General features: G+C 38.4%; 7 protein-coding genes, 1 non-coding gene and 2 pseudogenes across 11 annotated transcripts; 3 read left to right on the plus strand and 7 right to left on the minus strand.

Moving 5' to 3' along the window:
* Positions 1–2298: 2298 nt before the first annotated feature.
* Positions 2299–5677, plus strand: LOC137738821 (ATP-dependent zinc metalloprotease FTSH 2, chloroplastic). 3 transcript variants are annotated; one of them, XM_068478294.1, is made up of 4 exons: positions 2299–2445; positions 3241–4745; positions 4861–5101; positions 5200–5677. In XM_068478294.1, the coding sequence occupies exons 2-4, from the start codon at positions 3241–3243 to the stop codon at positions 5536–5538; spliced, it is 2085 nt and encodes a 694-aa protein (XP_068334395.1). In that variant the 5' UTR covers positions 2299–2445; the 3' UTR covers positions 5539–5677. The 3 variants fall into 3 exon arrangements, with proteins under 3 accessions (XP_068334395.1, XP_068334394.1, XP_068334396.1); XM_068478293.1 differs by having other exon boundaries at positions 2316–2445; positions 3158–4745; XM_068478295.1 differs by lacking the exon at positions 2299–2445 and adding an exon at positions 2531–2650.
* Positions 5678–7827: 2150 nt separating this feature from the next.
* LOC137741195 (U2 spliceosomal RNA) lies at positions 7828–8038 on the minus strand (annotated as a pseudogene).
* A 5009-nt stretch (positions 8039–13047) lies between these two features.
* On the minus strand, positions 13048–13161 carry LOC137741194 (U2 spliceosomal RNA; annotated as a pseudogene).
* Positions 13162–14787: 1626 nt separating this feature from the next.
* On the minus strand, positions 14788–18729 carry LOC137739263 (probable alpha,alpha-trehalose-phosphate synthase [UDP-forming] 7). The gene is made up of 4 exons (XM_068478817.1): positions 18512–18729; positions 15928–17962; positions 15467–15740; positions 14788–15358 (listed from the first exon to the last, which is right to left on the minus strand). The coding sequence occupies exons 2-4, from the start codon at positions 17904–17906 to the stop codon at positions 15047–15049; spliced, it is 2565 nt and encodes an 854-aa protein (XP_068334918.1). The 5' UTR covers positions 17907–17962; positions 18512–18729; the 3' UTR covers positions 14788–15046.
* A 3190-nt stretch (positions 18730–21919) lies between these two features.
* LOC137741196 (U4 spliceosomal RNA) lies at positions 21920–22072 on the minus strand. The gene has a single exon (XR_011069227.1). It is a non-coding gene; the product is annotated as a U4 spliceosomal RNA (small nuclear RNA).
* A 7767-nt stretch (positions 22073–29839) lies between these two features.
* Positions 29840–35216, plus strand: LOC137740401 (ras-related protein Rab11D). 2 transcript variants are annotated; one of them, XM_068480279.1, is made up of 3 exons: positions 29840–30203; positions 34169–34222; positions 34514–35216. In XM_068480279.1, exons 1-3 carry the CDS (start codon positions 29983–29985, stop codon positions 34947–34949), a joined length of 711 nt encoding a protein of 236 aa, XP_068336380.1. In that variant the 5' UTR covers positions 29840–29982; the 3' UTR covers positions 34950–35216. The 2 variants fall into 2 exon arrangements, with proteins under 2 accessions (XP_068336380.1, XP_068336381.1); XM_068480280.1 differs by lacking the exon at positions 34169–34222 and having other exon boundaries at positions 29843–30203.
* A 1094-nt stretch (positions 35217–36310) lies between these two features.
* On the minus strand, positions 36311–36733 carry LOC137740690 (uncharacterized). Its single transcript, XM_068480520.1, has one exon. The coding sequence runs from the start codon at positions 36731–36733 to the stop codon at positions 36311–36313; it is 423 nt and encodes a 140-aa protein (XP_068336621.1).
* A 1709-nt stretch (positions 36734–38442) lies between these two features.
* LOC137740949 (probable WRKY transcription factor 69) lies at positions 38443–41209 on the minus strand. Its single transcript, XM_068480754.1, has 3 exons — positions 40979–41209; positions 40686–40829; positions 38443–39001 (listed from the first exon to the last, which is right to left on the minus strand). The coding sequence occupies exons 1-3, from the start codon at positions 41044–41046 to the stop codon at positions 38461–38463; spliced, it is 753 nt and encodes a 250-aa protein (XP_068336855.1). The 5' UTR covers positions 41047–41209; the 3' UTR covers positions 38443–38460.
* A 5898-nt stretch (positions 41210–47107) lies between these two features.
* LOC137740691 (uncharacterized) lies at positions 47108–47884 on the plus strand. The gene has a single exon (XM_068480521.1). The coding sequence runs from the start codon at positions 47108–47110 to the stop codon at positions 47882–47884; it is 777 nt and encodes a 258-aa protein (XP_068336622.1).
* A 1166-nt stretch (positions 47885–49050) lies between these two features.
* Positions 49051–53186, minus strand: LOC137740215 (chaperone protein dnaJ C76, chloroplastic-like). The gene is made up of 7 exons (XM_068480052.1): positions 52941–53186; positions 52176–52555; positions 51591–51672; positions 51384–51434; positions 50983–51021; positions 50127–50226; positions 49051–49533 (listed from the first exon to the last, which is right to left on the minus strand). The coding sequence occupies exons 1-7, from the start codon at positions 53184–53186 to the stop codon at positions 49403–49405; spliced, it is 1029 nt and encodes a 342-aa protein (XP_068336153.1). The 3' UTR covers positions 49051–49402.
* Between the last annotated feature and the right edge of the window lie 17116 nt (positions 53187–70302).

The following is a 70302-nucleotide window of genomic DNA, read 5'->3' on the forward strand; positions in this document are numbered from 1 at the left end:
GAGAGTGAAGAATTCTCAACGTAGTAAAACCCTAGAATTTGCAATTTGAATTTCAAAGAAAAAAAAATCGAATTTCAAACAAGAACTCGTCGGGGATGACTTTTAGGTCATCGGAGGGTAGGCGGAGGTGGATGGGCATGGCTGCAGGCCATGCTACTCGACGGTTTCATGGTGGGCAACGCCTTCTGGGCGTCAGGTCTAGGTTTTGGGCCTAGAGTCGTGGCTCCAAGGTTGGGTTCTTGGCTCGGGAAGGTAACGGGGGTGGCCCATCGACATGGGAGCGTTTCGACGAAACCCTAAACAAAATCCTTCATATTTTTTTTCAATTTTAGATTAATTCAATGCATATTTATATAATTTAATGCATGAGCATTTATTTGATGCGATTCATGGTAATATCAAATTCACATAATTCAACAATTATGAATATAATGCATACACAATTTATGTAGAATCTAAAATTTGAAAAATGTAAAATTGGGTCATGCATTATGGTGAATGTTCATGCTATCAGGGCTACAAAAATATCGAGATAAAAACCGTTGTTTTGGAAGAACCTGATTGCATGATGATATGGATGAAGTGGTTTGATGCAAAAAACTTCCACGTCAGATTCCTAAGCGCAGCGGTAGGAGCGCGCTAATAATGTGTTATAACTTATTTTATCTTACTAAGGGAACGGGGCCGACAACAAGTAAAGGTTGTAGAGAAAGATATGTTTGTAGAATTGTAGGGGAATGTGTGTGTTATTCCCTCCTACGTAGTGCCTTTATTTATATAAGAGGGAGAAGAACTCCTTCATCCCCAAGGAATACAAGTCCATATAGGAAAGAATAACTAGAATCAAATCTAATTTAGGATTTACACAATCACACTTAAACTAGAAAAGTTTACAACAAATATGAAATTGTTGGGGTCTTTTTCATTAATAGGCTTTGTTGGGCTTGTATTGTAAAAAAGGCTGATGAAACCTTCATGTCCTGCATTTCTGAGTTAATGAGAACTAGGTTCAAAACATCCCTAAAGAGAAGCAAGTCCTAGGATATGCTATGTTGGAGGGGATTTTATAGTGTAAAATTACGATTTTTGAGTTTCAATGGGCAAAATGAGATCAAAATCGAGTTCCAAGGGGCAAAGTGTAGCGAAGTTTGAGTTTTAAGGAGTAAAGTGTCGACCATTGAGCTACAAAAAGCAAAGTGAGATTAAAAGCTTAGCTAAAAATAAGTTTTTTTTAGCAAAAATTAAAAACTAAAATAGTTTTTTTTTTAAATATTTTATTTTTACAAACGGTATTATCTACAATGAGGGGAGTAGGCAAAACCTGGCTAGCAATAATGTAGTTTCAATTCACATTTGACGAGAATCGAACCTAAGATCTCTTATTTATAAATGAAGAAAAATACTACACCATAGTTACTAAGTGACAAAAATAAAATATTATTAAATGGCTGATCATTTTTAGCTTTTATGTTGTAAACTTGTAGTGGTACAAAAGCTTGCAAAGGAAAAGTTAGCTAGACAATGATAGAATGCTCACATTAAAACATATTATTTCAATTCTCATCCTTAGATTTTTATTTTTATTTTTTTTTTATCTTATACACTCGGTAAAAGAAGGCAAAGAATAATACTAATTACTTGGAACCATAAAAAAAGTAAACTGTCAATAATTTACTAATCACAATTAAATATCAAACACGTCACAAATATATTGTTTTCATTGTTAATATGAGTTACTTTTAAATTGAGATCTCATACAATCAAGTCCATGATTACGTATACTACCACAACAAAAAGATTGTCGGCGAGCGAGAAAATGATAGTGAAAGGTTTGAATGTTTGATTGTGTTTGTGTCCAGTCCACACTCCACGGCTAATCGAAGTGAGTGACGTGCCCCTTCTTCCATTTTGTGTACAGTTAAGTGACGTGCTCTTTTCAGATCCGCATCCTAGAAAATATGACCAAAAACAAAAAAACAAAAAAAACAATTTAAAGTGAGTAATGAAAAAGTGTCGAATTTTTTGTATAATGAGGTAGATTCAAATTCCTGTTGATGATTAATGTAACAAAATATATCGTTTGACAAAAAAATAAACTTCAAACAACTTCCAAGTCTTTTTACTCGAGAGATTTTTCAATATGATAAACACACAAAATAGTACACCGTGTCACTATACAAATAATAAAACATGTATATTAAAAAGTTAATAATTTCAAAAATAAAATTTACCATTACTTACCTAAAAACATGTGATGTTTCTATGAGGATAAAAAATTTCTCCTCCTGCCCAGCAACGATAAGCCACGTAGGGTGCTCTAAAACCACATCCACTCCTTGAAAAAAATCCCATTTGGCTTCCCCGACTCATTGGAGCTATTTATGTAGCTCGCCCCTACCCTAAAATCCCCGTTCTTTCCCTCACGAAATCTCTCCGTTTTGCAAGGTACGCGCTTCTCCTCTTGTGCTGCTGCTGGACCTCCATTATTCTCTACTTTCAGTTAAACTCGAGTGCATATCAGTATTGCTTATTGCTTCTGTGTATTTCTTGGATTACTATCGATATTCTACATTAAAGTATCCTGAGGGAGGGGAGGGTTTGAACCCCGGACGGAGTGGGTTGAGGAAGAAAACTCTAACAACCACTTGCGGTTCGTGTATTTCTGTATCTATGGTTTCATACTTGTACTCGGAAAACAAATCAAATTAGACATGGGTTTGATGTACTTTTCCTGAATGTGATTTTTTGGTTCTGTAAATATCAATTGTATGCTTGTTTCTTGAAGATAGCTATGATTTTGTTTGCATTTTTTGTTGTGAATTTATTGAACCAGTTTTAATTTATTTTATTTTTTATTTTTGGCTTTTACCTGGTTCACATATGCTATATGCTATTGCTTTTGTTTTGGGTTGAATGGAATTTGATAAATTTAGGGCCTGTTCGGTGTCCTTGAATCCATTTTTGGTTTAAACTTATGAGTACTGACTATTTTAGCTAGATTCATCGTTTTTGAAAACTATAAATTGTTTTCAAGTTAAATACCAAACAATCCCTTAGCTCCTGTTGAAAATTAATTCTTTGTTTTAGCTACTTTTCGGGACTGAGATGCAATCAAATATTAAGCTGACCTCATATTTTCCTTTTTGTTCCTGCATAGGTTGTTGAACTACTCAAATTCGTTTCCAGTAGTCTGTGATTTGGCATATAAACTTACAGGTGCCTTTTTTATCGTACTTACAGATGGCAGCATCATCAGCATGCCTTGTGGGGAATGGGTTATCTACCCACGGTAGCAGGCCAAATTTGAGCAAGGACTTTTGTGGCAGGCATCTCTTGCACCCTTCAGCTCTTCCATCGTTGGGTAAAGTGACAAAAACAGTTCTCACAAAGGCGTCGCTAGAGCAAAGGCAAAACGAGGGAAGAAGAGGCTTTCTCAAGTTGTTGCTTGGGAATGTGGGAATAGGAGCACCAGCTTTACTTGGAGCGGGGAATGCTTTGGCCGCCGATGATCAAGGTGTCTCTTCTTCAAGGATGTCTTATTCCAGGTTCTTGGAGTATCTGGACAAGGGCAGGGTGACTAAAGTTGATTTGTTTGAGAATGGAACCATTGCAATTGTTGAGGCTGTTTCTCCTGAGTTAGGGAATCGATTGCAGCGGGTTCGTGTTCAACTTCCGGGGCTAAGCCAAGAGCTCCTCCAGAAGTTCAGGGAAAAGAACATCGACTTTGCAGCACATAATGCTCAAGAAGACTCGGGCTCTCTTTTATTTAACCTGATTGGAAATCTTGCTTTCCCACTAATTTTAATTGGGGGCTTGTTCCTACTCTCAAGGCGTTCATCCGGGGGCATGGGTGGTCCAGGTGGGCCTGGATTTCCTCTACAATTTGGTCAATCTAAAGCCAAGTTCCAAATGGAACCAAACACCGGAGTGACATTCGATGATGTTGCTGGGGTAGATGAAGCCAAGCAAGATTTCGTGGAGGTGGTCGAGTTCTTAAAGAAGCCTGAGAGGTTCACAGCTGTTGGGGCTCGAATTCCTAAAGGGGTTCTTCTTGTTGGCCCTCCGGGAACCGGAAAGACTCTGCTAGCAAAGGCAATTGCTGGTGAAGCTGGTGTTCCATTTTTCTCCATCTCAGGTTCTGAGTTTGTTGAAATGTTTGTTGGTGTTGGTGCTTCCCGAGTTCGTGATCTTTTTAAGAAGGCCAAGGAGAATGCACCTTGCATTGTATTTGTTGATGAAATTGACGCTGTTGGACGGCAAAGAGGAACTGGAATTGGTGGAGGGAACGATGAAAGGGAACAAACCCTTAATCAGCTTTTGACAGAAATGGATGGTTTTGAGGGCAACACTGGTATCATCGTGGTTGCAGCGACTAACAGGGCAGATATTCTGGACTCTGCCTTACTGAGGCCTGGCCGGTTTGACAGGCAGGTGTCTGTTGATGTCCCAGACATTCGAGGAAGAACAGAGATCTTAAAGGTTCATGCTAGCAATAAGAAGTTTGATGGAAGTGTTTCTCTTGATGTTGTAGCCATGAGGACACCTGGCTTCAGTGGGGCTGATCTCGCAAACCTCCTTAATGAAGCAGCTATATTGGCTGGTCGACGTGGGAAGTCAGCAATTTCATCTAAAGAGATTGATGATTCGATTGATAGAATAGTGGCTGGAATGGAAGGAACAGTAATGACAGATGGAAAGAGTAAAAGTTTGGTGGCATATCATGAAGTTGGGCATGCCATCTGTGGGTAAGTGATATTTTAGTCTTGTATTGGGTTGTTCTTAAGAAACTCAAGTAACTCAAATTGTAGAATAAGAAACTTAAATGACCCAAAATAACGTTTTGTATTCTCCTCAATACAGGACATTGACTCCAGGGCATGATGCTGTTCAAAAGGTGACATTAGTCCCCCGTGGTCAGGCTCGGGGTCTTACATGGTTTATTCCTGCAGATGATCCTACCTTGATCTCCAAGCAGCAACTGTTTGCAAGAATTGTTGGTGGGCTTGGTGGTAGAGCCGCAGAGGAAGTGATCTTTGGCGAGCCTGAGGTGACAACAGGTGCAGCTGGTGATTTGCAGCAGATCACTGGTTTGGCCAAACAGGTAATTGAACATGTTTGTTATCTTCTCATAGAAATTGAAAATGTCAGATGACACTATTAATTCTATCATACTGAGAAACTTAATTGGCATTGTTGCAGATGGTCACCACCTTCGGAATGTCTGATATTGGACCATGGTCATTGATGGACGCATCTCAGAGCGGTGACGTCATTATGAGAATGATGGCAAGGAACTCAATGTCAGAAAAGCTTGCTGAAGACATTGATACAGCTATTAAGAGATTATCAGATGAAGCATATGAGATTGCGTTGACCCACATAAGAAACAACCGCGAAGCCATTGACAAGATCGTGGAGGTCCTTCTTGAAAAGGAAACAATGACCGGGGATGAATTCCGGGCACTCCTATCCGAATTCGCTGAAATCCCAGTTGAAAACCGGGTCCCTGCTGCAGTTCCGTCGCCTGTAGCTGTTTAGATAGTGTAACTCATACCGTCATCGACACTAAGCTAAACATCTATGGTTAGTAAAGGTGTATAAAAGCTGTAATTTTTTGTATTACTTGTAAAGTCGTGTAACGTGATGACCAAACATACATGGGCATGAAATTCCTCCACTCTGCGGTCTTTTATTGGTCTTTTTGTGTTCTACATCGTTGGTTCCAGCCTGATATTTAAACTCCGTCTTCTACAGCAGCAGAGAGGAGTGTTGTCATTGCATCATGTGGGTTCGAACTTCGTCAACTCTCTAATCTAACAAATTTATATTTTGACCCAAAAAATAAAAAAGAGAACTCTTTGTGAACTCAATTGAAAACAAAGAGACCTGGTATGCAGGACACTTTATACATAAATTTAGAGCTCGTACATGTACATCACGGTCAGATATATGCGATAATGGTTCGATGATATTGCTATTCTACGTGTTATAACGGTTGAGAAAAATAAAAAGAAATAATAGAAACAGAAACAGCTATTATGTTAATAAAATAGTCTCACAAACTTTTCTTTTGTGTATAAACACCTAATGAACTTTCTTTAATGATAAGAACAAGAGACAGTGGTAGTATTGTAATTAAGTTGAAGTTTGGTTGCACCAACAACAGTTTCTTCATAAATTTTCAGTTATGAAAAAAAAGTTGCTGGTACTACTAAAGTTTGACTCAATTATGATACTGTCACCACCACGCTCAAACTATTATCACCACTCACTTGTTATTGTCAATATTATTAATAAAAATTATAAAGTGTTTTTCATTAAAAACTTCTTGTCTTAAGCTCTTTTAATTCAAGCTACCTTGTATTAAACAGCTCACAAACTCGTTTGGAAGTGTTTTTAAAGTGACTGAAAGCTTTCACGAAAACTGGAGGTGGAGATACTGTAATGTGGAGTTCTATGATTTCTGCCTATGGGTTTCATGGGCGAGGAGAGGAAGCCATTAAGCTGTTTGAGAAGATGGAGCAGGGAGAACGGGGGCAAATGAAGTTTACTTTCTTGAGTTTGCTTTATGCGTGCAGTCATTGCGGAAAGGACTTGAGTTTTTGGATTCTATGGTAGAAAAGTATGGACTGCATCCTAAATTAGAACACTATACGCGTGTGGTTGCTTGCTTGGCCGGCCGAGGCAATGATACGATCATTGCCTGTTAAAGCAGATGCTATCATATGGAAAACTTTGTTATCTGCACTTGTAAAACCCACAAGAACGTAGACATGGCAAGAAGGATTGCTGAATAAGTTACTAGGCAGGATCCACAGGACTCAGCGTCCTATGTGCTACTCTCGAACATCCATGCTTCAGCTCTAAGGTGGCATGATCTTTCTGAGGTGAGAAAAGCTATGAGAGAGAGAAAGCTAAAGAAGGAGCCGGCTCTGTTTTGCATGATATGGATAATGAGGAGAAAGAATATAACTCGGCACACCATAGTGAGAAGTTGGCGATTGCTTTCGCCTTAATGAACATTCCTGATGGTGTACCAAAGAAGGGTGATGAAGAATTTGCGTGTTTGCATTGATTGTCATGTTGCTGTTAAGTACATATCTCTAATAAAAAACTGAGAGATCATTGTACGCAATGCTAGTAGATTCATCACTTTTATACGGGTAAGTGTTCTTCGTCTGATTTATGAATGCTTTTTTAACTTTTCCTTTCATTTTATTGTAGCACAAGATTCAGAAATAGTCATAGCATGCGTACATATTGGAATTCTTTGAATAAATCACGATGTTTAATATACATAAGCTGAGTCCAATACAACGAAGAATCCTTAGCTTCAAAATTTGTATTCGTATCAGTCACTGCAATAGGATCCGGTGGTTTTGGTTTTCCCGTCCTTCATTTACCGGTTTCATACCCTTTGGTTGCCAAGGAACCAGTGGAGGATGGCGAACACAATATTGAGTGAGTTATTAGAATTCTCGTCACGAGGTTTTCATTGAAAATTTCATGGAATAACTAGACAGTGGAGGCTTTAGTTTTGTGTTCAAAGGAGTTCGTAACGGAAGTTGAAACAATTGAGAGGCTTCACCACTTTAATCTTGCAAGGTTGATTGCATTTAGAGTTGAAAATTGATCATATTTACCTAAACGATTTTATTTTTAATTCATTTTTTACAGAAATAATCTTTACAAAATAATTCATAATGATTCATAATATTAACAGTTATAATAACAAACACATAACTTCGTAATACAAATTAAGTAAGATTTCTACTAATTCATAAGTAATCAAGCATTATTTAGCTTTAAAAGTTTAAACCATATTTGGTGGGATACGCCGAGTCCATGCTATGGTGCAACACTTGGACAACACTCAAGAAGCCTAATAACTTGAGAACCCTAATAGCAAGCTATTATAATACTTTTACCCTACAAAAAATTAATTTAATATCATGTAAACCATTAGTTTACATATCTAAATTAAACTAATACAATCAAATACTACACTTAATCTTAGCCAAAAGGCCGAAAAAGATATGGTTCTTCTCAAGTTTGGCTTCTGTTTTTATATGCCACTTCACTAGCGTACTTCTGCCACCAGCCAATGTGGGATACAAAACCTCTATGCAGCATGTCTTTGTTGTTATATTCAAATCAAAGGGAGTTGTCAGCACAAGTTTGATACAATTGGGAGTATATTTTAACCTGGAATATGTCACGTGTTGGTAAAATTAGTGATAGTTGTTATATTTACAATAATTTTGAAAATATATTTTAATTGAAATAAATATTTAAATAAATTAGAATAGAAAATTCGAGTAAGAACTTTACAAATGACGGAGTCAGGAACTCGGTTCTATATCCTAAAGACGAAATTGCCTCCTCACTGGTGCTTTTAAGGCCTCGTTTGGCAAATTGCCTCCTCATGACTCCGCGATCTCTCTGTCTCTCTCTGATTGAAATGTGTGTGTTTAAGTACTCTTTCTAATTTGTGTCGCATATGGCTCTGGTGACAAGCAGTTGATTTCTCCCACATCGTACAATACGAGTTGTTGCATGCTAGTTTATAAATATGACTTCTCTACTGATGTATAACTTGTATGGTTTGGTTGCTCTAATTTTGCTGTGGTATTAGAGTCTTGTTATTCGCATGTTATTACACAGTAGGTGTCGCTTGTGTAAATAGCATGGCTCCTAATATCATGACAAAATGAGAGGTGTCGTAATCAACGCTAACTTTTTTGGTTTATTAATTTTCAACGAGCTAGGGATAATTACCTTACTATGATAGGTTTTGTAATTTGTGAAATTCACAAAGAATCTCCTTTATTTCATGTTGGTAGTAAAGGTCTGAATTGGAGTATCTTCAAGTTTCATCCACATATTACTGATATCAACAATTTAACACAAAAAACACTACAATTCATATTGACAGATTCAAATTTGGTGTCACCTCTCCCATATAATTGGAGACGTAGCACAAATCTACCTCCCATATATATACACCGTAATTTGTAAATCGCATGATGCAACGGTTGATATTTGAATTTCTTATTTAAATCATTAACAATAAATCCAACAATACACTGTCACATCATTATATATATGTCCCAAGCGTTACCTTATGAATATATAGGTTTACTTGTTTCTATTTGTGTTGGTCTATTTATTGCTCTGGTGATAACTTATTGATTTGTCCCACATTGTGCCGAGCAAATTTGGTTTGAAGAACCACCTGATTTTTTATATTTGATGTATTGTTCATGGGTTGTAATCACTAGCTAGTTGGGGTTGAAGCCTTGAAGGGAGGGGGCGTTCTATTGAGGGTTTAGTTCTTTCAATTCACTCTGAGTGTAAAGAAGTAGACTACGCAAGTAGTTCGATGACTATACCCTAGGGCTTAGCTATTTCTACCCACTTGTGGAAAGAGAGTAAAACTACATAAGTAGTTGCATGACCAAGCCTGATATGTAGTTTGTTCAGCTCATATATATCCATCATCTCTATCTAGTTTGGCTCCCAGTATGTTTATTGTGTATTGCTTTTGGTTGTATTTCATCGTTAAATCCATACAAGATAGTTTCATTTAAAAGAAAAATTAAGGGCCTGTTTGGTATCCTACTCAAAAACTTGAATTGTTCTTAAAACTAACTTTTAAGAACATTTCTTAGAAATAGTTTTTTTTAGGTTTCAAAAACGTGTTTGGCATTGAACTTAAAAACTATTTTTGAATCTAAAAATTTGAAAACTTGTTTGGTTTAACTCTTAAAAACAACATTTTTTTTTCAATTATGTATTTGTTTTAAGATATACAAAACATATGAAATTAAACCTTAAACATACTATTTTGATATTCATGTGCTAATACAACACATATATGCTCGGTAATCAAATTAAACTTCAAGTCTTAGACAATAAATATTACATTAAAACATTCTAGAAAACCAATAAACTTTGAGACTAATTGTTATTGACATAATCAAGCCACATTGATCTGGCTATGCGGTCTCTAACATCATTCATAAAATTGTCGTCATTCAAATGCATGTTTTCCCCTTCTTGATTTGTCCCTGAGCTTTCTTCATCTACTACATCAACATCATTGTCTTCAAATTGTTGAAACAAAGTATCATTCCTTGATTGCATTCTAATGAAATTGTGCACGGCACAACTTGCAATGGGAATGCGTATTTGCTTCCTAATTGGATAATTTGGCATCAACTTTAGAATAGGAAAACGATTATTAAGTGATGCGAGAATTATACGCACACAAATTAAACCCTCTTTTTATCAATTGTAGTAAGTATATAAGTAGGGATCGTTCTGGACCGGGGATTAGGAGGGATTGTTAATCACTTGGAAACTGACTCAAAAACGTAAAATAAAGTTTAAAACACTAATCTAGACTCAAAGAATGCAAAACTAAACGCTTAAAACACTAAAACAAACCAAAAGACTCAAACATCACCCAAAACACTCAAAACTGCCTTAAAAACACTTTCTGGGCAGTTTTGAGCACTTTGGTGAATTTGGACGAAATTATGTAATAAATTGAATCAAAACACTTAGAAACATAAACTAAGACACTTTCTAACTAAATTAGACAATAAAGTAAAGGGGGATTGAGTTTTGACGAAATTAAACTAAATGAACAAATTGTAATTAAAGCAGAATGTAAATATGAATATGATGAAAGTATGGATGAATGCTAGCTAAGGAGTTCATCTCCATACATGTTATACTTGCATAATAAAACGATTTCCAATTGCATTTCAATAAACCATTAATTCTCAACACCCCAAGTTAACCGTGATGCACTAATTAACCTTCAAATCTTCCTAACGTTATTGAATTGGATGATTGCATACGACAACCCAAAACATTCCCCATAAGTCCCCTACATGATTGCATAATAGAGATACAAGCAAGAATCATTACGCTCTATGAAAATTATAAGTGTTGACGAGGCATTCGTTACTATGGAATACGCATGAAACTTATGCCAAGAATTCGTTTAACGCGATTGTTTATAAGCAACCTCCACTACTTGTGAATATAAGTTCGTAACTATTAGGTGAAACTCACTTATATTCTAGCGTCATATTCATGCATTAAAATTAAGTGTGCACTCTCAATAAACATACATAAATAAGTTATCAATCAAACGGTTAAACAAATTGAATCCACAACTTATGAAACGCAATTAGAAGTAATCAAATCAAAATGCAAGCATAAACATATATTTCGAATCACCCCCTAGCTAAAGGGGGTTTAGGTCCTCATACATACAAAACAAAAAGAATCAAAGAAACACCTAAACATTCCAACAACTCAAACTTGAATTGTATGAACGTTTAGGCCCTCTTCTCTTCCATTCCTCATTCGTACAAAACAAAGAGTATTGAAATTAAACATTGAAATCAAAGAAACACCTAAACATTCCAACAACTCAAACTTGAATTGTATGAACGTTTAGGCCCTCTTATCTTCCTCTTTGTTGTAGCACAAGGTCTAAGGTGAGTTTTGGGGGGATGGGAAGGTTGAATTTCTGGAATGGTGGATGGGGAATAAGGCACGGCAAAGAAGTGTTTGTGATTGTGTGAAGTGTTGTGAATGGAATGGTGTTTGGATTAGTAGGGAAATGGGTGCTGTTTTGCACGGCACAAAGGCTCTCTTTGGTGAATTTCTGAATATGGAAGAGTGTATCAAAATGAATGCAATGGATGCTTATTTATAGGTGAAATGGGGGGAACATGACAGCTAGGAGGGAATGTGGCTGCATGTTTGAATGATTAAAGGATGCATGTGGGTTGGAAATGCATGTGCAATGAATATGTGGCTGCATGTGCAAGGGGAAAATCTGGAAATGAAGGTGAATGTGCACAGCAATGGCTTCTTTGGTGCTGAAAATGCATGTGAAAGCATGTGTTGGCTGAATTGGTGGTGCATGTGCTGATTTGTGGTGCAATGATGAAAGGCAAAGTGCATGTGGGTTAATTAATTAAAGGGAGTGCATGTGCAATGTTTTAAAGGATGGAATGCATGTGAATATGCTGGAAATCTGATGGTGTGCACGGCAATGGTTGGAATGTGCAAGGGAATGTGCTGAAAATGCATGTGAAAGCATGTGAATTAAAGCTAGGGTGAATGTTTTGTGAATGCATGTGGATTAAAGGTTGGGAGTGCATGAAATGCACGGCAATGATGGTGTTTGGTGCTGGATGATGAAAGGGGAATATGACAGCTAGGTTATGATGAATGCATGTGCAAAGTTGGTTGAATGAAGGTGGGTTATACACGGCATTGATGGGTTAAGTGATTGAGTGTATGATATGATAAGTGGTGAATGATATGTGGTGAATGATAAGTGGTGAATGATGAATGCATGTGTACGGTTTTGGGAGAAAGGTGGATGAATGTGCATGTGGATTAGGTTGTGAAAGCATGTGAATGCATGTGTTGATGAATGGGATTGTGGAGATGCACGGCATAAGGGATTTGGAAAGGTTTAAATGTCCTAAAACTAAAGGGAACAAGGTTCCAACACTTTGGTCTTCAATTAGGTCTTCAATTTCGTCCAACACTTTGGCTCCAAGCATAAGCTATCCATCCTTAGCCCAAAAGTGCTCCAAAAGTCTCCAAAATGCATCTTTTTGCTCCTTTAGCCCTTTGGACCTACAAACACACGAAAATAGCTTAAAGTACTAAAATAACTAAAGAAACATAACGTAAATGCACGAGAACAAGCCATTTAAGTCGCATGAATATGCTCCTATCATTAAGCACTCCAATGCATCATTCAACAACATTACATGGTGATGAGTGCCTAAAGTTGAACAATTCCATTGCTCCTCTTGGACGTTTACCTCTTCCTCTAAAATCACGCAAGTGATAACACACTTTGAGATATGGTGCAAGAAACATATCATACGGCCTATTCTGGATTGTATGACTGATAGTAAACAAGAACATGCATACAGCCTCATCCACACAAGTTGATCTATCATCTTGTAGAAAGTTCAATTCTACAAATATGGTCTAATTTATATGAGATTTCGTTGATAAATTTAATATCATATAGACCGTTGATCCACATATCAAATATTAAACTGATAAGAACAGATACTACACTTAATCTTAGCCAAAGGCCGAGATAGGTATGTTTTTTCTTATGTTTGGCTTCTGTTTTTATATGCCCCTTCATTAAAATACCTCTCCCATACAGCCGATGTAGTGCCCATGCATTTGTAATTATATCCTCTGTGATACTAAGGAATAAGGACGACCAAATCTCTGTGATTCTAAGGAATAATGACGACCAAATTGGAGGGAGGGGGAAACAACATATACTCTGTCTACACTCAAAAGACTTTATAGAACTACAAAGCATTCTCTCTAAAATGTTCGGTTTTGTTTCAACCTTATGTAGCATTCATGCTATATGTATTAATTTAGCCGTTACATTTAATTTTCACAGCTATTTAAATATTTTATTTTCAATCTTAACCATTCATTTCCCGTATCACTCCATGCTACATACCTTTGAAAAAAATTGGAAAATCTCAACGCCAAAGTGTCAGATCCCAGTCCGGCTCCGCCGTATCACGATATTGTTCACTTTGGGCTCCGGCCACGCCCTCATGGTTTTGTCTCTGGGAACTCAGACGAGAACTTCCCAGTGGGTCACCCATCCTCGGATCGCTCTTGTCCGAACTCGCTTAACTTCAGAGTTCAGATGGAATCCGAGGCCAGTGAGTTCCCAAAATGCCTCGTGCTATATGGAGGTGGGCATGTACATATAAGGTACATCACCCCCTCTCTGTTGGTTGATGTGGGATGTTACACAAAGTTTCTTAATATTTTTTTTATTTTTTGGTTTTCCAAGCTGATTGGAAGAGATGCGAGCCCGAATTGGAGGAACTCTCCAATATCGTGCCCTAGAATTAGGGGGTGCAAGTTGGATTGAAACTCAAGGTTCTAAAAGACGCTGGACCAGGGAGGCGCTAGGTTTTTCTTTTTTAATTAAATTTATTATATAATATATTAAGTGTATTTATACTTAAAATATATATAATTATATTGAAAAACATAAATTTAAAAATAGAATGAAATATAAACTATAAAGTACTAAAACATTAAAATATATATATATATATATATATATATAAAGTACTAAAACATATTAAAAATATGAGAAACAAACATATAATAATAGTTATATAATATGTAAAATAGAAATTATATATCAATACGTTCATACAATTTATTAAAAATAGAAGTTATCTAATTTTTATACAAGTGAGTGTCAGCAACCAGCCAAAGCATACGATCCAACGATCCTTTTAAACACATGACGCTAACTAATTCATTATCCTAAGCCTAAATGGCAAGATATACATCAATTCAGCTAACCAACACAGATAGATAAGAACACATGATGTTCAGATCAGAAATAATACAAACCACTGACACTTATTTAAAAACTGGAAAATAAATATATGAAATTTATCTTCACAGAAAGTCCAAAGCTAGTACAAAATATTAAAAAACTTTGTCCAAGCACCTGCTCAGTGCGGTGCCCCCTGCCTTCCATATCCATCTCTTTTTCTCCTTTTTCTGCAGACCACTCTTCACAATAATTCTACACTCTCCTTGTGCCTTTTTTATTATTTCAATGTGCGTAACTGAGCTCTAAAACCAACCATAACATAATTAAAACTTTGAAAGCTTTAATTAGCAATATTTTTAAATTGATTCTCTAAACTTTGAAAGCTTAATTTGAGAGTATGAGGAAGAAACTTATAATATTTTCTTTCAACTTTATCATCAACAGTCCGTCTGGGGAGAAACTTATATACAAGGAAAGGGGGAAGCATGCAAAACACAGGAAAATCTACCAACTTCATACGCTATCCCATGATATCCTAAACATGGTAAGATGCCCTCCTGCCTAATCTATATGCTTGTGTCTCAAAAAGTAATAACTTTCTTATTGAAACGAAACAAAACGAAACGAAACGAAACGAATCGAATTTGATTGAAACTTTCACGGAGAGCTTTCGTATCCTTCTTCAGTGGGTGGCAAAGACTCAAACGCTTCAGAAAGAGATTCAAGCATGTTTGTCACTTCCGCTGTATCGTCCAAATAATATGTAGCCTTGCTAGGCTTTTGCCCAACTGTGCAAGCAAAAACCGAAGGATTTGGAGAGAGAACTTTCTTCTGCATCGAGTTACCAAATATCTCAAACATGTCCTCGTCGGATCTGTCATCGCCAATACAAAGCACAAAGTCTGCGTGTTTTCCATTTTCCGCCATTGATGAGAAAATCTTCTCTGCTACATGTCCTTTACTAACTCCCTAGAATCATACAAGAACGAAGCAACCAAAATATATGTTGGATTGAAACGAAAACAAAAGCGAGGGGAAAGCGGAAGTAGAGATTGATGAATATATACACACGTGTACCTGAGGCTTTACTTCTACAATGAACTGACCGTTCTTGACAGCAACAGGTTCATTTGCTAAGACACTCTCTAGATGATCCAACATCTCCTTTGCCTGGGAGGACCCGAAACCAGGGTCTGCGTCACGATATTGCCAAACCAAAGCACTTTCCTTTCTTTCAATAGAAGAACCATCAGTAGCCTCCGTATACAATTGCATCACCGGTTCAACAGTCTTCATCCAGCCAAATTCAAAACCCTGAAGACAGGTTTCCCATTCCTGATTTTGTGACCATCTGAGAAGTAGCATATTGATCGGTGTTAAAGCTCCATTAACGTTCGAGTTTTTTTTTTTTTAAGCAGTGTATCTTTCAGTTTTCACATCATTAGCAAAAACACAAGCTATAACTTAACTGACATTTGAGATAGTTTTGACGAGAGACAGAGAGCGAGAGAGAGAGAGAGAGAGAGAGAGGCACACACCTTAAGAAGTAACCATGCTCAGCCGCAATTCCCATCCTCTGACAGGGAGAAAACCACTTGCTTAAGCACTCCCTCCCTCGGCCAGTGACAATGAAAACTGTGTTTTTCGGGTCCACACAAAGTGTGTTCATAATTGAGATTACCTTCTGACTAGGGGACTTGTCAATTGAGTTCTGGGGCATCACAGTACCATCGTAGTCCAACAGAATGGCCCTATTTTGTGCCCCTCTGTAGGCTGAAACAATAGCATCAATTGAAAGTTTTCTGAAATTAGGATCAAGTGCCACAACTCTGAATCCAAAGCCAAAACCAATTCCCCAACATCTTCTCTTAAAATGGTCTGCACAAGCTCTCTGCATGTCTTGCAAGAAACTGCGCGACCAATAAGCCACATCGTGTGTACTAACATACCGATAATGCTTCTCATGTCGCAGTTCTTTCTCTGAATCAAGCACTGAAATCGCCACATTCAGTGCCTCCCCAGTTGTTTCAACATTCCATGGATTGACACGGATTGCCCCACTGAGTGATGGAGAACATCCAATAAATTCTGACACCACTAACATGCTCTTCTTTGGACCACCGAAATTTGAACACGATTTAGAACCAGATATTCCTTGTCTGCAGACTACATATTCATACGGAGTAAGGTTCATCCCATCTCTAACTGCTGTCACAACGACACACTCAGCAATGTTGTAATAGCAAATCTTCTCGTTAATGGAAACAGGCCTGTCAATAATGATTATTGGCTCATAGCCTGGTTGACCAAATTCTGCATTGATCCTCCTGCAGCTTTCTTGTATTTCTGCTCGTATTTCCTCCAAATCTATCCCTTTACCTCTCACAGGGTTTAGAATCTGGACCAGCACTGCCTTTCCCTGCCAATTTGGATGTTGCTTCAGCATCTGTTCCATTGCTAGAATTTTCAAATTGATTCCTTTAAAAATGTCCATATCATCTATACCAAGCAACATTGTTTTCCCTTCAAACTGTTGTGTAAGTTCCCTCACTCTACTCTCGTCATCCTCCACCTTCATCACCGATTCTATCCAACCCATATGAACCCCAACTGGCATAATCTTGATCCTGATGTTCCTTCCATAATATTCCAATCCTAAGTAACCCCTCTTTGACTGATATACCAAGCCCAACATCCGACTGCAACAAGTCAGAAAATGACGAGCATAATCAAAGGTGTGGAACCCAATAATATCTGCATTGAGTAAAGCCTTAAGTATTTCTTCTCTTACAGGAAGAGTTCTATATATCTCAGACGAGGGAAATGGACTGTGAAGGAAAAAGCCCATCCTAACTCGATTAAAACGCCTTCTCAGGAAAGTTGGCAGCACCATCAAATGGTAATCATGAATCCAGATATAATCTTCATCCGGGTTTATAAGCTCAACCACTTTTTGAAAAAACAACTTATTAGCTGATATGTAAGCTTCCCACAAAGACCGATCAAATCGGCCTCCTTGATCAGCTGAAAACGGCAACATGTAATGAAAAAGTGGCCACAAATGCCTCTTGCAGAAACCATCATAGAATTTCGACAGAATGTCAGGGGGTAGAAAAGTCGGAACACATTTGAATCTCTCCAGTAAGACCTGTGACACATCATCCTGCTCTTTAGGATCAACTGAAACCTTCAACGAGCCAACATAAAGAACCTCCATGTCTTCTGGCAGTCCATCCTTAAGCTGCAATAGCAAAGAATCCTCATTCCAACTGAAAGTCCAACCTTTATTATCCTCCCTTCTCTTTGCTTTCACAGGAAGTTGGTTAGCTACAATGATCACCCGATCGGAAGCAATCGAGGAAGGTTGATCAGACGACACACTACGAGCTTGATCATCGTCAAGATCGGACAAATTTCCCGGAGCTGTGTTCACCCTTGGGAACCGTCTTCTTTTCCCCTCCATTGTAGGGAAATTCCCTGATGCCAAATCCAAAAGATTTATGTATGACTGCGACATTATTTCCAACTCTGTTTGTAAATGGATAATCTCACAAGACTCTTTTCTCAGACAATCTGCATTTCACATCAGTATAACATAAATTCCAATAAAAAGTACAATATAAGAAAAGAATTAAACAAAGTTACAAACCAATCAATGCAGTGAAAATCAAACACACAACTAAATTAACCGCGGAAAGAAGAACGATCCACATTCCAAAAATAAAAGAATCTGCTGACAAAAAAAAAGAATGTTTCCTCTACATATGTTCTAATCTTGACGATGCAAAAAAGCCCCAAGATTCTTTTTCCCTCTCGATGGGTTATGTTACACCACAGAGTCTTCTCAAGCACCCAACATTTCTCCCAAAAAAACACAAAACCTAAACACTGAGATACCACATTCAGAATTCATATCCACATTTTACAAAAATCGAATGAAATGCAAAAACAGAGAGGACCCCAACAAGATTAATGAGGCAAAATTGCAGTAAAACACAAAGAACATGAAATCTAAAGCCCTCCCAGATCCCAAAAGGGTCCATAAACGATAACCCAATTCTTCACAAACCCTAATCATTAAAAATAAAAATGAGATCAGGAGAAGAAGATTGGAAAACTGACCTCTGTCTCTCTACGTAGTATTAAAACCAAAACGATATGTGTGTCGAGGGTTTGAATGTATACATGAACAGGGGGTTTGATTTGCTTTGAATTTACATAATCTCATAGTGTTCGATTGACATCTACAATTTTCTTTCCTGAATTGTATTGGGATAATTAGGGCTAATGAATATTATTCAGAGAATTGTATATATCTCAGAAATTAATTAGGCAAAAAATTGAAGAAAATATTAACCTGCCTTTCATGTAAACGTGGAACAAATTCAAGAGGAATTATACGAGCACCCGCTAGCCCAACACGACAGCCAATGAGAGAGTGGGATTTCACGCGGCGAGCCAATAAAACGCGATGAAGGTGACGGAGTGGTGTGCATGCGGGGTGATGTTATCAGAGCTATGTTAGAAAATTGGATAAGGTCAGCCAGCTGGCATCCCGCGGCGACTAGACACACGTTCAACACGTGAGCTGTGAGAACTGGACACGTGAGACGAGGAGAGTAGGGAGACCCGGGAAGGGTTTCAGCGCGTTGAACTGCCTCGGGCTTTGGTGCTTACGGACTGACCAATCAGCGGCGCGAGTTCAGTGGTGACTGGGATTCACAGCTGGGATGCTGCCACTTGGGAGTTTTTCAATTATTCGCGCATCTTGAACCCTCTTTCTCCTCTGCTCTCCCTCCCCAATCTTTTTTCCTCCGCCGCTGCAACTGCATGCCTCCTGCCTCCGCCGCAGCCTTCCTCTCCACTTCTTAAAGCTACTCCCTGCCGCTGCCGTGGGTTTCCACTTTCCACCTTTGACAGGGACAGCTTGACTCCATTGGGCGCTGTGAAAAATGAAATGATTCTACAAATTGGGTGTCACCCTTTTGATGTTGAAAGGAGCAACTTGGACTTCACCAACATATGGGACAGCAGTGATTTTTAATGTCATTCTAAATTAATCTTAATTTTTTTAACATCTCAAACAAGTACATAACTTTTTTTTTCTTCCAAACTATATAATCACATCCGTTAAGCCCTGTTAATTTTTCCGTTAAATGTACATGTAACAATAAGAGGTCTAACTTCTTAACTTACTTGGACACTAAAATAATAATAAAAATAGTTGTATACTAAAAAAATAATAATAATAAAGGCATAAAGATGAAAAAATAAATAAATTCACAAATAAAATAGAAAACAAAAATGAAGATTGGGAAATACCAAGCCCCCACCACCTCCAAGCTCAACTTACGACCACCGGAACCACATCCCAACCTTTATATATATAACTCACCAACTGGGTATATTGTGGTCAACATTGATATTAATTGTCTCAAAAACTAATTTCAAATAGATCATATTATATGAAACACAATGATCAAACGGGTATCTAATTGAAACTAAAACGTACCCAAATTGAAATTACATCACGAGCTTAATCTCCTAACAAAGAGGGTTAAGAATTCAAGTAGGATTTCAAGGAGCTTGTTTCTGCTCATATGATTTCTTCATTCGTTGATTCTCGTCTTGTAAAGCTTTTAGTTCTTCTTTGAGGACATTGAAGATGGTGGTGGCCACATCATAGCAGTTCATACCAAATGAATAACCTCCATAACATTATTCACAATGTTGGCGGCTTGAGTTATAGCGTAGAGTTGGTGGTTGAGCGTTGGGTTTGGAGGTGATGGCTTGATAGGGGTGGTGATGACTGTTAGTCGGTGGAGGTTATGCTTCCATGACCTTCTATTGATTTTGGAGACAAAGTAAGCCTTAGTTAATTTAACAAACATTTAATTGAGATTTAACGGAAGTGACATTTTCAATAAGTTGAGTATTTGTTTAAATTAACACTAAAAGATTGAGAGAGTTTAGGTCCTTAATCTTCTTTTATATATATATATATATATATATATATATATATTTTTTTTTTTTAAAAGACCTGTTTACTTCGTGAAAAAGCTGCAAAACTGAGATTACATAATTCAACACTTCTTGAAGAAAAACGATATTATATCATTGATGATAAACACTTCTACACCTAATGGATTTTTAATCTTGGTACTAATGGATTTTGGTTAAATTGAAAGGTCAACTAAATAATTACCATATATGTTAAACTTTTATGTTTTTATGCGATTCCTCATCCTTGCAATTACTAAAACTTTGCCCTAGCTTTTTGTATGTACGCTTTTAAATTTGTATGATGCATGCCATGGGTCGGTGCCACAAATTTATATATCTCAAATTGTGATTGCAATACAAAATTTTATGGATGTACTTCAAAACTTTCCCAAATTTGGCTTTTTCTTTTGTAAATGCAAAATATTAATGCACTATAGTACATATACCATGTCTGTTAACGCATAGTTCTTTTCAACCTTTGAAAAATGTGCATGCTTAAGAAAAAGCCTAATTAAGGCTCATAGAAAGAAGAGATGACCAAGGCCCAAACAAAGAAGGAAGAACAAAACCCCATGAGTTAAGAGGAGACAAATCTTTGGCAGAATTAGGTGAAGTGCTAGTCGTGCAATGTTAGGCGGAGTGGCAGAATTAGGTGAAGTGCTAGTCGTGCAATGTTAGGCGGAGTGCTAGGCACACAATGCTTGGCAGACCAGGATGCTCTGCTGAGACTATTAAAAAGGGTACTCTAATCAGACCACCAAACCAGGATGCACTTATTTGACCTTCCTTAGGAAGGTGGGCTTTTTTACCTATATAATGAAGAGAGAGATTAGAGAAGAAAGAGAGGCTTGTTAGGGTGGAGGGAGCATACTACTCTTCGGCTTCACCATGCCAACTGAGGGCTTTGAGCCAATTCTATGTACAAATTGTAATCTCAAATTCTAAAAATACATAAACAGGCTACAATGTTGTAGCCCTGTTTATGGCGAACCAATATATTTTTGTGTTCATCTTATTAGTATTTCTTATTATATCGTCTATGTTAACCTTAGAATATGTGAGCGTCAACACATAACTCTCTGAGTTTGACCCTCAATTTTTGAACGTTAACAATGTCAGATAAAAACATCTGATTGTATGGTAAAGTGCACTGAATGGTGGCACGATTTGGATTGCATTGGTTTGGGTTTTGGGTATGGCATGGAAATCATGTATACGATTGAGTTTCAAAATCCCAGACCCATATCAAATTCATGACATACTTAACTCTACCAAACAACAGACGTAATTCATGTTAAATTTAATTGCATTTATCCTATTTAATCTGGCCAACCGAAAAAAGCATCAAGACAAATTATTCTTCTTAGCTTTTAGCATTACAGTTTCAAATTTGCACGCTGCCACATATCTAGTTGTGTAGGCATAACGATTCAGCAAACAATGCGCACAAAACCGACCAATTCATAGTATTTCTATACAAATTGAACCCACAAGAATATAACCAAAATTTAGATCTAGAATTTGTAGGGCTCACTCCGAAAAGAAAGCCCTTCCAAAAATTCTCAAAGGCACAAGGCTTAACCAAGGCCTAAGAGGGGGTTTGGAAATAGTTTTCAACCAGCAATAGACGCGTCTCGGTTAGAACCTCATTAACTGCGTCATTGCCCCAAGCGCAAAGATGTTTTTTCACCTTATTTTGATTTCATTTTATATGCCTTCACTGCCTGACAACTCCACAACCCATCGATGTGGGACAAGAAATAGTTGCCAAAAGGCCATGATTTCTTTTCCAAAAGCAAGAACAATCCAATAAAATTTCTTATTTGGAACAATCCATGCCTAGCTTTGAGAAGATTTTATGGTCTTCTTTGCCCTTAAAATTTTAATTCAAGTCAATTTTGTTCACCGCCATCTCAATCACCATTATGCTTAGCTAGTGAAGTTGTTGCAAGAAGATCGAAATTCTGAATTGAAATTCATTGAAACATCATTCAGATTATCGAATAAGTAAGCTCACGACATACCAACCTGTCATTAGTAAAGCGTTTTAGGTGATGTCCTCTATCAACAACCATTCTTAGTGATTGCCAATGGCGGATTACTTGGACATGATAAAGTGGATGATCTTTATCTAAACAACTAACTAGGCCAAGAGTATTATTTGTTCGTACTCCTACTCCCTACATAAATAGATTTAACCAGCCCACTAAAGACCTTCATCAAATCAGTAAATAGATTTAACCAGCCCACTAAAGACCTTCATCAAATCAGTGATCAACGCCTCTATTTTTCCCCCTTTTTTTCTCCTCACCTTTGAGTCTCTGACAAAATCCTAGTTCCACATGTTTATGTATGTTGTTCATGTGAACTTTGTTCAACAACCCCATGAATTTTACACAACCTAGCAATTAAGGCAATCTTAGTTATCCTTAGTTGCAAATTATACCTCTCGAATAATTCAACAAGTTGAAAAATACTTAGCTTTTTACATATATTTATCCAAGAAAGGTCAATTATGTTTACTAAAATTCCTCCTTACTGACCTCTATTAGAATCACCAAAATGTTAATTGATCCAACCATAGTATTAAAAATATTTTCCAAGCTTACACAAATTACCTATTAAAGTTCCCTTAAAGTAATTGGCTTGCATTTGTGGCAAGGTTGGTAGTATCCATCAACGTCATTGTTGTTTCTTCGTTTTAGATAAATCTGCACCATTTGTGTGAGAAAGAAATGTTCGTAGGTTTGGGCCCTTGGTCGGCCGGTCCAGCAGGATTTTAATGGGCTGCATGGTTACGAATGGATCCTTTGTAAGAACATAAAATGTAATTATCTTTGCATTCGAGTTCTCAAATACAATTATTGTTAATATTATACTAGTATAACAATGTTATATGTGTCAAAGCGCAAGACAGTATGTCATATTTGGTAAGCTGGATGAAATAAGTTGTGACTAATTAAAATAGACTTAACTATGAGCTGGTGACCTAGTGATAAATGACGGATTGCAAGACTTCCTTCAAATTAAAAATTGGAGATCTTGGGTTCGAAACCCACTACTGGTGTGGAAGCCAAACTTGTGACCATGAGGAGGCTGAAATGCCTCTGTGAGTCTTCCTCCCCCCCCCCCCCGGGAAAGGGGTGGATAACAGTGGTTTGCCACCAGTTGTCCCCTTTTAAAAAAAATTAAAAAATTAAAAAGGACTTGAGTATAGTTAGTTATTTGTTGTGTCAAAATGTGAGATGAACATGATTGGACATGATAGATTGTAAATCCACAATACAGTAGGTTATCTAACATATCTTTATACATGGTTTACAAGTCCTGTCTTATATGTAACATCTCATACCGCTCAAGGGTGAGGATCATCTATGCCTTATATGTACATGCACACCTCTATATAGCACGAGGCCTTTTGGGAGCTCACTGGCTTCGGATTTTGTAGGAACTCCAAAGTTAAGCGAGTTTGCGCGAGAGCAATCCCAGGATAGGTGACCCATGGGGAAGTTCTCGTGTGAGTTCCCAAAAGCAAAACCGTAAGGGCATGGCCAGGGCCTAAAATAGACAATATCGTGCTACGGTGGAGTCGAGTCAGGGATGTGGTAGGGGCCCGGGCCGGGATGTGGCATTATAAGTCCCTACCAATCCAATCATATACCTAAGATCCAATCTCATCCAACCCACCAAACGAAGGGATGATATACAACTCAAGGCGAAACATGTACATCCCATTGGAACTTCAACTGTGTCCATAGGGAGTTAAAAGTAGTGGTGTTGGTGCGGTGCGCCCGAATATAAACCTTATAATCGTATATGTTTTTAGAGTTGCTCAACCATTGTATTCCAGTCCATATTAATAATTAGCTCTTAGTCTAATGATACATTTTTATTCCGAATATCAACATCAGTCTCAAGTTCGAATTGCCCATTCTATATAAGAAAATGATGTTTGAGTGTAAGTATCTAGGTGTTCAAATTTGAAAACAAAACCAATCTTGTTGGAAATCATAAGCACAAAATACGTCGTTAATTACACTCTTATTCAAAAATGATGTTTGAATCCACTTAAATTTTTGCGCCGGAATGATCTAATCTAGAAACGCTTTATTCTATTGGAAATCATAATGATGGATATTTCATTATTGATGATTGTTGAGGTCGAAACTGCAAGTTTTAGTGGAGTTAGTGATGGTTGAGGTCGTTCATAGCTGAGAATTTGAAAATGATGTTCATTGTTAGTGTTATGACAGAAAAAATTGTCCTTTAATTTTTCACCTTGGACTTGGTGTTAACAAAAAAATAGAATAGAAAATAATATTAAGGACACCAAATTTTTAAAACGAAATTTAAATTTTTTGTGTTACTAATAAAAAATATTGAAGTCACTAATATTGAGGTCAATCATGAGAAAGAGAGGAAGACGTTGAAAAATTGAACTCAACTATGGATTGCCTACGACACTTTGATTTTGATATCGGCCAATTCGAGCCAGTCATATATCTTTGGCCTTTTATTCGCTTCCTACATTTCGGCGAACCCTATCTTCTTTTCTTTTTCATTTCAAAACTGTCCAAAAACCTTTTACTTTACTTTTGCCTTTGAATTTAAATTTGGATAATGCTGCCATTTAGTATTATAATCTATATGTGACAACCCGTTCCAAATTTGACGTTTTTATTTTATTTTAAAAGCGTGAATTTACGAAATTGCCCTAGAGGCAAGGACTTTGACTTCCGTTGACCATCGACTTGAGAGATGTGGGACTTATTCTTTAAGCATATCCTCGTAGTACTCTTTGGTACGAACGTATAGGCGAAATCCGTTTGCGAGTCCGGATTATAACGATATACTTATGGACGTTTGAAATTGGTTATTTAAATATTTGAATTCCCACCTTGTGGGATTAGTGGACCAATTAAATTAAAGCGACAAGGAACCAATTAGAAAATAAAAGTGAAGCTTGCAGCCAATCAAAAAGAAAGAAGAAAAGAAAAGAAAAAAAAAAAAAAAAAAGGGAAGAGAGCTTCCCGTGCACCCATACCCGCACCACCGCGAGTCCATCTTCCAAGGCCGATTCCGGCCAACTCCGGTGGAGTTTTTCGATGCCACCACCACCATATTGAAGCTCTCATTCCCCTCTACAAAACCCACCCAAGAACCACCTTGATTAACCATGGTATGGGGCGGTTTGAGGCCACGAAAGTTGACGAAAATCAATGGTGCTCCGGCCACCCTTTTCGATTTTCCGGCAAATCGGCAAAGCAATGGCCGATGCCACCACTTGGGCTTTGTAGCCCATCATCCCAGGAGCAAAACCCAACCAACCTTGACCCCGTTGGACCACCGTAGACGACGAATCGACGTCGGGCAGTTTTAGGCACCCGCCGGCTTCGTGGGCAAAATTGACCATCTTCCGTCCACTTTTGGACTTCGTGGCAGGTATGAAAGTTGCTCCACTCACTGAGATCTTCATTTCTGTGAAGTTTGAGAATTTTTGGAAATAGTTGGATTTTCCGGTGAGTCGGGGCGGCCGACCGCCACCCGCGGCGGCGCGTGCGGCGGCGCGTGGCCAGTGAGCCGCCAATGCTATTTTTAGACTATGTCGAATGTTTTGAATTCAGTTTTGTCGTTTGAATGACGTAGGTTGATAGTTGGAACCTAAATTCGTTACGATACGTTACTTGATAAAAATGTGAATCGATGATCCGACCGTTGGATCGTGACCAAAATTGGATACATTATAATACGTAATATTTAAAGATCATAGGAATTTATGGATCGGGAATCCGACTTACGGATCTTCCTGAATTGGATTTGTAAGTTAGTAAAATAAATGTTCATGGCCACTTGTTTTAGGCAATTGGGGGAGATCTGACCGTTGGATCGTAATGAAATTTTAGTATGTTATTCTAGAAACATATTGTGGATCGTTGGGAGTTGCGGATTGGAAATCTGATATGCGGATCTTCCGGGTCAAGTTATACAGGGTTGTAAACCCTACCGTCGATCTTTGATCGACGGTTGACTTGTGGTCAATGGGTATCAAACTATTTTAGAATGTCGTTGAGGTTGTGTTTTATGTGAATTACGTATTCTTCAGATAAGAGTTCTGAGATGTGATTTGATAATTGGTCACAAGGACCAATCATTCAGGACGCCTCGATGTGTGCGCTAGAGAATCATAGCGTGGACTCCAGGTAAGTGGATCTTTTCCTTTTTATCGTACATATTGTTGAGAGTTCTATCGACACTTTTAAATTGATTAGGTATATTACTTTCATATATAATTATTGTGAATGCTTGAAGTACCTATATGAACTACGAATGGCTTGATCCCTATTTAGGGTACGTAGGCAGTCTAACGAGACGTTAGATGCAGCCATAAAATATTTGAGACAAAAGCCTTGCTTGGGAAATTGAGTAAGGCGAAGGAAATTGGTAAAGGCAAGTTTTAGTTTTATGAATTAGTTAGCTAAATTAGTGTTAATTGGGTCGTCATGGATAATTATCCCTGAAAATAAGTAGTTTGGGAGTAGGGCGTTATTGATTGTACACTTCTCACTGTATTGTTTATAATTGAACATGCTACGACATGATTGAGTATTAGATTGCATCATGGTATATCAATATGTATATTACTTGCATATAATTATTGGGAATGCTTTCAAGTGCAAAGGTGAACTCAGGACACCCAGGTAAGTTCAGGTGAGTTTATGGTACTAGTTGAATCGATTGCGTTATAGCATGACTACAGTTATGTGTTAGGCAACTTCGATACTGTCGTACTGGTTGCCATGAGTTGCACATGTTATATTGAGATGCATTGAGAGCTCATAAACCTGCACCCCGGTGTTAGTGCTCCCGCCCGTGGCCAGGGCACAGTCCTTCACGTGATGTTCACCTCCCGCACCTTACGCTCACCTTGGATCCAAGGTAGGTGCACAGTCCTGTCGTACAGACCACTTTAGGTGGTTCCGACTCGTAGGTGACCCGCGATTATTCGCCCAGTCTTCACGTGATCATAGCACTTGAGTGTATTTATTTACACCCAGTCCTGTCATACATACCACTTTAGGTGGTTCCGACTCGTGTGCAGGTATACTTATTGAGCTATATGCTAGCCAGGATTGATGAGATATGGATAAGTCGTACAGGTCACTAGAGGTGACTCCGACTTATATGCTAGCCAGGATTGATGAGATATGGATAAGTCGTACAGGTCACTAGAGGTGACTCCGACTTATATGCTAGCAATGATTGATGAGATACGGATAAGTTGTACATGTCATTTTAGATGACTCTGACTGATATATCACTTTGTATTGATTTAGTTCATTTGGCCTACTTATTAATGTATGGTGGAGTTAATGGTAAACCGTGGTTTTGGTCATTTCTGAGTATGGTTTGGATATATGTATATATGTTGTACTGTCTTATGGAAAACGATACGGGTTTTACATTTAGGGGCATTACTTTTAGAGAGGTAATAACTTTGGGAAGCTTGGTTTTATTGCTTACTCACACCTTCTGTTTGGTGCCCTCCAGGTTTTAGCTGCTGAGTTTGTATCGACAAGAATCTGTGGCGAATCTTAGTATTGATGGATATTTTTGAGGGTATGATTCTTACCCATACTACTGTACCTTACTTATGCTTTGACATCGCGTGTGAAATGGGTTCGCTCTCACTCGTAGCGCACTCTGGTACTTAGACACTTTTAGATTCAAATTTATTCACTTTTTGTACACTATCACATTTTATGGCTTCGTCACCTTCCAGGTGTCGGCCAGCACAGCTCGATTCAGGGTCCAAGTGGACTTTCTGGGTCGGGGTGTGTCATATAAGTATTTCTTTCATTTGTTAATTAGAGTTGTTAGGTTTAATTATCGCCAAATGCGAATTTGAACTAATTATTGCAAGTTCATTGTGAGGTTAAGCTACCCCCTCCCCTTAGTATAGCTAATATCATTTGTTCTAAAAAAAAAAATTTGAGTAATACTATGGAGATCAATTTTTTTTGGTTAAATTACATTTTACCACCTCAATTTTGAGTGCAATTGCAATACCATACAACATCTTTAAAACATTTCATTTCATACATCCATTAGAAAATTCGTTAAGTGATGACGTAGTAAATATGGGATCCACATTTGTGTTGATGTGGCTGCCAACTTTGTGCCACGTGGCAATTTTTTTTTAATTTTATGTATTTAAAATATAATAATTTACCCTATTATTAAATTTATAAAAATAATAAAATAATAAAACAACCCATCTTCCTTCCCCGACCCCTTCCTTCTTTCTCCCCAGAAACCCACTCCTCCCTCTTCACCTCCCCGACCCACCTTCTCCACCTTCTCCCTCTCCTTCACTCTCTTCACCTCCACCTTCTCCCTAAAACCTAGCTCGTTGAACAAGTTGGCCCATGGAAACTTCACCAAGGCTCGGACCCTAACCATATCCGGAGATCCGTGGATTGCGACACCGTGACTCCGGCTGAAGAATGAAGGTGAGAAATGAGAGATTGTTGCAGGCCATGATGACCCGCTCCACTCGAAAACAGTCGAAGTGGTGGATGTGGTACGAAGAACTTAGGGAGAAATTGGACCTCGGGGAACCAGCTGGACGGTGGCAGGGTAGTGGTGGATGTGGTTCAGCGGAACCAGCTGGATGGCAACGACAGGCTTGTGCTAGGCCTTTTAGGCCTAAGAGTGGTGGCGTGAGGTGAGGTAGAGGGAGAGGAGGAATAGGGTGATTGCCCAGATCCCCTTTTCAACTTGGGGTGGGGGTTGCGGGGGAGGTGAGGGTGGGGTGGGGGGTTGCGAGGGAGGTGGGGGTGGGGTGGGATGGGGGTTTGGGTTGCAAGGAAGGGGAAGAGGTCGAGGTAGGGGAAGGAAGATGAGGTTTTATTTTGTTTTGTTTTTTATTTATTTAAATAATAGAGTAAATTATTATATTTTAAATCCATAAAAAAAAAAAAAATTGCCACGTGGCACAAAGTTGGTAGTCACATCAACACAAATGTGAATCCCATATTTACCATATCATCACTTAATGATTTACTTAACAAATTTTCTAACGGATGTATGAAATTGAAATAAAATGATAAATAAATGTATGAAATTGAAATATTTTAAAGATGTTATAAGGTATTGCAATTGCGCTTAAACTTGAGAGGGTAAAATGTAATTTACCCAATTTTTTAAAATCAAATTTAAAAATTAAATAATGTGATTGTAGATGATTAAATTATTAATTAACTATCAATTAACATACTTATTTCTTATTAATAACACATAATTTGATTTGAAAAATTTGACCTGCATTTACCTTTAAATTTCCTAGGCTGCCAGTAAAGTGAAAACTCTTCAAGTTATGGACCCAAGTCATTGTCTTTCTTAAAAATAAAAAAATTATTTAAAGACCACCATATCCCCGATGATGCCAATCTTCAACGCTTGTTAGACCAAACCAAGAAAAAAGCTGTCTCTTCTCTCTCTCTCTCAAGAGGCAAGAAGAAGTATACATACATACATACATATATATATATATTATGTATTGATTTGAATATTTGATATTGAATCATTAGATGGCGGGATACAAAGGTGACGACGAGTATGATTACTTGTTCAAGCTGGTATTGATTGGGGATTCTGGGGTGGGAAAATCGAACCTGCTTTCCAGGTTCACCAGGAACGAGTTTAATTTGGAGTCCAAGTCAACTATCGGGGTCGAATTTGCCACTAAAACTTTGACTGTTGATGCCAAGCTCATCAAAGCTCAGATTTGGGACACTGCTGGCCAAGAAAGGTGACTGTTTCTCCTCTTTCTTTTTTCCTTTCTCCCTCTCAGTATTCTCTATATTGTTTGTTTTTGTGATTTGGGTTTTGATACTTTTTGCTGATTATATATACTTGGGAAATTTGGATATATAATATCTTGGTTCGAGTTTGATCGTATTGCATGCTCAGGAGTTGGTAGGGTTACTCTTTCAGTTCCTTCGGATTATTTATTTGTGAAGACTTGGCAGATTATTTTGTATGAGGGTATTGATATCTGAGGTGAACAAGAGAAACCCGAAACTCGGTTTTGTCAAAAGGGTTTTCCAATTTTTTTTGGGAAATTTCATGGGGTTATGGTGTTTTTCTCTCTGTCTCCCTATGTATTAGACACTTATTTTGAATTTTTACCTGTAGTTTTGTGGAGTTTTGCATACTCCGATTATTGCAGTCCTATTGTTCTTGGGGAACGGATAGTTTGATACTTGTATATATAATTGGTTGAGGAAGATATTCTGTTATATGAAAGTGAAGAACTTGATACTAAACGCGCTTATGATTTGAAATGGTGCTTGCTCTAATCATATAGTTGTGAATAGCCTCCTATACGGTTAGCTACATCTCCTACTGCCTTTAGTTTTGTTTCTGCCTGTCTGTTGTTTTCATTCCTCTTTTGTTAGTGGGGTTTTGGTATATACTATCTAGGAGTTTTGAATTTCGTATCTTCATGTTGCACTTTACATTTCTTATAGATAGTTTAACATACAAATACAATTAATGATTGTATTTCACTTAGTCATGCATAAATGTGTTGAAATTCAGGTGTAATTTATGGCCAATTTCGTGAAGCCCGGCAAACAGTTGGAATCATTCAGAACTGTTTTATACAGTTGGAATCATTCAGAACTGTTTTATATAGTTTCTTCTTCTGTTAATATGAAAGCAATGTGTGTCATAATATTTGGACAATTTATATGACATTAAGTTGCGTAATCGTTCAAGCAATTGGTTTTCTGATTATAGGATAGATCAGTAAATCTTTACTATGCAACTGATTAGGAATTAGGATGACATCTAACTTATTGTTTACTGTGCTTTCGATATTCTTAAGTTTCTAGAACACAAGTCCGCCACCTTCCCATCTGTCCTTGATATGTCAATGCTGTCTCTTTTGTACATTGAAGAAGAAGACATCAGCAGCAACTTAGGATGTTAGATTGTGTTCTTTAATCCTTCGAAGGCTATGAACTGGAGAGAAACTGAGATTTCTTAGGATATTAGATTGTGTTCTTTAATCCTTCCAAGGCTATTAACTGGAGAGAAACTGAGATTTCCGGAGAGAAACTGGATGTGAAGTAAATACTACGCAATTGGTTACTAGATGAATAATAAAGAGCTGCATCCTATACTAAAAAATGAGACAAGCATGCATTCTTTAGACCCATAGGAGCGTGAAGTCTCAACATATTCTGAATGTATATATGGGAATCAGAAAATGACAGTTGACTATATAATTTTCTTGACGTAGGAAGCTGTGAGACATTTTTCATAATTGCACCATTTCTTACGAGGAAAATTGAGACTAACAGTAATTTCTGTTTCTGTCAAAGTGTATGTCTAACAGAAACAATTCTACTTTTTATCTTTTATCATAGCTTATTGGCAATGTATGGAGTTTTTTCATTTATTCAATTGCTAGTGTAGATTTTGTCTTTTGATTAATCAGTTGATCCCAGTTCTCCAATATGATTGAAGCATTTACTTGTCTCCATTATGCTACGTAATTGGTTGTCGAACTAGTCTTGAAAAGCTTTGATTGGTCTACTTGGTGGTTGGAAAATATTAAGTCCTAGGGTGAGTGAAATTTGATAAGGTGATCAGGGAGGAAGACTCGGAAAGGAGGGGAGAAAGAACCTAGGCTGATATTGATGTATCACCATCATAATCTTGATATTAAAGGAGAAAGAACAACCCTATCAAATAGCGGCCACCATCTACAAGATTGAATCTGGTTCTATTTCCAGTTCTTGAAACCTGTTGTAAGACCTGAATTAGCAAGTGTATCTGCCACCAGATTTGCCTCTTTGATAACATGTTGAAGTTCTATTTGATCCGTGTGGGTGATGATGTGAAGTGGTTACCTTTCTTGACCACTCTCAGCCTCTAAGCATATTTGTTTTGGTCGTGCTTGGAGTGGCTGTCTGTTTGAATCTTCTTCCAAACTTGTTTCACTTTGCATTGAAATCCCTGCTTCAAGGATTTACATTCTGCGATTGGGACAGTTCCCTATTCTAGGTCGCGAGACATGGCTTAATTGCTATTCTAAACTGGAGAATCCGAATTGTGTTCGTTTAAGTACTCCTTGAGGGGTTGCCATGATCCCCTTTGTGGGAGGAGCAGGCTCGGCCCTGGCCCAGTGCTCATAGTGCGCCTGTCCGGGGCCCAAATCTGATTGGGGCACCAAATTTTTTTGGAGTAGAAGATTTATAGTATCTAGGTCTGTTAAAAAAAATTTGATTTCATGGTTTGCTAGTTTGGTTTCTTATCAGGTAAATTCCCGTTTTTTCAATTGGAATGTTCAATATTTGATAGTATTATATAGATTAGTTTGATTGTAAATTGGAATGTTCAACCTGGTTTGCTAGATTGGTTTCATTGTTTGATAATTGATGTGTTGGTAATTTTTTATAATATATATGTTGAATAAGAAGTTTTTGTTATCTGGCGTGTAGATAATTATCCAAAGAAGATTATTGAAGCCATGTATTTTAGGAAACAACTCTCTGGCAATATGAAAATAAAAAAAATGGCGAAGGATAAAGAAATTGTTGAAAGTTTAGGAGGATCTCTTAATAATTCTTTTTTTTCTAAAAAGAATGAGCCTGTTGAAAATTTTATAGAAAGTGATGTTGGTGAAGAATTAAGATGTTAGTGATGACCATATTGATGTAGAGGAAAATGTTGGTGATTTAGAGCAAAACGCCCTCATGGGCTTGAGGGCCTAGCCCCCTCAGCTTCTACTAGGTTCCAAACCTCTTTGAATATTTTTAAAAATATATTTTTTTGTATTGAAAAAGGCACATTTTTAGCGTTCGCCCCAGGCACCAAAAAACTCTGGGCCGGCCTTGGGGAGGAGATGTGTTTGGTTTTTCTGTATTGTGTGGTGTTGTATCTTATGGCAAAGTTGCAAGACAATTATTAGCAACAGTATCACTGCATATTTCCCATAGCTGCAGTTTTTCCGACAAATTAATACTCATTTCCTGCTTCTTGTTGCTTGTTCTTTCTATGTAGAACCCAATCAAGAAAAAGGTAAGTTTGTGTTTAGGGTGTTTGGGCAGGCCATTTCAACACATCACAAGACCTCTCACGAAAAGATACTAATTGAAAAATGGTGAATATCTTCCATCACCTCACTACAGAAGAGGCATGCCTGAACTATATTTGGATAGAATATTGCCTACAAACCAATCCTCAGAGGAAAATAAAAGGAATTTGAAAATTTTCAGTTTTGAGTTTTTTGTTGAATTGTAATGCAACTCTGCAGTGCTTTGATAGATAATTATTTTTGCCTAATTTCATGGAAACGATCTTTGGCTTATGACATGTTTGCTTTGCGAAAACTAATTGGTTTTGAGCTCACTGCGTTTCTAGCTTTAGTTGTGACCAGACTTCTGACCTATGAGTTAATTGTCGTGGTACAAGGAGTGTTTGCCCAAGTATCGTTCGCAACTGCTTTTGACTTTCATAAAGTTTTGCTGAAAATTGGAAGGTTACCGATTAGGTTCATGTCATATGTATACACATTATGGCTCACAAGGTCCAGTGAGGGAAAGATAAATCAGCTGGCTAATCCAAATATTGATACTTCTCAGGATTGGTGTTTTGTATATTCCGTCGTTCGGTATATGCTACACTGATTACTGCGAGTTACTGTAGCGGTTGCTAGACCATAGAGGTCTCTAATACTATGTGCATTGTTGTTTCCCTTTTCAGGAAGCTAACTGTCATCAGGGCATTTTATTTTCACCATTTCAGGATCTTGTTTTGGTATGGTATCTAAAAAAAACCTGATTTTTCATCCCAATTCTCTTTCTGCTTGCATAGCTGTAAATAGTTCTTGACCAAAAAAAGAGCTGTAATATTTGGAGTTATATTTGGGTAAAAGTGGTAATTGCATATATATTGCCTTGGTCTGAATCTCCCTCACATTGGGCGTCATGTTCAAGCGGAAATTACATCCATTGCGGGGTCAAATGGTCCCTTAGCTACATTTGAAGTTGTAAAATTGTTGTTTAGTTCTAAATTACGTAGTTTCCACTAAATTCCTCATTGTTATAGGTACCGTGCCATTACAAGCGCATACTACCGAGGGGCCGTTGGTGCTTTGCTAGTGTATGATGTCACTCGGCATGCCTCATTTGACAATGTAGCAAGGTGGTTGAAGGAACTGAGGGACCATACGGACCCCAACATTGTAGTGATGCTCATTGGCAACAAATCAGATCTTCGCCATCTGGTGGCTGTCTCAACAGAGGATGGTAAATCTTTTGCCGAAAGAGAGTCCCTCTACTTCATGGAAACTTCTGCGTTGGAAGCAACCAACGTAGACGGTGCATTTACCGAAGTCTTGACTCAAATATACCGGGTGGTAAGCAAGAGGGCAGTCGAGGCAGGCAACAATGGAAGCGCTTCTGCTGTTCCATCTAAAGGACAGACCATAAATGTCAAAGATGATGGTTCTGTTTTAAAGAGAATTGGATGCTGCTCAAACTAGAACTGGTAATTTTCCCGCTGGTGCTCTTCACATTTTTTTTCTTTTTCGGGTTTTCCTTTCATCTTGCACGTTGTATATGATCACCGGTAATCTGTCGTTAGACTAAGAAACTAGTTATTTTCAGATACATTGTTGGCTAGATTTGCCTAATAGGCCAGGTCAGGGTCTGTATATTGAACGTTAGGTGGCTTCGTTTCTTTGTATACCAGAACTTGTGGCCTCCGGATCATATTTGGCTGCTTGTTATAGTATTTTAGCTAATTCTCACCCATTTGTGTACTTGCAAAAACCATGAAACTTGGTTCTCTCAGGAGGAAAAGAGCGAAAAACGAAGAAAAAAACCCCGTAATAAACCAGACTAGGCCCCAAAGACCTGTGCTAGAAGACCTTTCGAGCAAAACTATGAATTTATGGGGTTCAGTGTTGTGCCAGAGTCAGTTGCGTATGCGCGTATGATGCATGATCTCATGAATGATGTTATTTAGATTATAAGGACAAGTATTGATAACAATAAAAATCACATGCGGAAAATGATGTTCCAATTTTTCTTCTTGTTTAGGGAAGTCCTTGTGTTTGTCATTTTAGACTTGAATGATAACAAAACAAAACAATACATAAATTAAATTAAATAAAATAAAAAGGTCTTTTAACTCAATCAAGTGGCTAATAACATTTATTTTGGACCTTAATTGTTGTATGTAATTCCCTTCTTATCCAATGCCGCTTGTGTAGAAACAAGAATTCAAGAGTAATATTGCCACTTAGTATTACAATTTAATGGTATTTCTCTTCGCTTATAAGTAGGAGGTTTTAGGTTCAATTCTCGCCAACCAAAGATGAATTTGAACCACATTATTGCTAGCCCATTGTGAGATTTAGCCCACTTCCCACTCCCTTAGTGTAGATTTAAAAAAAAAAAGGTGGTGATTTTTAAAATTTACACACCATGTTGAATCCAGTCCTTAGTCAACTTAATTCTTAGAATAAAACCTTGTTTGTTTAAATAGTTTGAATGAGGTCACTAGAATCATTTAAGGGATTTAACTCCTGCATTTATGCATTCAATATCCCATAATGATGAAATTTAAACAAATTCCAATAAAATTTTTATAGTAATTACATGAAAATTAATTATAAAGTAATATTGTTCACATAGTTCTAGCAAAAAAAAAAAATCGTACTCACGTGATTATTAATATATTTTAAGAAATTAGTTTTTTTTTTTTTATAGGAAAAATATGCTTTAAAACGAGAAACCACGCTTACAACCACTGCCTAAAGAGTCGAATAAGAAGGCAGAACGAGCAACATTAGGAATACAATATTCCCAATAATGACTATTGCTACTAATAAGCCCCTCCTTAGCAAAGGCATCCGCTTTGCTTCCTGAAGGTATGCTTCCGAATCACTGACAAACAAGCCGAACCGAACCATTTAATGTCATCCAGGCAAGTGTGAATATTCCATGGAGGTTTGACCGTCCCTTGAAGCGCCCCAATGATGAGCTTGGAATCTCCTTCAATAAGAACCTTGTTGAAGCCTTTCCTCTTGATATATGCGAGACCCTCTTTTAAAGCTCTAGCCTCTGCTTCATTGATTATTGCACCATTCAAATTGAAGGCCCCTACTCCAATAACAAGGCCATCTTCATTTCGAACCACAAAACTAGCTCCAGCCTTGGCATTGCTAATAGAACCATCGAAGTTAAGCTTTACAAAGCCTTTGTTCGGAGGATGCCACTTAATAATCGGGAAATTATCAGGGTTCCTAGTAGAAAACACCATAAAGTTAGCTTTGAAAAACTCTTGACCAACGCTCAAAGCAATGATATGTGTCCTTGTAGGACTAGGAGTCTCCTGACGAAAAATTACTTTGTTGCGATCATTCCATATTTACCAACAGATGGCAATCACTTTACTTAAATCACTTAACTCATTCCTGTCTGAGGAGGATAGGTTGTCTAACCACTTGTTGAAACCTACTCCCGCATTTGAACTAACATTTTTGTTAAGACTTGGGAAAAGATTCCAAACTAAACGCGCATGGTTATACAGGAAAGAAATACATGAGTTTGATCCTCAGCAGCGGATTTGCATATAGGAAAATCAATAGGGATATCCTTAACGAATTTGTTCATCCGCTTCCTAGTATTAAGGGTTGGTTTGGTATTGATGTGCTTTGAAAAAAAAACTGCTTCTGCTGTGTTGTGAGAATAAGCTCATTTTTGCTGCTTCATGTTTTCAACTTTTTTTTTTCACCAAAAACTGTGAAAATAAGCTGTTTTTAAGGATTTACCAAACATATTTTTAAGCTCAACTTTTTTTATACCCATTTTTTAAAAAAACACCTTAGTACTAAACTAGTACTATACCTACCATGAATAAGCAGTCAGTCAAACATCTTGACTTTAGGAGGAATAGATAACTTCCACATCATATTTAGGACCTTTTGCCTGACTTGATTGTGTACATTATTGTTTTGAATCCACGTGCACTCTTAACAGAAAACTCATCATTATGAGATAGACCCCAAACCATTTTATCACATGTGTTATACTGTGTGTGAGTGGTGGAGTGGACTAAATCTTACAATGAGTTTGCCACAATAATGTGGTTCAACTTTGCTTTTGATGAGAATCGAATTTAAGACATCTCACTTACAAATGAAAAGGAATACATGTAATTAGCATGAGTACACCAAAAACAAAATATGAGTACATATTAAATTGAAAAATATGGGTACGTATTAAAATTTGCATGTGTACAAATTATAATTAAAAAGAGTATTGGTACAAACTTATAGAGTGGGTACAAATTAAAAAAAAAAAAAAAAACAAAATACTAAAAATATATAATTAGAAATGATTAACAACATATGAATACACGTAAATTATTTATTATTCAAATAATGACATGGACAAAAGTCGAAGGAGTTTGATAAAAACAAAACAGAAATTAGATCTCAATTAATGAGAAATGAGCAGGTCCTTTACCATAGTGGTGAAAAAGAGTTGAGCTCTTGCATGACAACGTGGGTTTAAACCCAATTGGTGGCTAAACTAACATATAATTTAACAAAATCTATTGTTTGACAAAAAAAAAAAATTAATGAGAAATGAAAATGAGGAATGAGAATCTAATTTATCCTTGTACCTTCACACACACTAAAAATTTATTAAACAATTATTAAAAAAGAGACGTAAATAAGGTGTGTGAAAATCACCGCCCTTTAACTGTTTTTGGCTAATTAGTATTAGAAAAAGTTATATGAACCTCGACCTCGAGTAATCCAAAGAGATCACATTTTTAAGCCACGGTTAATATGTGTAACTAGCGTCAGTCATCATAATGGATGTAATAACCATATCATATGGCCAACTATGGTTAGAAAATGTGGTTCCTGGCTTTAACATTACTCCAAAAGGATTTCACTGCCGTAACGAAGCTACTAGTTAGTCCTCTTTAAAAATAAAAAATAAAAAAGATTTGACTGATGAAGGTTGTTTACAGTCTTATCCTGTGTTACTACAATAGGAAACCACCGCACTTAAACTACATCTCCCATTTTGGTCGTCTGATTCCACCATCCTATTCCTATGCCGGAAAATCACTGAACCCTCCGGTAACTCGCCGAGATCAGCGAACAAATACTCGTCCTCGTCTTTCAACCTCGTCGCCACATCATTATTCATGCAACTACTATTTCCTAAGCAAATTGGACTTTCTAGTACAACTGTTGATGACGCATCATTAAACCAACCAAAGTCGCTAAGTAATGTGGGCGAGTCGTCGCTGAGATCAAGGTCGACTTGGCTTGTGAAGACTGTGAGCTCCTCGGTTTTGGCCGGAAGTTCAGATTCAGTGGTGGGTGATGTAGCAGTAGTGGTGGTGGTTATAGTGGTTACAGAGGAGGATTGGTTGGCTTTGGTGGTGGGCATGGGGTGGTTGTGGTCACAAACATAGGTGACTATGAGCATTGTGGGGTTCAGACGGCTTCTCTCCACTTGTTTTCTTGCAGGGCATCCCTTGGAACTACTACATCGATAATATCCCCTACAAAATTCAAAAGATACCAGCCAAGTGTGGATTCAATTAAATTAGTGGTCAACAACAAGCAATTAAAACAAAAGCCATCCATATAAAAGATGTTAATTTGTAGTTGATTTGCAAGCATATTTTGTGCTAACTACTAAGTTTATATGGCATTTCAAAAAGATTTACTTTTTAATTTTGTTTAACGTATTCTGGTTTTTAATGATGATCTTGTACTTAGGTCAAAATTCGAAATCCAGTACATTTCTCGTAAACCTTACACGAGATCTATATTCAAAAGGGTAGTGTTATCCATACATTCTTTTTTATTTCTCACACATTCCTTTCAATTTTCAGCCGTCGGACCGAATGAATTGAAGAATAACAATCACCAAAGTTTAACAAGCGTGTGTGGAAGGTAAAAATTGGTGTGTTAATAGCAATTTTTTATCCAAAATCCAAATCAAAGAATCATATGCAGAAGCTATAGGGAAGATGCATCTACTTACTACATATAGCACCAGAATATACTAGATTTAGTAAATTTTTAGAAACCAATTGAGCTTTCTTAAACTCCCTTTTTTCCTCTCAATGCATGTACTTGAGATCTACGACATTGTACAACCCATGTGAAAGTTATCTGTTCATATAATTGTACAACTCATTCATATAGCATCATTCTTCCAGGGAAGCAATTTTCATCACTGTTCTAAAAATTCCCACCTAGCACCGTCTAGGCCCCCATAGTCCCGCCTAAACTTGCCTAAATTCCGACTCTCACTTAGACAGAAAATCGATAACTTTCATTTTGCATTTTATTTTGTCAATAAATGTAAGAGACTTGTTGAATATTTGAACGAACACTTATTATATGCTTGTTCCCTATATTTTCAACATGATCTAATACTTAATGATCTATATATCATTTTCTTTCTCAATTTATATGTTCCAATACAATTATGTACTTTTTAAAGTATAAATGGGCATTTTTTTTATATGTAATATATCATAAATTTACTTAAATCCGTCTAATTTGCTTAAATTCTGCCTAGCCGCCTACATGCTAGGCTCCAATCAGTCGCCCGACTAACGTCTAGCATCTTTTAAAACGTTGATTTTCATACACAATTTTCTCTACTTACATGTCCTTAGATTGAATAAATTAAAACACGACCAATGGATAAAAAAAGAGAGCGTCAAAGGAAAAAAAGAGTGAAAATCATTTTCGTTCTCTTAATTCATAAAAGGAGCTCCCAAATTTACGTAAGCAACTATAAAAAATGAAAATGATTGAAATTTATTTAGAGCAATTATTATTTAATTTATTTTAAAAAGGGGTAGAGAATATGTCATTTTCGAGCTGGAATTTAGTGCGTGAGTTTCACGACATGCATGTGGTAAGAGCGTGCTACAACAGCAGGCGCATTTTAGTAGAGCCGCCTCTACACTAAAATACGCCGCAGTGTGACGAATGAAGACACCAAAGAATACATCGCCGGCGACAAATACAAGAAAATTGCACCAAACTTATCAAACTCAAATGCAGTATCACTTAATTATTTTCATCTTAAAAAAAATTAATTATTTTATTTTTCTTCATTTCCTTCAATAATTTTTATTGTGAAATTAACTGTTTAATTTGGATAATAATTTTTTTAATTTGATATCTGCAGAAAAAATATAAATAGAAGAATTGAATTAATACCTGGGATATGGAGAGCCTTTGATGGGCTTTTGGCCGTACTTTCTCCAGGCCCAAGAATCCGACGGTGGATGCCCCTCCCCTTTGCTCTTGGATCCCTCCACGTCACCGATCGGCACTGACACCACCCTCTTCTGCACTCCCCTCCTAAATTAGAAACAAACCAAGCCAACCCCATAACGGTCGATCCATTTAATTTCCAGAATTATAAATAATTTATCCTTTTTATCTTTTTACCAAGAAAAATAAAAAATCAACACCAAAAAAGAAGGAAAAAAAAAAGGAGAAAAAGAGACCTTTTCTTGGGCAGGGGAGTGGCCACCTTTGTGTCGTCCTCTGAGGCTGAGGAGGGTGAGTCCTCCATTAATTAACTGATCACTTTAATTTGTTGGTTATATATGTTATTGGGATGGGACTGGAACATAAGATGGGAGGTGTTTTTTCCCGGAAAATGAGAATAACAAGTGTTTGGCTGGTGAGAAAGTTTTTGGGAAGGGAGGAGAGAGTGAGGGGAAAATGGAGTTGGGAGGGAGGGAGGGTGGGTGTTTAATTAATATCGTCATGTTGACAGATGGGCAGCTTACTATTTTATTAGGGACGTGCTAGCAAATAAGCACTAAAAAACATCCATATATATAATAATTTATTTAATAATATTAATTAGTATAATATAATAATTAATGTTTGTATATTAAATTTAAAACTATGGACTGTAGAGTGTGTGATGATATCGTAGGACTGAGTTCACCATTCGGAGCTGTGGGGTTGAGAAATGATTGGATTATCCGACTGGATTGGACAACAAATTAGAGTAAATTGTTGATATAGTTCCCGGATTGGACAACAAATTACAGTAAATTGTTAATATAGTCCTTAAACTCATCAAATTAATATTTGGAGCTGTTGTGGCGAGGTGGGATGTTGGCTGTGATGGAAGAGTTGATGGGTGGAGGTGCTTGGCTAGAATTGGTTTTTATACATAATCACAACAATTTTGTATAAAGTTCACCAAACACTTTGATTTTCCTTTTTTACTCAAAGCCTTTTTACAAACATAGTTTACCAAACACTCTAATGTTTTATTTCACAACTCATTATTTTCACCGCACAATAGAAGAAATTTTTTTAAAAGTACAACAACACCAAACCAGTTCTTATTATCTTCTATGGTTTCCGCTTAATCAAAAGGCAATTTAATTTCTTCTACTAAACTAAGTTCCAGATTATTTTGCTTTATTCTTTCTACTACTTTGAAATTATAAGCTTCTCAACCATGCTTTACATACGATGAAGTTGCTTAATCTTTTATCTTTTTCCAGTTTTTTTTTTGGAAGGAGGTGGTCCAATGTCTAGTTGTTTGAGCTGAATATAACTATTTTGATCTGGGTGCTCGAGGGAAAACTATGATCCATATTGGTCGCTGGAAAATGAATGAAAAGTAGATAAAAGAATATAAAGATACAAATACTTGGGGATACGATCTGTTTACCTTTTGATTTTTTACATTGTATACATTTGTTGGTCTGATGTATTATGACATGATACATGTGAAAGATAAGCATGAGGAAGTAGTGGCTAGTGAGGAGTCTCAACCTAACGTCCCAGACTCAACTTTGGGAGAGATGAGCAACATTCTGAATGACAATACACAGATCAAAGCAAACTTATGCTGATGGGATATTGCATGTATGGTAACCCTTGTTGGGATTAAGTGCGCCCGGCCATGGTGGAATCCCTTGTGCCTGATGGATAGGAAGAGATTGTTGAGCTAGTAGGTTTGCACTGACTGTCTAGTTGGTTCCACGAATATGGCAAAACTAAATTGAGATTCAATATAAGGTCTGAAAGAAATTTCTGCAGACAATTGTTTGGAAACCAGTGGCGTCTGCATCTTTATGTTGATGGATGATATCAACCGTTTTATTGATGTAATCCTTCTGAAACTAAATTTCAATCACACACCAGCAGCATGAGCTCTATACAGCAAGCACCAGTCCCCTGAAACATTCACATCCACTCCCGCGTATATGATGTAATCATCTTTCGTGAAAAGACCGTTTCGATCCGAGCCACCAAACACGGCTGTCTGTATTTCTGCCGAAATGCACATTGGGTCAGAATTCCAAATCCCAGGAACATTTGGCAATGTTATAGATGTTGTGCAAACGACCAACTTTCATTAGGAAGTATTTTGATCTGAAACACGTAAGAGGGAGATTTAGTGCATTGAACTAGGTATTCTCCGTGTTTTGTCGCAAAGAGCAGCATGACTTTCGTCAGTGGGTGCAAACACAGACATGTGGAGTGCCATTCATCGTGGTTTTAGAATTTCGGACAATTTTTTTCCTTTTTATAGGGAACACAAATCAAGGAATTAAAAATTTGGAGATTGTGAACTCTAGAAAAATTCAAAGAGGTGGAAATTTCGAAAGTGATCGTGAGAGCTTCTTTGAGAATTAAATCAAGTTCTCAATAAAAACACCAATTTGTGATGGCAAAAATTCATCATCTTCAGTCTTGACGAATTTGTACATTCAAAACATTTAAACACCTTTGATCAATGACTGAAGCCACATGCCTACGGAGTTGGGGATTTGGCCAATGGATCTTCGATGCTTAAGTCAGTTTCTCTGAAAAGAGAGAGCTCTAGGACTTAATTACGTAGCAAAAGCTTACCAAAATTGGTGGAGAATAGGGTACTTATAGAGCTAGGGCTGGTCACATGTGTAGGGTTTTCCATGCCATGAGTCAACATCCAGTTGGCCAAAGTGTGTCATCTGTTAGATGGATTATCCCGAAGTATCTCAAAGAAAAAACACTAGGTATACTTGATTGGATTTGATTGTGATTTCTTACTTGATTGAGTTGATCTTCAATAAAGAAAGCTTTACACTCAGTTTGGATGAGGAAATTTAAGATAACTAAGAAATTTTAAAATGACGGAATTTTATTTTCTAGAATTTGTTAATTTCCTGGTTTGGTTAACCTAAAAGAACAATGGAATTTGCCTATGACATTTGACCACGGAATTTGTTATTTTAAATACTCACTCATAGAAATTTCTTCAAGAAGGTTGAACTGCGAGTGGAACAAATGTGTACCTCGCCAATTTAATCAAGGTATTCTCGTCACTGGTGGGTAAAATTCTATGTGTTAGCTCTAGAATTTTTTGAATTATTTTTGGTTCCACAGTATTGTTAATGACACATTACACTATAATTTTTTGAATGCAACGTTATATACTTATATTAAGTGGCGGGAAATTTAGTATGACTATCTACTTATACTAAGTGACAGGAAATTTGGCTGTCATATTAACTTAATATCGAACTCACCGTCTTCTTTGATAATTTGTTGGTTCTTTGATATTTTGTTGTAAATGATATGAAAGGGATATTGTCTCATAGGCTGTGATAATGCTATCCCAACCATTGATGCATTTGGAGATTCTTTTGGAACGAAGAGACAAAAGTAGCGAATATGTCCACATCATTTTTTTCTTAACCATTTTGGATGAACTTTTTTAAGTTGAATTCGGTAAACTAAGGTACCCGACCTCAACATTGCATTACACGATCGACACTGCTTACATGACAACACGACATTATTTTATCGCACAAATATTATAATCGTAATTATTCATTCTCTTTTCAAATTATAAAATCAAACCATCTCTAAAAAAATTAATTCGATTTGAAATGCGTTACTTTAGTCATCCATATGATTAAAACAAAATGACTTCATCATAAGGATGTTGCTAAACAAATTCAATTTGGAAGCCGTTACTTTAGCCTAATTATTCATCCGTATGATTTGTTCGACATATATGGATGGCTAAACAGTTTTTAAATTGAATCAATTTTTCTAGAGTGATCTTGAGATAACAATGAAAAGAATAAACAAGCTTAATTATGACATTTGTACTATAAAATATTGTCATTTCGTAAGAATGTAAAAAATCAAGTATTGTGCTTAAAAAATAGAAGATATATTTTCACTTTACAAACATAAATTATCAAAGAAAGCTGATTCACACATCATTTTTAGCTTCTCAAATATGAAATCAACTTCTATGACACAAGTACACCGTTAAGGTAGCGTCCCGTACCAATGATACAAGGACACACGGAAAAAACTAACACATCACAATTTATCTTTAGCATTTGGGATTGCACAAATTTTAGAATCATAGACAAAAACAAAAAAAAAAAAACAAAAAAAACAAAAAAAAAAAGACTAAGTCTTTAAAAAGAGAAAAGAAAGTGTGCGTAAATCATTTCTTCATATATACCGCGTTTGGAATCAACAATTTAAAGGAAAACAGTAAAATAATAATCGATCAAATTAGGCATCTTGCTCAATCCGGCAGCGCTTGCGCTTACAAAGTTTGCTATTTCGTGTTCAGATTCTGGATGGAGTCTTGGAGAAACAAGAAATAACGTCAACCGCGACGCTTTGATGCAACAAAAACCTCACTTGCATACATGCAGCATGCTTCTGTATACGTATATCTTCTCTCTGTTTTTCCTTGATTGAACTTATAGATCCATCTTATGGCAATCTGATAGCTACTATACTGATTACGCAGACTTTTCGATCTCCTTAAATTTTACATGATTACAAATTTACAGGAGCTATAAGCTATAAATTTGTTAATACTTACATTTGATGCTAATATTTTCAATGGTGTTAGTCCTCTACGGATTAATATGGTCAGTTTTCGTTGTTGGAGATGGCTTCCGGAAGTTTACAGCTCGGAGGCTTATCAGCACGCGTCCTTGAGTACTCCCTCCATCTTCGAGCTGCTGCTGCTGCTGCTCTCCTTAATCTTTCTTTCACTTCCTCCTCTGAAAAAATAACTTCAGACTTTGATTAATCTATAACATATGATGACATTAAGGCATTAAAAAAAAGTTTTAAGTAGAAACCATCTTCTATGGAAGCTTTAACGATAAAGTGCCCCCCAATCATTACAACCACGTAGTATCAATATTTTGATGGGATAGTTGAAGTTAGAGAGGATAATAATTTTATGCTGAAAAGACTATATGAGCTGAGGCACGATTCAGCAAGAACCACTAGCACAGAAGATGCAAATCTAATAGGCACCCAAGGGAGATTAGAAATTTTGCTTACTGTTGTTTATTGTTTTGCAGGTAGTCGAGTTCGAGAACTTCCTCCACATACTTACGGTGCTACGCGAATTTGGTTCCAACATATTCCATGCCACATGTCGACATCAAGTTGACCCAGGTATGTCATCTGTTGGATGGAGAAAATAATAATCACGAATATATTATTAATTAAATAATATATTGGGATTATATACAGTATACTTGATTGGATTTGATTGTGATTCCTTCCTTGATTGAGTTGGTTTTCAATAACGAAAGCTTTAAAGATAGGATTTGTGTCACATCCCGGCCCGGGCGGGACCACTTCCCAGGCCCGACTCCACCGTAGCACAATATTGTCCGCTTTAGGCCCCGACCATGACCTCACGGTTTTGTTTCTGGGAACTCATACGAGAACTTCCCAATGGGTCACCCATCTTAGAAGTGCTCTCGTGCGCTACTCGCTTAACTTCGGAGTTCTCATGGAACCCAAAGCCAGTGAGCTCCTAAAAGGCCTCGTGCTAGGTAGAGATGATAATATACATATAAGGATCACTTCCCTGGGCGATGTGGGATGTTACAATTTGGTTATTAATTCTATCTTTAATACCTTCAACTTTTCTCCTTTCTATGTGCGGCGAAGCTTGGAGAAGTCATAGTCAAACAACTCAATTGTTCAAGGGGGTTAAACTGTGCGTGGAACAAATGTGGAACTCACCAATTTAAAAGGGGCATTCTCATCATTTGTGAGTAAAATTTCACGTGCCAGCTCCATAATTTTCCAGATTATTTTTTGCTCCATAGTATTGCTAATGACACGTCACACTATAATTTTTTTTAAATGCAACGATATGTATTTGGAGAGATTATATTTACACACCACAAATTACTTTCATCAACACTCTTTTAATTTTGTAATATTTTTCTATTAAGCATTGACGGAGTGTCAAAAAATATTAAAAAAATAATAATTTGTGGAAAAAGTAATTGAGGTTTGTGAATACAATCTCTGGTATATTTGTACTAAGTAGTGAGAGATTTAGCTAACTCACACTAAATTAATATCAAACTCGGCGTCTGCAAAAGCCAAAACTGGGAGCTCACTCTCGCCATCCAGTTGTCACGTTATAGTATAATTAATAGGAATCGAGCAACTTGTAGATAACAAATTCCAAGTTGCCAATGTATGCAAAACATATATGGATATTCTTATCTACAATCGTGAAACCGTCTCCAGCTATCTGGCTAGCTCACATCTTGTCAAAACTCTACTTGTTTTTCATCCACATCCACTAACTAATGCAAAACAAAATGGCTGCCGAAGAAAAAGAAGAAGCACTTCTCAACCTCTTTGATTCGTACTGGTTTGGGCATGAAATTTTGAGCCAGAAATCACCTTCACAACCCCAACAAGCAACAAATAACCCAACTCTCCAAGTGGACGAATCAGCCCAAGAAGAAACCCTAGAGTTACCAATCCTAAAGCTAAGGTCTCTAAGTGACCAGTTTTTAAACACGCCCAGCTTTTCTCCGAGTAGCACACCGAAACTGCAAACAATTTTTTCCGGTGAACAAGTCACAAACTTCTCCAAAAACGATGAACTGCTGGCTCATCTGACAAAAAGCAGCCGGGTAAGTAGCAGCAGCAGTGGCAGCAGTGGCGGCAGCAGCAGCAGCAGGAGGAGTAGTGAAAGAAAAAGAAGGAAAAGAGTACTAGGGCCAAGTAAGAGCATGTCAGAGCTAGAGTTTGAGGAGCTCAAAGGTTTTATGGATTTGGGGTTTGTCTTCACTGAGGAAGACAAGGATTCTTCAAGACTGGTTTCCATAATTCCCGGCTTGCAAAGACTAGCAAGTTGTGAAGAAGAAGATGTTAGAGATTATCAGAAGGAGGAGGAGGAGGAGGAGGAGGATCATGGGGTGGTTTCAAGGCGGCCTTATCTGTCCGAGGCTTGGGATGTTTTGGATCAAAGAAAGAAAGAGAACCAAATGTTGATGAAGTGGAGAATACCTGCTGCTACTAATTTAGGTAAGCACATGAAGCATCATCTCAGGTTCTGGGCTCATTCAGTTGCATCATCTGTAAGATAACAACACTAGCTACTATTTTTCTTCATTTTCTTGTTAATTAGCTAAGCTATATTTCGCTGTTGTCACGCCGAAAAAATACCATTCACTAGATCATATGATATTCACAAATGTAAATTTTTTCCCCTTATATAGTTGGTATATGTAAGTTATGTACCCCTCTTTGTGCTAATATTTTCTTGGGTCTGATTTTTTATTCTTTTTCTAATTTTTCAAGGTGAAATTTGTTGGTTCCTTGATTTTGTTGTAAATGATATGAAGGGGATATTGCCTCGCATAGGCTGTGATAAGTTGATAATGCTATCCCATCAACCACTGATGGATTTGGAGATTCATTTGGAACGAAGAGACAAAAGTAGGGAATATGTCCACATCATTTTTTTTCTTATCCATTTTGGATTAATTTTTTGAGTTATGAATTCGGTAAACTAAGGTACTCTGGACCTCAACATTGCATTACAAGATGGACACTGCTTATATGACAACACGACATCACGACATTATTTTATCGCATAAAAATTACAATCGTAACTATTCATTCTCTTTTCATCTTCTAAATTCATCTCTAAAAAAATGAATTCGATTTGGAAGCCGTTACTTTAGTCATCTGTATGATTGAAACAAATTGACTTCATCATAAGGATGTTGCTTTTTACCATAACCCTCGATTTGTTCGACACATGTGGATGGCTAAACGGTTTTGAAATTGAATCAATTTCTCTAGAAATAATCTTTAGATGATAATGAAGAGAATAAACAAGTTTAATTAAGACATTTGTACCATAAATTGTTGTCGCTTCATTAGAATGTAAAGGTCAAGTATTGTGCTTAAAAGACAGAAGATATACTTTCACTTTACAAAAATAAATTATCAAAAGAAAGTTGATTCTCACACCATTTTTGACGTCTCAAACACAAAATCAACTTCTATGACACAAGTACACCGTCAAGGTAGCGTCTTATACCAAGAAGACAAGGACATGCGGAAAAAGCTTAACACATCACTATTGATCTTTAGCCATTGGGATTGCACAAATTTTAGAAGAATCGTAGACAAAAATAAAACTAAGTCTGTAAAAAGAGAAAAGAAAGTGTGTAAATCAGTTCTTTATATATACTGCGTTTGGAATCAACAATTTAAAGGAAATAAAGTAGGCATCTTGCTCAATCCGGTAGCGCATGCGCTTACAAAGTTTGCTGTTTCGTGTTCGGATTCTGGATGGAGTCTCGGCGAAAGAAGAAATAACGTCAACCCCGACGCTTTGTTGCAACAAAAACCTCACTTGCATATATGCAGCATGCTTCTATGTGTGTGTATCTTCTCTCAGTTTTTCCTTTATTTAACTTATCGATCAATCTTACGGTAATCTGATAGCTGTTATACTGATTACGCAGACTTTTTAGGTCTCCTTAAATTTTACATGATTACAAATTTACACGAGCCATAAGCTATAAATTTGCTAATACTTACATTTGATGCTAATAATTTCAATGGTGTTCGTCCTCTACAGATGAATATGGTCAGTTTTCGTTGTTGGAGATGGCCTCCAGAAGTTTATAGCTCGGAGGCTTATCAGCACCCCTCCTTGAGTACTCCCTCCATCTTCGAGCAGCTGCTGCTGCTCTCCTTGCTCTTTCTCTCACTTCCTCCTCTGAAAAAATAACTTCAGACTTTGATTCATCTATAACATATGAAGCATTAAACAAGTTTAGGTAGAAAACATCTTTCATGGAGCTTTAACGATAAAGTGCCCCCCAATCATTACGACAACGTAATATCAATATTTTGATGAGATGAGGATCTAATAGGCACCCAAGGGAGATTAGAACTTTTGCTCGTGGAAGCAAGCAAGTCGGAATGGTAAGATAAAGGACAACAAACATGGAACCTTACTGAGGATAACGGGCAAGCTTTCTGCGTAGCTATGCAAGTATATGACATAGCACAGCAGCATAAGAAAGTAATACTTTTGTTATCAGTTGGCAATCCAAACAAGTTGATTTTAACTCATTGGACAAAGGAAAGGAAGAGACGACACTAGACCTCAAGAAAGAACATAAATCAAAGACTCTTAGAGACAAGGTTTTATTACAGATTGCATTTAATTCTCAGGAAATACTTGAGGGTAAAATGGTGAGACATTAAGAAAGGATGGACGGCACTCACGTTGAGTAAGTTCTATTGCGTTCTGTACATTGATATTTCAGACATCAGCTATCATTCTTTCTATGAGTTTGCAATTACCTGAATTTTGGTACTCTTTGGGGTTAGCCCAAATGTTGTCCCAGTATGATTCTGTTTTATCTGTATCCTTCTTCTTCATCATCCTAATTTTAGCTTGTTCCTGCAATAAAACCCAGTTTTGTGAAACGTCATACCTAAAAGTATAAATGCACTTGGTACTTTTAAAACTTGTAAGCAGCCATCGAATTTTTTTATGCCAAGAGGGAACAGCACCATAAAAATTGGCAACTCAAGGTTTTTTGTTTTCTTCTTTAGCAGAACAAGTTGGAATTTCATGAAGACAGCTCTTTAGATCAGAATATTGAAGGATTCATCCTTGGTTCATAGTTCATACGACCGATACACCCAATATTACCAATTTTACTTTATAGTCCCTTTCCTTTTTCTCCAACATCGCCTGCACGTTGTTGCAGACGATGTTGTACTTTTAACTTCTCATATTTGTATTCTGGGAGCAGCATTATTATTACTTAGTGTTGCTTAGGTCATAATGACTTCATTAGTTATGATTTCCATATCTGTTGTACCCAACATAGCATATTAATATCTACAGGGCAAATTGAACATAATTTTAATATGAAAATGGTGTATTTTAGCCTTCAGGAGGATAAGTTTATTACAATTATGTAACCTCACAAAAAATGAAACACATGACTAGATTTTCATATTCAAACAAACTCCATATTTACTTGTCTCGGGCAGAACCCAGAAGCAACAAATTTACTATTTCATGACTTCATGTGTCCACAATGTAGGTTATGAAAAGGAAAATATTTAGAAAAGAAATAAAAGAAGTAGTTTGCAGCAAAATAAATCACAAAACATAAGATTAGTTGAAGAAAATGAGAGTTCCTACCAAGACTTGTGACTGCCTCTTTTGCCACCGAGAACTTGCCTGCCAGATTAACAAAAATTGCTAAGCTAGTTACGGGACAATGAAGATAGGCTAGAAGTAATTTCATCCCAAAGATCATCTAAGCAGATGGGTATAAGAACCGGTATAATAAATCTTTATACATTCTTCTTTTGATTTGCTACTTGATTATAAGTGTTTCAAGAGCTACAGAGAATAAACTTCTTTGTTCTACTTCGCTTTAGCAGAATTCAGATAATATACCAACACGTTGTAGTTCATCGCACAAAAGCAAAGAAAAGTGAAACAAATAATTCGAAAATGGCTTCAAGTCATCAAGAAATCAACTGAAAGTTGCTAAATTCATGTAGAACAATGTATATGACAAAGAACGAGTAACATACCATTCTGAAAACATCCACTGATGAGCCCATACCTGCAAGCATCAGTGCAACCTGAACATCAACAGCACACTTTTAGCTACTGAAGTGACAAACGAACAATAAAACTATTCACAACTAAGGATTTCAAAATGGTGATATATGATAAAGAAGGTGCATATCAGTATAAATCTTGGACAATCTTAACATTATAATGATTGCTTTCCATACATTTACTCTTTCTACTCTGCGCATCTCATCTTCGAGCAATGATAGTTGTGCAGCAGAAGTCCAATGGATGCAATCAACAGGGCTGAAACAAAGAAGAATCTGTCAACTAATAATCAAGAGACATCCAGTAATTTCCAGACGTCTGATAGTACAATCGACAACTATCCAGGGACATGAAAATTTCAAACTTCAGATTTGTGAAAGCAGTATAAGTATGAACAAAAGCTTACGAACTGATGCTGCAGAAAGATTTGAAATTTGTAGAAAAATGATTTGATTGATTGTCAAAAAACCAGAACTCTCTCAAGAGCTTAAGGACGACTCTTCTAAGAAGTCAAATCAAATTCTTATTTGCTGCAAAGTGACGCTCTTCAGTGAAGCGTGTCCTGATTCCTAATATTGTAATGTCACTTAGGTGTGTTCTCGTTATGCACATATCTGTCTTAGTTGAACACGTGCCTCGCAAGCTTGAAACTACTCACAGCTCAAAATGACACAATACAATAGACAAAAATAGAAGTAGGACTAGTCAGTTTTCATCTCAAAATGTTCATCATATTGAAAAACCGATGAAGGTGGACCTACCAACTATCAATTGCCTGTTGAACTAAATCTACGTTCCCACACTGACTGTACACTCGGGCTCTTCCAAAGTCTTCCTCGATACCAAAGACATCCGGAGCAACACTGGCACAGTTTTTGCAGCCTATGCAGCTAAACTCATCGACAAATGCATGATCCCTTAATGCAGAGTCGTCCAGGAAGGGATTGATTGCTGTCAAAGCATAGCCGTGAATTTCATCGTAAACCATGCGTTGCAGAGGGTCACTGAGCACCTCATAGACCTCATTGATGAAGATGCAGAAATTGGTGGTGTTTGGGTTATCACCACTCAAGTCCGGATGGCAAGCTTTCATACAATTATAATACGCCTTTTTAATTTGTGCTGGCGTCGCATCTGGAAGCTATCATTAACATAACATACAAAATCTAAGCATTCAAACAAACAAACAAATAAAAAAAAATATTAAAAAAAAAAAAAAAAAAAAAACCCCTACTCCTAAAAATTCATATCAATATCATTACATAATCATAAAAAAGACCCCATGGTCCAAGTAAGGAAATCGTGGTCTCTCATTGTATCTCAATCCAATGGCGGAGGAGAAGGTACAACAACAAAAGTAAAATGACCATCTGCCGTTGGATTAAAGATCGAATGGTAGGTGACCACCATTTTCTTCGAGTCTTCGATTATGACAAGGCTGTAATTTACCCGGAAGCATAAAATTTTGCAAATTTAAACAAAACGCAGATGAAATTAATAAAAAAAAGCAATAGTATTAGTCATACCAATCCCAAGACGGAGTAGTAATCATCAGCGACGGCGTCTGCTGAAGGTGAGCCGTCGGTTGCCACTCTGAGCCTGCCCAAGCCTCTTCGCCTCCTCCCGCCACCGCCATGACCACCCATCGAAGTCAGGCTACTGCTGGGCTTGGCTAACATGCGCCATGGAGTTCTAGAGCAGCCATTTGGTAATGGGTTTTGTAACTTGAGAGCTTCAGTGAACACAGGGGAGGGGGACGGTAATTGAGCCATTGGCGACCATGCAAATTGCGACTCCAGCTTTTGCATTGGGCTAAATTGAATAATATAAAATAGAGGAAGTAAAAAGTTGGATTTTTTGTTTTTCTGGGAAATAAATTTGGAATATTTGAAAATTCTGAGCTGGAAGCAGTTTTGGCGTGGAAGTGGGGGTTGCTTTGATGGCAGTTTCAGAGCCAAACGTTTTCCTTAGAATCTGGACGGACCCGAGTTGGTTACATGAGTGTATTTTTGCTCATTAGCATTTAGTGTAGTGTGTATTCACCATCTTATTTATCATCGTTAGATGAGTTTAAATTTTAAGATTTGCGCCCATCCATTACACAAATCTGAAAATTCACACTCATCTAACAGTAATAAATAAGATGGTGAGCCTATACGACAGTAAAAGTTGGTGAGCAAAAATGCTCCATGTGGTTCCATTGTGGGAAGTTGCGATGTGCGGCAAGCAGACAAGGAACACGCGTCACCTTGTGAATAATTGTTGCCCCAACCATCCATCGAACTGGTTACCTTTTTTTTTTCATCGAACTAGTTTCTTTGTTTTTCCTAGTACTCGACTAGATGAATGTTTAAGGAACTTTTTGAAAAGTGAGACTCTTTATGGATTCTCTTCCACCTCATGTATTTTGCACACTTTTATAATAGTACGAAAATTGACGTTAAATTGTGAAGTAACAGAGAGTACATAGAGAGTCATACTTTTGAAAAAGTTATACTATAGTACAATAGTATCACGTTATCTATAATGCTTCCATTTAAATTTTGCCATGTGTTACTGTTAGAGTAGAGTCCTAAGGCCATCTTCAACTAAAGGATGGCCAAGGAGCCATGTTTAGCCTTATAAGTTATAACCCTGCAAGAAATTTATATTTTAATGAATAGTGCTAGACCATATTTTATACTATCTCTAACCGAGGGGACCAAAAGGTCATAGGCCAAACATAGCCATTTGACAAAAAATCATCTCCAACTAAGGGGGCCAAAGGATCATAGGTTAAACATAACCCTTTCAATAATTTATTATTTTAATTAAATTAATATGGTTAATTAAATTAAACTGCTACATTAAAATAAGGTTTTCAAATATATTTTGAGTGTCACTTGTTGCTAAATGAATAAGCATCCGAATTTCTTATCTTTATATAATCTTAATAATTTTTCGAATAGTATGGAATGGTGAAAAAGTAAGTGAGAAATTGTGTAGGAATGACATAGGTATTTATAGGGGAAAAAAATCGTCCTAAAAAAAAAAAAAAAAAATCAAATTTCAATGGTAACCTAACGTCATCTAGCCATTGCTAGATGGTGTCATGCTGACACCAAATAGCTGTTGTAGAGCAAGTGGGCTGGGCTGGAGGGCTGGTTGGAAATGGCCAGCCCCCTGGCCTGATTTGGGTGTTTTGGCCCAGTGGGGCCCACAAGCCATTTAGCCTAGCCCTCGATTAGAGACTATTTTCGTGTCATTCCGAGCTATTTTTAGCCCTATGGCTCTTTGGCCCCGTCGGTTGGAGATAGCCTAAGCAACCTCATCTTAGGTTGTTACACGATTTTTATTTCAATTATCTGTGTTGCATTATTTGTATTGGGAGATCTATAATCCTTTAGGACTCTTTGTATAACTGGTATGCAATTGTGTATTTAAACCACAATTGAAGGAATGAAATTATCACTTCCAAAAATATCTCACTTTCTAGTATTTTGCATTCTCTTCAGTGTGCAACTGCTATTGCATTTCTACATGGTATCATCCTTCTTATACGCTTAACACCTTACTTTGATCCTGTTTTTTGCTATGTCTTCATCATCTCCGCTTCTTGGACCTAATGTGGCATAGTTCCTGAAACTCACAGACTCAAACTACCTTACATGGCTTCGTCAGATTAAGCCATTTCTCATTGGCCATGATTTATGGAAAATTTGTTGACGGCTCAAACCCACCATCGGCGATACCATCACTGTCACCGCAACTCCTCTTCCAGCCACCACTGACTCTGATAGTACTTCGATTGTTACTACTACCATCATCACTTCATCCACAATTCCTAACCCCGACTTCATCAAGTGGTATCAACAAGATCAATTAGTTGTCAGTTATATTACCTCTACCGTTGACGAAGTCCATTCTCATTCTCACTATTGATCATGACTCTGCTCAACCCATATGGGACTGCCTCCAAAGTAGCTTTGCTCACTATTCTATAACAAATTATGCCACTTTACAGTATTAGCTACTCGATTTGTCCAAAGGTTCTCGCCTTATTTCTGATTATCTTCAACATGATAAATCCTTTGTTGACAAGCTTGCCAATATCGGTCGTCCTGTCGATCATGAAGACTTCATCACTGTTGTGCTCTGTGGCCTTGGCCCAGAATATTTGGTGCTTACTATTGCCATTATTAACATGTTTCTTCTGCCTACTTTTGAGGAATTGCACTTTAAGAATGATGCTTTTGATCTTCAAAACCCACGCTCACCCACTACTCCTGCAACATCCCAAACTGCTCTTATTACCACTGAAATCCCACGTGGCAATTCTCAAGTTTCCTCCGTCAATCGTAATGGCAATTGGAATGATCTTCACTCCAATCGCTACAATGAAGGTTCTAATAATCGTGGGGGAAATTAGAGCCCCTTTGGTCGGAACAACAACAACCGAGCTCATGGCTCTTTCTCACATAATTAGGCTACTCATAACTTTCCACCTCATCAGCATTGGAATAGGCCTCTTGCCCATTCTTTTTGGCCAAGCCCACGCAACTTCGATGCCCCACTTCAAGACTGCTTGGCTTAGGTCTCTGGTGCCCCATGTGCTCAACACAGTAGCATAGTGCTGCCAATTGCCCATATCGTTATGGAAGGCCAAATTCATTTCCACAATTTGCCGGTTCAGGTGGTACAATATCAAGATCCTAATACTTGGTTCCCTTACACCAGCGCAACTTATCATATGACATGCGATCCTAGTGCATTCAAACACCCAAAACCCTATCATGGCAACCATTCAGTTCAATTGGTAATGGTGTCTCTTAATATTACATCCGCTAGGTCAACTTCCTTTTCAATTAAATAATGCAAGGTTACAATTCCATTTTTTTTATAATACGTTTCGATGTTTGGATGTCAACTATTGGTTCCATTTCAGGTTTTCGTTATTATGTACTTTTCACATATGATTATTCTTGTTATTCGTGGATTTATCCTATGAAATAAATTTTAAATTCTTATACATTTTCAAACATTGTTGCCATGGCTATAAATTTGTTTAATGTATCCATTAAATATTTTCAAAGTGATGGAGGCACTGAATAAATAAACCACTAATTCTCTGAATTTTGTCGTCAGCTAGGGATCCAACATTGTCTTTCATGTCCACACACACCCCAACAGAATGGACTTGCTAAGTGCAAGCATCGTCATATCGCCGATATGACTCGTACCTTGCTTGTCGTAGCTCATGCCCCCTCACTTTATGGGTGGAAGTTGCACTTACTTCCGTCCACCTTATTAATCTTCTTCCCGCATCTAAACTTCAATGATCTACTCCCTACACTATTTTATTTGGTTGGTCACCTAATTATTCTCAATTACGTACCTTTGGATGTATGTGTTTTCCATATCTTCGGAATTATGTTACTGATAAACTAATGAACCATTCTCTTGAGTGTGTTTATGTGGGTTATAGTGCTTCTCACAAAGGATAAAGGTGTCTTGATCCTAGCACCGGTCGTGTTTATATTTCTCGACACATGGTGTTCAACAAAGCTGAATTTCCATAGTTTACATGCATGTAGCCCGCTCATATCCTTACTAAACCCGTGGTCTCTCCTTAGCCTGCTGGACCTATGCCAGGCCTATTATTGCTGAACCCCATAACAATACCTCTACTTGCTATTCATCTTTTATAATACAACGTTGATCCCTAAGATTCTTCTTTGCAGCACAACACTACTTCATTGCCGCAGACACTTGCTGCCTCTTCACGACCAGCAGCCCTCTCCGTCCCTTCTCATCCTATGCAGACGAAACTCAAGTTCTACCCCGTTGGCTGCCAAAGTCGTGCTATCTGCTCATGACGATGCTCTCTTGTCATTTCTAACAGAGTACCGCATGATTGTTGGTTGTTTACAATATTTGACGTTGACATGCCCTGATATCTCATTTGTCGTGAACAATGTTGCACAGTACATGAGCAACCCTCGCTCGTCTCACATGTTGACTGTCAAACGTATATTACGCTACATTAAATGCATTATTGACCAAGGCTTACTTCTCTGTCCACAACCCATTTCCTTTCGCATCTCTGTCTATTCAGACTCATATTGGGCTGGGTGAGTTGACACACGTCACTCCACCACAGGCTACTTGATTTATTATGGCACTAATTTAGTTTCTTAGTGCTCAAAGAAGCAACTCACCATTTCTAGGTCAAGCACCGAATCCAAGTATCGAGCTTTGTCTCATGCCTCTGGCGAAACATCCTGGTTAACTTATTTGTCTTATGAGCTTAGGGTTAACACTCAATTTCTAGCTTATCTTTTTGTGACAACCTTAGTGCTACTTACATGACAACAAATCCCCTTTTTGATGCTCAAACACGTCACATTGAACTGGACTATCACTTTGTACGAGAACAGGTGGATTTAGGCAGCCATAAGGTCCGGTTCATCCCCTTCGTTGATTAACCAGCTGGCTTGTTGACCAAAAGGTTGCTCAAGGCACGCCATTCCTTACTTCGGTCCAAACTTGTTCATCCTTTGATGTACAATTTACGGATAGGGGGGTGTTAGACTAGAGTCTTAAGCAACCTAGTCTTAGGTTGTTACCTGATTTTGTTTCAATTATCTATATAAAATTGGGAGATCTATAATCCCTTTAGGACTCTTTGTATATCTGGTACACAATTGTGTATTTAAACCACAGTTGAAGGAATGAAATTATCACTTCCACCAATATCTGACTTTCTAGTATTCTGCATTCTTTTCGGTGTGCAATTGTTGTTGCATTTCTACAATTACAATTGTTATACAGCTGGAATTCAATCTTAATTCTGTTTAAAATAAAGGGAGCATTTAAATTAGTGAAAATGGCATACTTTACTACGGAAATAGGCCAAATTCTGAAATTGGGTGGAAGGTTCATCTTCCCCGACTGTAGTTTGCACTCCAACTCACCCCCTCCATAAACCTCTCCTCATCCCCATCCTAACCTTCATCGAAAGCCTCACCTACGACCATATGCCCAACACTTCATTGTCGGCTCCATCCACCATCGCACCATCCTTTCTTTCTCCACCCCTCATTCCACTGCAAAGCCAAGCAAACCCTACACCTTAATTGTCTAACCTTTAAATCAAACCTGGTTTCCACCACTCTTCATTTTCTGGAAAGCCTTAGCTTAATAGACGGAAACAATAAAAATAAAATAAATTAAGTCCATTAACTGGATACAGATTCTGAGTAATCCATGGTATTGTAGGTTTCAGATGGTTGCTAACTATGACTGTATTTTTTCAACATTGATTGGGTTCCTGATGGGGTGCTTGAGAAAATTGTAGAGATGGTGCCCCACGCTTTCATTTTTTAAATTTATTTAAAGAGTAAAAATGATATTAAATTCCAGTTGTACAAAAATAATGACAGATGACAAAATTTCAAGGGAAGTATCACTGTTGACCTGGTACTACACTAATTTTTCCCACTTTTGAGAGAGTCCTCTTAGCATTTCTTATTGGGGAATTAGTAATGAAATTGATCTAAAAGTAGATATTGCACCCTTTTAGGAGTTCTATTACTTACTGTGCACGCCAATTCCTAGATTGTAGGAAATTTAAGACTTATGAGGATCTAATTGTGTCTATGTTTGGACCTGATAGCATATCTTGCGGAACAAGCATGGTCTTATAGCGAAGTTGCTTAAACTTTGCATATTGCCCTGGAAGAGGGTGATGCTGGCACTGTTGCTCCATCTAGCTAGCTTTGCTCGGAGCTGGTGAGTCCAGGATCAGACTTCTAAGATAATATATTCGGATAAGCAGTGTTCTAAAAATCGGCCTAGGTGCTTGGTGGTAGAGCTCCGACCCCATTTAGGCTAAGTCGTTCAAGTAAGGCGAGGAGGATTTAGGCAGCTGCATAGGCGCTCAAGGCGATCTAGACGACAAAAGATGCAACTCCCAATCTCGCCTCATATCCATACGATCTACCACCCATAACTTAAACCTCAAACCCGCACTCCTGCACCCAACATCAGTTGATAAACCCATTAATATTAAGAAAAAACTGAAGAAGAAAACGAGAATTCACGACACCTCAAGTAGATTGAAAAGATGATGGGTTTTTGCTGTAAAGAAAAAAGGATCTGTTGCAGAGAAAAGAGAAAGAGAGAGAGAGTCGAAAGAAAAAGGAGGAAAAAAAGGCATAAATGCTAGAGCAACTATTCCACTAACCAATTGATGGTAGATTGGGAATCGGGACTAGCCTTGGAGAAAGTTGTGGAAAAGGAATCGAGGTGGTTTAATTGAAAAAAAAGGGCTTTTCTTTCAAGTTAGGTCCATATTGTTTTAAAACTACGCTCACTATTCTTTAAAATAAATATTTATTTATGTATTTTTTTTAATTTACATTTTATTTTTTTCAAAGTTCTCCATACAAGTATAGTTTTTCTAAGTGTAAATATATGCTTATTTATATAATAAATTTATTTATAAAAAAAAAAAAATTACAAATCCCCCTAGATCACCTAGGCCCTATCTAGGCACTAGGCCCTAGTCTGCCGCCTGATTAGCACCTAGAGCTTTTTAGAACCATGTGGATCAACCTTACTCTAGGCCTTAAAAATCATGGTCCCACAATAATCATTCCATTTCAGCCTTTTCGAGTACTCTAGTACCCCATGACGGTTCCACACGCTTTCATCTCATTTGTCATCATTTATTGGAACGTATCCTTACTGTTCGGAAAGATTACTTCCTCTTGAAAGTTTAACCCTTTCTTCAAGTTGATTTCTTGTTTCCAACACTTCTAGTGCTATTTCGTCGAGCCTTTGATATTTGTGACCAATTTCCCTTTCAACTTCTACTATTCCTGTTTCCAAACCTAGAAGGTGCTCGGTAGTGGCTTGGGTCGGTGTAAGAGGACATCAATTTTCATTGAACAGGCAATTCACCACTTGTTCTGGCCTTTGAGCTCCTTCTTCCACCTTCTCCTTGGTCTCTAGAAACTTGTTCCAGGAGGTCCTCGTGTTTTCTTGCAACGTAGTGTTGTGACCATATAACAAGTTTCCCAGCCTTTACATCTCTTCTACTCCGACAAGGAAGACCTCCATCTTCTTTTATAAGCTCCTTAACCGGGACCTCTCTTTATTTCTTTTTCCTAGTACTAACTTTCTGTGGTGTGAAGGGGAACACTGTCCCTTTTAAGCTTTTGTTTATCATAACTATGTAGGGCTAATTTTTTTACTACACTAACCCGAGTGCTTGGCTTAGTGGAGTAATAAGAACGTGATGTTTTAACAGTAGTGTTCTCACAGACAATGCCGTTAACGCTAAAATCTAGTAAGGTTAACAAAGGTGGTTTTTGCATGAGGTTACAAATATTATTTGAAACAGAAGGAAAATCTTGGGCTTTGTACACATAAGAGAGATCCGGCTAGAGAAAGTGTGGTATAGGCCTCACTTGATCGGTATTTCTATTCGGGTGTTTCAACATTTGCAGTAGCTCTCCTCTATTTCCGAATTATTTGATGAACTATCCCCTTCAAGTTTCCTTTCTCCTATTATATAAAGGTCAACAAGTATGCTGACGAATGCCCTTCCATTAGGTTGTAACATCATCATGTACCTCTACTCGCCCTTCATCTGTTTCTTGCTCTTCTCTCTTCTAACACTTGGACCTATTAGATTTTTCTATCATATGTCATGGGGATAGTTGTGACATCCCACATCGCCCAGGGGAGTGATCTTTATATGTATATTCCCATCCTTACCTAGCACGAGGCCTTTTGGGAGCTCATTGGCTTTGGGTTCCGTAGGAACTCTGAAGTTAAGCGAGAAGAGGGCTAGAGCAATTCCATGATGGGTGACCCACTGAGAAGTTGCTCGTGAGTTCCCAAAAACAAAACCGTGAGGGAATGGTAAGCCCAAAGCGGACAATATCGTGCTACGGTGGTGGAGCGGGCCTGGGAAATGATTCGTCCTGGGCCGGGATGTGACAATAGATTGTGACATCCCACATCGCCCAAGGGAGTGATCCTTATATGTATATTCTCATCCCTACCTAGCACGAGGCCTTTTGGGAGCTCATTGGCTTTGGTTCCATAGGAACTCCGAAATTAAGCGAGAAGAGGGCTAGAGCAATTCCATGATGGGTGACCCACTAGGAAGTTGCTCGTGAGTTCCCAAAAACAAAACCGTGAGGGAATGGTAAGTCTAAAGCGGACAATATCGTGCTACGGTGGTGGAGCAGGCTTGAGAAGTGATCCACCCCGGGCCGAGATGTGACAATTGGTATCAGAGCCTAACCCTGGTCGTGGTGTGCCGACGAGGACGTCGGGCCCCTAAGGGGGGTGGATTGTGACATCCCACTTTGTCCAGGGGAGTGATCCTTATATGTATATTCTCATCCCTACCTAGCACGAGGCTTTTTGGGAGCTCACTGGCTTTGGGTTCCGTAGGAACTCCGAAGTTAAGTGAGAAGGGGGCTAGAGCAATTCCATGATAGGTGACCCACTGGGAAGTTACTCGTGAGTTCCCAAAAACAAAACCGTGAGGGAATGGTAAGCCCAAAGCGGTCAATATCGTGCTACGATGGTAGAGTGGGCCCGGGAAGTGATTCGTCCCGAGCCGGGATGTGACAGTAGTGGTCGGAAGATGTTTAAAGGTGGTGGTTGAGCTCGGTCTCGGTCTGCTACTGCTCGGTATCATTGTGTTAAATGTGATTGTAGACATCGAAATTTCGGTGAAATGAATGTTAACCAATAATTAAAATTTCAACGCTCACGTGTCACATAAATTTTACATGTAGCGTGTGACTCAACGAAAAATCGAAATAAATTGGAAAGGTCATCAAATAGGACACGTGTCAATATCTGGCAGAAATGATTTATTTTATCTGATTATTTAAATCCAAAAATCAAGTTTTGGAATTCTATAAATAGGAGGCCAAGGCATTCATTTCAAGAGGGAAGAGGAAGAAAAAAAAAGAAGAAGGGAGAAAAAAAAAAGGAAGGAGGAAGGGAGGAAAGAAAGGGAGAAAAAAAAAGAAAGGAAGAAAGGAAGAAGCCTTGAAACTCTAAAGCTCTCAAGCAAATCCCGAAGGATCAAGAAAGCTCTCTTCGTTCTTCGTCAAATCCTCCTTCAAGATCAAACCCCAACGGCCCTTGAAGAACTTCCACCAACTCAAGATCAAGCCCCGACGGCCCTTGAGGAAAGTGTTCATCGTTCATCATCCATTCATCCTAAGATCAAGCCCCAACGGCCCTTTGGATCAACAACCTCAACAAATCCGCACATACACTCAGTCTTCAAGATTAGGCCCAAAAGCCCTTGAAGATCCGTTCATCCATCAACCTTCAAGATCAAGCCCCGACGGCCCCTTGAAGAAATCCAGACACCCAGTCTTCAAGATTAGGCCCAAAAGCCCTTGAAGATCCGCTCATCCATCAACAACCTCAAGACATCTGTTCAGTTTTCAAGATCAAGCCCCGACGGCCCTTGAAGAGAAGTGTTCATCGTTCATCATCCGTTCATCCTAAGATCAAGCCCCAACGGCCCTTTGGATCAACAACCTCAACAAATCCACACATCCAATCAGTCTTCAAGATTAGGCCCAAAAAACCCTTGAAGATCCGCTCATCCATCAACCTTCAAGATCAAGCCCAAAAGCCCTCGAAGATCCGTTCATCAACTGTTCATCCCTAGATCAAGCCCCGACGGCCCTTTGGATCAACAGCTCATCCACAAACCTACACCCTACGAAGATAGAATCAGAGGATCAAATTACAAAGAGATTGTAACCCCAAAAATCATTAAACACAAAATATATTTTGTACGCGTTATTCTTGTCTCTTGTTTTCAGGAATTTTTCGTGTTTACAAATTTGGCACGCCCGGTGGGACCTCTCTACCTCTCATCTCTATCCTCAAATCATCGAAAAACGCAAATGGCATCAAGAAAGGATCAAGCTGTTCCTGCAATCAAAGCAAAGAACAAGAACATCATCGCCGCAAGTGGTGATATTTCGGGCATCATAACCCGAAGTAAGGCAAGAGCTCTTTTTGCCGCGGCTTCCGCCCCTGCATTGACTCTGTCAAAGGAACAAGAGCACCTGAAGTACGAGCCTGTGATCACCCTGGCCTCGCTAAAGGCATCAAGGGGGGAAAGCCCGAGGAAATACTCAGAGTCCCTACTCTCCGACGCTGATTCAAGCGGCAGTACAACCATGCAAGTCATGACCACTGGAGCAACTTCAATCGAGGAGCAGCTAGCTCAGATGAATGAAGCAATCGCAAAGCTCACACGGACTGTGGAAGAGAAGGACTTGCAGATTGCCGCACTTGTCAACCAACTAGATGCGCTGCCTGACGTGAAAGTCGACCCAAATATTGGCCTATTAAAGAAAGAAGACGACGAAGAAGAGGAGCCACCAGTGGAGAAAGTTGAAGAGAAGCCGAAGCTAGACCAATCAACGGCATTCATGGGATCTCTCTCTATCCAGCAGCTACAGGAGATGATCGCAAGCACTGTCAAGACACAGTACGAAGGAAGCTCGCATGACTCCGTACTGTACTCAAAGCCTTACTCCAAGAAGATTGATGCTTTGAAGATGCCAAGGGGTTATCAGCCCCCAAAATTCATGCAGTTCGATGGAAAAGGCAACCCGAAGCAACATGTCGCCCATTTCATTGAAACTTGCAACAATGCTGGGACAGAGGGAGACTACCTCGTCAAACAGTTCGTGCGTTCGCTGAAAAGTAACGCTTTTGACTGGTACACTGACCTCGAACCTGAGTCTATCAACAGTTGGGACCAGCTAGAAAGGGAATTCCTCAACCGTTTCTACAGCACTCGTCGTACTGTAAGCATGCTAGAGCTGACCAGTACGAAACAGTGGAAAGATGAACCTGTCATCGACTACATAAATAGATGGCGTTCTTTAAGTCTGGATTGCAAAGATCGGCTTTCTGAAACCTCTGCCATTGAGATGTGCGTTCAAGGCATGCAGTGGGGACTACACTACATCCTTCAAGGCATCAAACCACGAACATTTGAGGAGTTAGCCACCCGCGCCCATGATATGGAGTTAAGCATCACCCGTCATGGGAAGAAAGAACAGATCGCCGACTACAAGAATGACAAAGTTTTGGGGCCCAAGGTGGATAAGGCTGCGTGGAAACCCACCAAGGAAGCAATGACGGTCAACACAACTCCAGTCAAAACCCATACACGAGGCAAGGCGATTCAAACCGAAGCTTTTCGTGATCAAGAGATACGTAGACGCACTTTGAAAGAGCTTGAGGAGAAGACTTATCCATTCCCCGACTCTGACGTGGTTGCCATGTTAGATGACTTGCTGGAAAAAAAGGTGATCGACCTACCTGAGTGTAAACGGCCGGAAGAGATGAACCGTACTGACAGTCCAAGGTACTGTAAATTCCACCGCTTCATTGGTCATCCGACGGAAAAGTGCTTTGTGCTAAAAGATCTCATCATGAAGTTGGCTCAGAAAGGGATCATCGAGCTAGATCTTAATGATGTGGTGAAGCCAGACTATACCACCATCACTTCTGGCTCTTTGAACTCAAAATCTTCACCTCAACCGCTGGGGGCATGCTCCAAAACCATGTCAGTCAAGTCAAGTGAAGTTGAAAGATGGACTTATGTCACTCCAAAGAAAATGCACAAGAAACATAGGTCTCCTCCACAAGTTCACCAATCGGAAAGGGGGCAAAGCAGCTACCGTCAACCTTCAAAGCTACATGAAAGTGTTGAGGATGATGAAGTTATGACACAAAGATCGTCCGTTGCCATCACGATGCACGATTTCTTCCCCAAAGACTTCTTCAATCACTCAGTCAAGACTCCTTGCTATGAAGATTGCAAGGAATGCCTCTCTAAGATCGTTTGACAAATTCAAAAAAAACGCTCCTCGTTCGCACGAGCCTAAAAGGCGACAACCAAAGCTCCTTGTTCACACGAGCCTAAAAGGTGACAACAAACGCTCCTTGCCTGTACGAGTTGAAACTGCAAACGGAACCAAACACTCCTGGCCCGCAAGAGCATAAACTGTGTACGGCAAAATCATCATCAAAACCATCACTCATTTGAACTACGTTATGACTTGATCCCTTCTTTGGAAGAGTACGTAGGCAACTTGAAACTTCAAAACTTCAAGTACAGTCACATCAAAATAAATAAATAAATGTTTTATTAATGAAAGTCAATATTATTACATTCTTTGTACAAAAAATTACATGTTATTTGTTAAAAATAAAAAATAAAAATAAATAAAAATAAATAAAATAGAGGAAGGGAATGCATGTATATGTGTTCTCCCAAAATCAGAAAAAAAAAAAATAAATAAAAAGATAAAATAAAATATAAAAAAAAAATGTGTATATGTGTTATGTGTGTCCCTTGCATGAAGCCCATCCGCACACAAGCCCCAGCTAAGGAGCACGACCCAATAGCTAAGCCCACATGTTGCACAACCCAACTTCTCTATCCGCCATGGACTCCTATGAAGCTACAAGAATTGTGTTCTCGAGGATCCAAAATTTGGACCCAGAAAATGCTTCAAAAATCATGGGTCTGCTTCTGATACAAGACCATGGCGAGAAGGAAATGATAAGCTAGCTTTTGGACCTGAAGCTTTTCTCCACTCGGTCATTCTCAAGTCAAGGAAGGAGCTGGGAGTGCCCCTATCATCAAACTCTTCTTCCACTCCTTCTTCTTCCTCCGCTTCCTGGGCTGCTATCTCCGAGCTCAGAACCCAAGAAGAAATTAGCAGCTTCTATGGAGGTAGTAATGGAGGAGTTCCAGCTGATGTGATGGATGAGTTTCAGCTCCAAGAGCAGCTCTCCTTCCTCAACGATGGCTGTCCACCACCAATGCGCCGATACCGGAACAAGTTGTGCCGCCGCCTGACTTTGTCAGATCGGGCCACACAGAACGGGTTATCGGATCGGATCCGGTGGTGAGTCCGGTGGAGTTCCAAAGGCAATTGCAGAGGCTACAAATCGGAGAACAAGATCAGCAAGCTATGCTAAAAAAAAAAAAAAAAAAAAAAAAAAAAAAACACAGTTTCTTCAAAAGAAAATGTGTATATATATATATATATAAATTCCTCCTCGGCCCAAGTCACCATCTTCAGCAACTTTCTGCCATTTTCTAGAGCTTCAAATCTTAGGGATTTTTACAGGAATTTTGAAGAACCAGAGCAAGCAACCGAGCTCCAATGGCGGAAACCATCTTCTTCTCTCCCTCTGCTTTACTCTCTTCTCCCTCCAGGTTCTCAATCCAGGCCCAGCTCTCTGTCCTCAGCCACGCTTGCTTCAGAGGGCGAACAGTCCAAGCTCAACTCTGCCATCCAGATCGCCATGGCTCGGTTGGAGGACGAGTTCCGCAACATCCTCCTCAACCACACCACTCCCATCGAGCCTGACTCGCTTTCCTCCGCCGATTCGAGCTCGGCAACTCACTCCTCCGTCTATGCCGGTGACGTCGACGAGCTTCTCCAGCGCGGAGATTTCACCAAAACACAGCAGCAAACCATATTCCCACAGCTTCCTGCAGCCTCTTGGGTGTCTAAAGAAATTTTTCAACATCTCTCTTCCTCAAACCCAGCACTTGGCGCAGATAGCGAAGCAGGTGCAGAAGCTGACGGGGGCGAAGAACGTGAGGATCAAGACGGAGATTGATCCGAGCCTGGTGGCGGGGTTCACGGTGAGGTACGGGCAGTCGGGGTCGAAGCTTATTGACTTGAGCGTGAAGAAGCAGCTACGCCAACAACAGTAGCTCAAAAAAAAAAAAAAAAAAAAAAAAAAAAATCGAAACACGGTAAAAGGGGGGTTCACGGCAAAGCGAGCAAAAGTACTAGGTATAAATTTATTGTTTGTTCTTTGTCTTGGTGTTGCTTCAGCTTTTTGCAGAGGAAGAGAAAGAAGACTTGGCTCTTCTTATTTTCACAAAAGCAAAGAAAAAGGTGAAAGTTCCACCATCGCAGCCATCAGAAGACACGGCTACTGCAGCAATCACTACCGCCAGTATTAACCTCCCCAGAGACCACAACGTGCACCCTCGTCTCGGCCGATAACAACGGAAAGGCAGTAGCAAAGTGGTGACATTCGGAGACCACAGTTCTCTCTCTACTTCTCTTGGACTCTCCTTCAACGCACACTGCAGCCCTTCCTTCCTCGCATATTGCTGCAACAATCGCCGACGTCAGACAGAAGCCCAAACGGAGGTAGAAGCCGTGCCATGTCTCCAGCCGTCGTCTCTAGTTGTCTTGCAGAAAGAGCCCATGCACTCTGTGACTTGAAGGAGATGGATTTGGTGATGCAGTGTCGCACAAAGCTAGAAGAGACCGAAGAAAGCCGAGAATTTGAGGAAAGCAGAGAGGACGACGGACATGGTTAAAGAGGAAAGAGAAATGGCTGGTAGTGCTTGACGTAGTTCTCTATGCCGTTTACATGCTCAGCATCTTCAACATCTACTTCAAGTCCTTCATTGTCCACAGCATGGATCCCGTCACCTTTCGCTTCTCAAGTCACCTTCTCCTCTCGCCAACAACAGCTCATCACCTAGCGCCGCTGCAATTCCTCCACTTCGAGCTCGACGCCTTGCATACCTCGAGTTCGTTATTTTGGCCACCATGATCAAAATCAACGAAGAGCTTCATTGACCGCTGTCAAACGACTAGCCGGTCTTCAAACTCGACGCCTTACACTCTGCCTCAAGCTCTGGCTGCTTCTGCACCTCCGCCATGGCTGCTGCCTTTGGATGTGATCGACAAAATCAAAGTTTGGCAACTCACACCCAAAGACTTTCTCCGTCTCTTACCTCCTACTACTCCAAGCTCCTCTGCATTTCCTCCATGCACCATGTGGGGAATATATATATAAAAAAAAAAATATCTATCTTGGTGGATCAGCACCACCGAAAGCAAAAGAAAAAAAAAAAAAAAAAAAAAAAGACATTTTCCTGTTTTTCCTCCCCAAAACAAGGAAAATGTTTCTCCTTTTCTTCCTTTATAATTTTTTATAGCCAAAAGCATTTGCAAGTTGTGGTCTAGCTTCCAACGGATGTTGAAGAAAAAAAGAAAAAAAACAAAAAAAAAAAAAAAAAAAAAATTTCTGTTTTTCCTCCCCAAAACAAGGAAAATGTTTCTCCTTTTCTTCCTTTATAATTTTTTATAGCCAAAAGCATTTGCAAGTTGTGGTCTAGCTGAAAGCATAGCCAAGTTGGCCACTTTCAAAAAAAAAAAAAAAAAAAAAAAAAAAAATTCTTAGTGATGTATATGTTTTATCTGTATTTATCACAACACACTGAATAAAATAAAGCATGTCCATTAATCTTCAAGAAATTACAAGCATGAAAAAAAAAAAAAAAAAAAAAAAATACAAGATTGGAGCTTTCACAAAGGATGTTCACGTGAAGCCCCATTATTTGGCAAAACTCTCGGAGCGGAAGGCATCAGAGCGGGAGGCATCGAAGATAGAGCATTCGAGGCCTCAATACTTGGCCAAACATTGGAAGACCCAGGAAAAATGTGCCTCTGGAGGAAAGACGAAAACCTTTGACGGTCACTTTGAATCCGACCTTCAGACTCTTGCAGCTCATCAAGCTTCCTCTTCATGCCCGTCGAATAGTTGTTTGCAAGCACGTGCAAACTTCTATTCTCATACTTCAGCTGCTTGATCTCTTCCTTGAGACTTTCCACCTCTGCCATCAACGATTCAACCTGACGGGAGCGAGCAAGTAGGCGTTGGCCCATGTTGGACACAGAGCCTGCACACTGAACGCTGAGAGCGAGGGACTCTTGAACGGCCAACTCATCGGACCGTCCTGACAGCAGCCTACTATCTTTTGGAGTGAGGAGGTTCCTAGCTACTATTGTAGCTGTTGTGGCGTCCTGCATCACGGAGTCTGATAGGAGCATATTTATGCGACTTAAATGGCTTGTTCTCGTACATTTACGTTATGTTTCTTTAGTTATTTTAGTACTTTAAGCTATTTTCGTGTGTTTGTAGGTCCAAAGGGCTAAAGGAGCAAAAAGATGCATTTTGGAGACTTTTGGAGCACTTTTTGGCTAAGGACGGATAGCTTATGCTTGAAGCCAAAGTGTTGGACGAAATTGAAGACCTAATTGGAGCCAAAGTGTTGGAACCTTGTTCTCTTTAGTTTTAGGACATTTAAACCTTTCCTAGTCCCAATCATGCCATGCATAACACACATCCATTCTAACACATTGTCATTGCACATGCATTTCCTTCATTAGTTAACCCACATGCACTTATCACTTATCATCACCACATATCATATCACTTAATCACTTATCACTTATCATCACCACTTAACCACTTATCATATCATAACCACATATCATATCACTTATCACTTATCACTTAACATATCATCCACCTACTTCACCTACAACATCCACCTACTTCACCTACAACATCCACTTCACCTACAACATCCACCTACTTCACCTACAACATCCACCTACTTCACCTACAAATGACATAGCCATATGTTCCCTCCACTACTCCTATAAATACCCTTGCATTCATTCATTCATGGACATCTCATTTCATACACAACACATTACAAACACATTCTCCCTTCCCTAGCCGTGACCTTCCCATCCATTCCCTTATAATCCAAACACCATTCCTCTACCATTTCCATAATCCCCCAAACCTCACCTTAGACCTTGTGCTACAACAACGAGGAAGATAAGAGGGCCTAAACGTTCATACAATTCAAGTTTGAGTTGTTGGAATGTTTAGGTGTTTCTTTGATTTCAAAGTTTAAATTCAATTTTCTTTGTTTTGTAATGGAAGAGAAGAGTGCCTAAACGTTCATACAATTCAAGTTTGAGTTGTTGGAAT

Source organism: Pyrus communis, chromosome 7 (assembly GCF_963583255.1).
Source record: "Pyrus communis chromosome 7, drPyrComm1.1, whole genome shotgun sequence".
Classification (NCBI taxonomy): domain Eukaryota; kingdom Viridiplantae; phylum Streptophyta; class Magnoliopsida; order Rosales; family Rosaceae; genus Pyrus; species Pyrus communis.

Excerpts from the sequence above, each read along its gene's own strand:
- LOC137740401 (XM_068480279.1), top strand. The coding sequence starts at position 29,983 with ATGGCGGGATACAAAGGTGACGACGAGTATGATTACTTGTTCAAGCTG. Across the intron at positions 30,204-34,168 it reads GACACTGCTGGCCAAGAAAG|GAAGCTAACTGTCATCAGGG; the intron begins GTGACTGTTTCT and ends TTCCCTTTTCAG. Across the intron at positions 34,223-34,513 it reads CATTTCAGGATCTTGTTTTG|GTACCGTGCCATTACAAGCG; the intron begins GTATGGTATCTA and ends TCATTGTTATAG.
- LOC137738821 (XM_068478294.1), top strand. The coding sequence starts at position 3,241 with ATGGCAGCATCATCAGCATGCCTTGTGGGGAATGGGTTATCTACCCAC. Across the intron at positions 4,746-4,860 it reads GTTGGGCATGCCATCTGTGG|GACATTGACTCCAGGGCATG; the intron begins GTAAGTGATATT and ends TCCTCAATACAG. Across the intron at positions 5,102-5,199 it reads TCACTGGTTTGGCCAAACAG|ATGGTCACCACCTTCGGAAT; the intron begins GTAATTGAACAT and ends GCATTGTTGCAG.
- LOC137740215 (XM_068480052.1), bottom strand. The coding sequence starts at position 53,186 with ATGGCTCAATTACCGTCCCCCTCCCCTGTGTTCACTGAAGCTCTCAAG. Across the intron at positions 51,673-52,175 it reads CAACAGGCAATTGATAGTTG|CCCTGTTGATTGCATCCATT; the intron begins GTAGGTCCACCT and ends TCTTTGTTTCAG. Across the intron at positions 49,534-50,126 it reads CAAAGAGTACCAAAATTCAG|AGGAGGAAGTGAGAGAAAGA; the intron begins GTAATTGCAAAC and ends TTATTTTTTCAG.
- LOC137739263 (XM_068478817.1), bottom strand. The coding sequence starts at position 17,906 with ATGTCGCAGTCATACATAAATCTTTTGGATTTGGCATCAGGGAATTTC. Across the intron at positions 15,741-15,927 it reads GAGCATGGTTACTTCTTAAG|ATGGTCACAAAATCAGGAAT; the intron begins GTGTGTGCCTCT and ends GCTACTTCTCAG. Across the intron at positions 15,359-15,466 it reads TTGTAGAAGTAAAGCCTCAG|GGAGTTAGTAAAGGACATGT; the intron begins GTACACGTGTGT and ends GTATGATTCTAG.
- LOC137740690 (XM_068480520.1), bottom strand. The coding sequence starts at position 36,733 with ATGGTGTTTTCTACTAGGAACCCTGATAATTTCCCGATTATTAAGTGG.
- LOC137740949 (XM_068480754.1), bottom strand. The coding sequence starts at position 41,046 with ATGGAGGACTCACCCTCCTCAGCCTCAGAGGACGACACAAAGGTGGCC. Across the intron at positions 40,830-40,978 it reads ACTCCCCTGCCCAAGAAAAG|GAGGGGAGTGCAGAAGAGGG; the intron begins GTCTCTTTTTCT and ends TTTCTAATTTAG. Across the intron at positions 39,002-40,685 it reads AAAGGCTCTCCATATCCCAG|GGGATATTATCGATGTAGTA; the intron begins GTATTAATTCAA and ends TGAATTTTGTAG.
- LOC137740691 (XM_068480521.1), top strand. The coding sequence starts at position 47,108 with ATGGCTGCCGAAGAAAAAGAAGAAGCACTTCTCAACCTCTTTGATTCG.